Below are 72,089 nucleotides of genomic sequence, written 5' to 3'. Positions count from 1 at the left end.
TTAAGCAGTAATGGAAGAAAGGTGTGAAGATCTCAGGATAAAGTCAAGTCTTAGGTGGATTACCAGCAAATGCCTGTCTCCTGGCATGCTCTGGTGGGCTAGGATGAGGAACTGTATCAGAGCCCATTGCTAAGTTTCTTCAACTAAAGTAAGCAGAGCTTGGGGACAGATTTAAGAGTATCAAGGCCAAACCACCACACAACCATGGAATCAGGAAACACCCACAAGGTCAGTATTAGAAACGTGGACATCAGAATCCATAAAAAGCCACGAGAGTAATGAAGAATGAGATCAGGAATGGTGAAGACCCAAGTCAGGCTTCCTAGGAAGAAAAGGAAAAAGGTGGACAGTCACCAAGGATCTAGGTGCTTGTACAGATGCGAGAAGAGACACACAGAACTCCGGCAAGAGAGTCTCCTATGCCTTCAAAGGACCTGCTACACCTGTTCAAGTCTCTTACAGTTGATTCTTCCTCATGAATGTATCCCCAGGGGCCCCTCAATCTGCTTGTTTTCCCATACTTTCTGGATGAGAACGGATGTCTCTTAAATTTGCTTCTAGGCTACCCACCACCCCCATCTACATATAATAAAGTAATAACCCACAAATCAACAGGATGACCTTCTGTGAAGCTCCAGTTGACACAGCTATGCAGACAAAGAAGAGCCATCAGATGAGCCTGTGGCCTCATGAGATACACACTTGATAAGTTATCCCTAGGAAGGGCAAGAAAGAATATGGCACCAAGGCATTAAAAAGGACTTTAATTTTGTTTCATTTGGAGTTTGAAATGTTAATTAGAAGTTTTACATGTTGGAAATAAGTTGTTATATGATGTTCAGTGCTTTTCAATATTTTTTTAATGAATCAAAATAAAAAACAAAAAATTATGAGAGAGGAAGGGTGGATTGCAGGATAGACGGGGGAGGGGCAGGGCTGGAGGGGAAGGAGAGGAAAGGTGGAGATCGGATGGGAGTGAGAGGGAAAGAAGAAACAGTCCTGTGGAAAGGCTCTGTGAAGCTGAGTGAACAGAGGGGTCAGCTGACATTGAAGCCAAGCTGCACTGAGGTCCTTACAGATATCCAAACCAAAGGAAGAATGAAGACGTTTTAGAAGCCATGAACACACAGACATTCTTAGAATCCAAAGAAGGACCCAGAGAAGTCCTCTCAGAAACAGTATAACCTGAGGCTCCAAAGGAAAGAAGAGAATTATGGTCAACAGGTAAATTTCATCAATGTTCCAAGAATTTCAGGGACCTGGTAACAATATGAACCTCCCATCAAACGCTTTCAATTCATTTGTCAAGTCTAGCAAGGCAGTGTTTTTCTGGTTTAGAACAGAAGCTCAGGAGAAAACAGAATTCACTTTGCAGTTAAATTCTGAACCAATCTGTCAGGAAATGGACCTTTTCTATGATGGAGCCCCTGGACCACATTTACATTTCTGAAACAGAAATATGAGCAGTAAATATACCACCTGGGGACTGTCTACCTCCTATGCTAGAAGCACAGAAATCCATTCCCTCTTGTGCTAAGAAAAAAAACTGGACGGTTTTTTTCTCTCATAAGACTTGAAATATTCAAAACTAGCAGCTTATCAAATTTTCAGTGTTGGAGAGAAGAAAAAATTTCAAACATGTATTGATTGTTTCCTCTCATTAACTGAATCCTGGTAATGGCAGAGAATTCATAACTAACTGCCGGCCAAATACATCCTCTCATTAACTCCTGCCACTTAATTATGTCAATTGAAAGGTTCTAATTTTATTACGTCTTTTCAGATACTTAAATTCATTTATTGGGAAAGGAGGAATTTAGAAGGTTCAAGTCACATTTGGTTAAATTTCCTCAGAAGAAATCATCTTTTAGTACAAAAGGGATTGTCTGAGACAATCGACGGTAGATTCCTGCCCTGACTTTTTAAGGCTGTCAGAGAACAAAGCAGCCACCCTACACTGGGTCTGATTTCTATAAGCCACATTTGATAGGAAGAAAAAAGCTTAGCCTCCTCACTTGACAGTCACACTCTGGTTCGGGGAGAAGGTAAAATCCAACCACAGCATCTGGCTAGCAGAAAACTACCTCAATGTAAGAAAATGCATTTATGTATCCCTTCCTGGAACAGAAGGCGATTCAGAGTTGCAGAGGAAAAAAGTGGCACATTTCAAAGCCTTACCATAAAGGGATAAGGAAATATATACAAGATTAACAAAGAAATATCTGAACCTAGAGGTCATTCGAGACAAGAGTCCAGTGCATTTGCGGTTGTTTTCAGGCATCAGAAACGGTTTGTTTCTGGGACGGAGAAACACAAAATTGAACAAAATGAGCAAAACATTACTGGGAAGTGTTTGTATATGGGGACTAGTTTAAATGTAAACACCACTAAATCTATAATCAAGAATGAATTTTTGCCCCTTCTTCAAAAAAATAGAAAAATTCTTGACCATGAAAAACGGGACTCTCAGGAAAGCTACTTTAAAAGAGGAAAAAATCTCCCAAATAGTATCACTCTGGTCTCTTTACTGACCACCAATCCATTTAAATAGCCTCTTTTCCTAATTTTCCCAAAGTGGTATTTTCTCACAGCATGTGGGGATATATGACACTTCACGGAAGGCCTGGAATCATGGTAGGAATCATATCAGAGCCCCCAACATGCTCCAGTAATATAAAATACAATCACTTATTTTATGCTGCTCAAATTAAAAAAAAATTATATAAAACTATATGCAAATTCTGATTTTGTTAACATTAACCATGGTGGATGGGGTGGATGGGGAAGGGGGGACATGCAAAACTGCTTAACAGCAGTTATCTTAAGGTAATAAAATTATCACTCATTTTTTTTCCTTCCCCCAAATTATCTACATCTTCTCTGATGTAGTTGCCCTTCAACATGCAGAAGTAGACAGCCTTCTCCTCTGGCTCCCATACCTTTGGGGTTCCTTTCTATATTTATAAAAGAATGCCATCTCTGGCCCAACTCTCTGAAGTCTGTGTCTCTGCACTTTCCTATCTGCAAAAAACTGCCTTTCAGTTACTCATCCAAGATGACCTCCAACTCTTTGCTGCTCAATATTTTGCAAAAGTTCATTTGCAAATACATAGTATAAATGGAGAATTGCCTGAAGACTCTTTCTTTTCCTTTCTACAATTATACTGTGGCAAAATGCCAGCCATGAGGGATGTTCTATAAAGCAGTCCTATATAATTCAGTGGCAGTCACTGAGGGCATTTGAGGAAACTGATCACCAGAGCTCAAAATATCCTCTTTATTTGTACCTCTGAGAACACTTAATTCTGTTCTCAGTGCCAGGGATAATTGAGCTTCTAAGAAACTTTTTTAAAAAATCATGTAACCAAATTAGACTTTCCTCTTTGCTCTAGTTGCTGGGATGCCCAGAGCCAACTTTTCACCCCACAGGCACACATGTTCTACACTGAACTTTGCTTTCTTTCTCGTTGTCCTTAGTCCTCATTATATTTTATATTCTTACCTTTTTTAGTTATTTTTGGCTCTGCTGGGTCTTTGTTGCTGTGTGTGGGCTTTCTCTAGTTGCAGCAGCTGCAGGCTGTTCTTCGCGGCAGCGCGCAGGCTTCTCATCGTGGCGGCTTCGCTTGCTGCCGAGGACAGGCTCTAGGCACACAGGCTTCAGTACGCAGCTCAGGGGCTTAGTAGCTGCCGTGCATGGGCTCAGTTGCTCCGCTGCACGTGGGATCTTTCTCAGACCAAGGATCAAACCCACGTCTCCTCCATTGGCAGGTGGACTCTTAACCACTGGACCACCAGGGAAAACCTATTCTCATTTTTTAACTGTCTTAAAGTCTTTATGAAACAAGAGAGTTATAAGAAAAGGACTTGACTTAATGTTATAAAGAAAAATGAATTTGAAAAAGTGTCTGTGGCCTGATGGAAGCATACGATCAAAACTTCCTTTCACTCTTCAGTGAAGAAGACAGTCACAGCCTCTTCTTTGGCAAAACAACACTGATAAAGGAAAAGAACACTTCTCCAACCTTCAGTGTTTTCTCTAAGAATCCTGGGCTGTTTTCCATAAGAAAGCTGGATCTCTTTAAGAATTTCTGAGCTAGCAAAATGTTTTCATAAAATACATCCCAACAGTTTTTCTCAGTGATTTGTCCCAGGGAAATGTGTGTGCATGAGAGGACCTGGCTGTTTGTTTTGCATCAACACAAGCACACATTAATATTCACTTTGAAGGGAAACAGTATAGATAAGGAAGAATCCCGTGAATTTCTGTCCTAGGCCTTTTCCAAACAGAGTAGTAATTGGTTCTAACTCTGCTTAGCTAGGGACAAGTCAACATGAGATGGCAAACCTATAATTCCAAGGCAGCCACTGCATATACCTCCAACTGTACAAAGATTATTGTATGAATGATCATAATGTTCTGGGTAGTCCCTTGGGATTCAGCATGAAGCATTAAGCAGAAATTTCCTTATGTATTAAGGGTAAGAGGGAAGATGCTTGCTTTCATATTTCAAACATTCCATGCAATATGAACCAGAGTTGCCTTGCTTACCCCCTAAATTACTTCCAAGAAAGATTCCCATCACTTTTTCTATAGAAATGGAGCTCTACTTCATCCTGTTCTATGTAACCTCAGCTGTGATGAATGCTTTTCCACACAAAAATAAGTCCTCAAAGGATGACTGCATGACCATAAGCAGCAATACAGATTAATGGATGCTATGTGCCTGAAATCCTGCAAAGCTTTTTACTAGAAGATCTCATTACTCTTCACCACCAACCTTCAAGACAGGTCTATGCCCATTTTTATGCTGAGACTCAGGCTGCTAAGTACTTTGTCCAGGGTCACACAGTTACCAGATGACTGAAACAGGATTAAAACCCAGATCTAACTCCCGAGTTCAGGCCCTTAAACGTGAGTTGATTGGGACTCCAGTTGTCCAGAAGAGCAGAATGTCTGCATTCTCTTTCCAGTACCTGCCCACTCCAGTGGATCTAAGAACTTCCCAGGCGTTTCCTCATAAACAAGGGGTCTGTTCATCCTGCTTGCTCCTAGGTAACCCCTAGAACCAGAACTCCAGTGTCTCCTTTGACCCCAGAAGACCATAACAGCTTCCAACAGAAGATGATCGTTTTATAAAACAAAGGCTGGAAACCTGGTGCTATGGACTTCTTGTTTGCATCACCCCAAACTTCATACACTGACGCCCAGGAGGTAAGATCTTTGCAGATAATCAAGTTTAAATGAGGTCATGAGGGTGGAGCCGCCACGATGGCACTAGGGTCCTTGTAAGAAGAGAAAGAGAAGGACTTTCCTGGTGGTCCAGTAGTTAAGAACCCACCGGCAAGGGATGTGGGTTCAATCCCGGTAGGGGAGCTAAGATTCCACATGCCATGCAGCAACTCAGCCTGTGTGCACAACTGGAGAGCCTGTGTGCTGCAGCGAAGACTGACATGGCCCAACGAGTCCTCCCCCTGCCATGTGAGGACACAGAGAAGGTAAGCCAGGAAGAGAGGCACTAAATCAGCAGGCACCTTTATCTTGGCCTGCCCAGCTTCTAGGACTTTGAGAAACAAATTTCTGGTATTTAGGCCACCCAGTTTGGGGTACTTTGTTATGGCAGCTTAAGCTAATAGACCTGGGGTCCCATGAAGTTCAGTAAAGTCTTCCATTGGCTATCAATGCCTTCACTGGAAAGCCTGGTCACTTCCAACTGTCTCTAGAACAGTGAAGGTAAGCTTGACCTCTACCCTAGTGCTTCTCAATAAGAATGGCATGACCTCCAGAGGGTATCTTAAAATTAGAAGGGCACATTTTGGTTGTCACAATGACTGAAGTTATGTTACCAGCTTTTAGTGGGCAGGGCCAGGGCTTCTAGACATCCTGCAAAGCAGGTAATACCTCTTACTCATCAAGAACTATGACCTACATGACGCAAACACCCCAAAATACTCCACCAACCATAAAAGTTTTCTCCCTTGTTTATAATTATCGGAGCTTAGATTCTGTTTTATGTATAAGCACACAAGGTCTTGGCAAGGTTTTAACTTATACTGAAATCTCCAGGAATGCAGCTATCATGTCCAGTAAACAGAAAATTATTGGGTGTGTTTGGAACATCACCAGTTGTGCATCACTATTTCAGAAAATCATATCACTGAGAGCAAAGCCACTTGTAATATGGCAGTCTTTAACCCACTGTACCTGTACCAGTTGGTGTATATGGCCACTTTGCTCACAAAGATTCCACACATATAATATCTGACTTTGTATTGCATCTTCTGGTATAGTTTGGCCATACTGCTTTATTACAAATTGGTGTCCATTTTTTCTTTATATTATACTTAGGATATTATGATGATTATTTTTTGCAGATTATAAGTGTGTATATGCTGACTAAGGTCTGTCTAGTCAAGGCTATGGTATTTCCTGTGGTCATGTATGGATGTGAGAGTTGGACTGGGAAGAAAGCTGAGCACCAAAGAATTGATGCTTTTGAACTGTGGTGTTGGAGAAGACCTTCAGAGTCCCTTGGACTGCAAGGAGATCCAACCAGTCCATGCTGAAGGAGATCAGCCCTGGGATTTCTTTGGAAGGAATGATGCTAAAGCTGAAACTCCAGTACTTTGGCCACCTCATGCAAAGACATGACTCATTGGAAAGGACTCTGATGCTGGGAGGGATTAGGGGCAGGAGGAGAAGGGGATGACAGAGGATGAGAGGGCTGGATGGCATCATGGACTCGATGAACATGAGTCTGAGTGAACTCTGGGAGTTGGTGATGGACAGGGAGGCCTGGCGCGCTGCGATTCATGGGGTCTCAAAGAGTCGGACACGACTGAGTGACTGAACTGAACTGAACTGATGCTATCATCTATGACTTTCATTTCAAGATAGAGAAGGAATGTTTTAAGATATTTCTTATTAGAGAGGAAAACTGATAGCACTCAGTTTTAACGAACACTCCTCTTCCACCAAGCAGAGCAATGTGGACCTTCAGATAAAAAGGAGGGTTCCCTACTCAGAGTTATCTTGGCTAAGGGCTCCACATGCCAAATGTGACTTGGGCTCGCAACGGCCATCTTTCTAGATTCACCCAGCTGGGCCATTTGCTCCAGGCCAAACCCTTTGCTTTTGGAACAAGGCAACATCCAGCACCTTGGCTCACATCCAACACCTCTTTCTACCCTGAGTGCTTTTACAGAGGGCTTTTCATACTCCTATAGATTACTTAGCCCACCCTAAAGGTTTCCATAGCCTGAAATGACTAAGAAAGGGTTGAGATTTTGGTTCTTTCCTTCCCAGGAAAATCCCAAAAGTCCTTAGGCAAATTTATTAGTACTTCTCCCTTCCCCTCCTTCATAAGCACTTTGTGTTTTGAAGCCAGATGAAATGCTCTAAGAAATAGGGAGGGCAGGAACTGTCTCCTTCCCCCAGCTGAATAAGTTAGGCCCAGAAGGAGTTCAGGAGTTTATTCAAGGACACAGAGCTCCTGAGCAGCAGAGCCTAGAATCCAACTCCAGGTTTTGAATCCAAATGCCAGCACAGGTCGGATCACATCAAAGCGATGAAAATGGAAACAGTTACAAAGCTTCCCTGAATCAAACAAGCCCCAAGCCAAACAAAACATATTTTACAACAGGCTGTAAAATATATTCATTCTTTCTTAAACAAAGTAACCAGAGTCACTCCCTGCTCCCCATAAGCAAAGAGGTTCAGTTCAGTTCAGTCGCTCAATCGTGTCCGACTCTTTGCGACCCCATGAATCGCAGCACGCCAGGCCTCCCTGTCCATCATCAACTCCCGCAGTTCACTCAAACTCATGTCCATTGAGTCCGTGATGCCATCCAGCCATCTCATCCTCTGTCGTCCCCTTCTCCTCCTGCCCCTAATCCCTCCCAGCACCAGAGTTCTTTCCAATGAGTCAAGTCTTCGCATGAGGTGGCCAAAGTACTGGAGTTTCAGCTTCAGCATCATTCCTTCCAAAGAAATCCCAGGGCTGATCTCCTTCAGCATGGACTGGTTGGATCTCCTTGCAGTCCAAGGGACTCTCAAGAGTCTTCTCCAACACCACAGTTCAAAAGCATTAATTCTTTGGTGCTCAGCTTTCTTCCCAGTCCAACTCTCACATCCATACATGACCACTGGAAAAACTATAGCCTTGACTAGATGGACCTTTGCTGGCAAAGTAATGTCTCTGCTTTTCAACATGCTATCTAGGTTGGTCAGAACTTTTCTTCCAAGGAGTAAGTGTCTTTTAATTTCATGGCTGCAGTCACCATCTGCAGTGATTTTGGAGCCCAAAAAAATTAAGTCTGACACTGTTTCCATTCTTTCCCCATCTATTTCCCATGAAGTGATGGGACCGGATGCCATGATCTTCATTTTCTAAATTTTGAGCTTTGAGCCAACATTTTCCTCTCCACTTTCACTTTCATCAAGAGGCTTTTTAGTTCCTCTTCACTTTCTGCCATAGGGTGCTGTCATCTGCATATCTGAGGTTATTGATATTTCTCCCGGCAATCTTGACTCCAGCTTGTGCTTCTTCCAGAAACTCCCAGCGTTTCTCATGATGTACTCCACAAGGAAGTTAAATAAGCAGGGTGACAATATACAGCCTTGACGTACTCTTTTCCCTATTTGGAACCAGTCTGTTGTTCCATGTCCAGTTCTAACTGTTGCTTCCTAAACTTGCATATAGGTTTCCCAAGAGGCAGGTCAGGTGGTCTGGTATTCCCATCTCTCTCAGAATTTTCCACAGTTTATTGTGATCCACACAGTCAAAGGCTTTGACATAGTCAATAAAGCAGAAATAGATGTTTTTCTGGAACTCTCTTGCTTTTTCCATGATCCAGCAGATGTTGACAATTTGATCTCTGGTTTGTCTGCCTTTCCTTAAACCAGCTTGAACATCAGGAAGTTCACGGTTCACGTATTGCTGAAGCCTGGCTTGGAGAATTTTGAGCATTGCTTTACTAGCGTGTGAGATGAGTGCAATTGTGTGGTAGTTTGAGTATTCTTTGGCATTGCCTTTCTTTGGGATTGGAATGAAAATGGACCTTTTCCAGTCCTGTGGCCACTGCTGAGTTTTCCAAATTTGTTGGCATATTGAGTGCAGCACTTTCACAGCATCATCTTTCAGGATTTGAAATAGCTTAACTGGAATTCCATCACTTCCACTAGCTTTGTTCATAGTGATGCTTTCTAAGGCCCACTTGACTTCACATTCCAGGATGTCTGGCTCTAGGTGAGTGATCACACCATCGTGATTATCTGGGTTGTGAAGACCTTTTTTGTACAGTTCTGTGTATTCTTGCCACCTCTTCTTAATATCGTCTGCTTTTGTTAGGTCCATACCATTTCTGTCCTTTATCGAGCCCATCTTTGCATGAAATGTTCCCTTGGTATCTCTAATTTCCTCGAAGAGATCTCTAGTCTTTCCCATTCTGTTGTTTTCCTCTATTTCTTTGCATTGATCACTGAAGAAGGCTTTCTTATCTCTTCTTGCTATTCTTTGTAACTCTGCATTCAGATGCTTATATCTTTCCTTTTCTCCTTTACTTTTTACTTCTCTTCTTTTCACAGCTATTTATAAGGCCTCCTCAGACAGCCATTTTGCTTTAGTACTTTCAGTTTGGACAGTATCACCAATAGTGGCCAGAAATCCTTCTAACACATACACATACACACACACGCGAACGTACAGACTCCCACTTGTTACTGACTCAGCTACTTATTAATGGAACATACCCAAGCAATTTAGAATTTTATGGAGGGGCTGCAGGGTCCATATTGGAATTATCGAACATCCAGCATTCCTGAACTCAAAGGTCCTGCAGAGCCTGGGAAAGAGCAAGAATTTTTGAGAATGCCACTTTTGTGTGTGTGTTCCTCATTACAGCAGGACAGGAAGGTCTCTTCCTGCTCTGAAATTCCACGTCACTTTGACACAGGCTATTCTTCGTTCCCTTCCTGAACATGGGCACCTCAGTATCTCTCTTTGCTGGGCACCCCTGAACTCCATGAGAACATGCAAGATGCTGGTGGAACAGCCCCCTCAACTCACTTCTTGGAACTAATGGAGACCTGTGAGCAGCAAGCAGTTCTGTGAGTGAGGAGGGCTATGGGCTCCTGGGACCCAGAAACCAGTGTTTGCTACCCACAACAGGAGCACCTCCAGGCTGCATGCATGGGAGGGCTGTGGACCCCTAGAACCCACCCATCAGGGTTCATCCCTTAAGAATGGCAATTGTTCTGCATAATTTCTATCAATGAACAAGTACCACAGATCACTTTCAGTGGTTAAATTACACACAGTGGAACCCCACTGTTAACTTCTTTCCACGAAGCAACTTTAGCACAAGATAAGTGTTTGTGTCCAGTCCCAGACTTTACATTGCCAAGTTATACAAGGATTCTGGTACAAAGCTTCACATCTATGAGAGGTCCATGCTTCACAGGACAGAACTTATTGAAGGCTTCAAGCTTTTGGCATCTCAGTTCTAATTCCAGTAGGAATTTCAGTAGGTTACAGAGGGTATAGTCAGTACAGGCTGGGGACAGATCATTCTCATGTGTGTATGCATAGAAGCCTGCCAGTGTGGGCTCCATGGCTAGGATCCCAAACATTACAGGAATGTCAACACGGTTGAACAGACTAGACAGAACCTTAGAAGGTTAAAATCACTGCAGAAGGGAAAAATTATACAGCAAATAAAGAGTAATGTTTTGTGATCCTCAACCTTATTGAATATGACAACATGCATATAAAGGCTAATATTTCATAGACTCTGTCTCCCATGACACTAGCAACCAAAGACAAAAATAAGCCCTGAGAAAATGCGTGACCATAGCAGGGGCTTCCGGGGAAGAGGGGGTGATGATCTCACAGGGACAGGTAGGGGAAGAAGCCCAAGTGTGCCTTCTAAGGAGGTTAGCCTTTGCAAGGAAAGATACCAGAAGTTTCTCAACAAGAGTAATGTGTACAACAGAGAAAGCTGAGAAGGTGGAATTTGGCAGTCCACCTACGTGTGATCCTTGAACATACTGGTAGGAAATGCACAAATCTACTTACATAGAGGTTTTTTCAATAAATACATTGGAAAAAATTTTGGACACTTGTGACAACTTGAAAAACATGCAGGCAAACTGCAAAGCCTAGATATACAAAAAATTAAGAAAAATGTAGGTCGTGAACGCATGACACATATGTAGATACTGGTCTATAGTATAAACATATGTAGATACTAGTCTATAGTATACTAGCATAAAAGTGGGTGATAGTTAATAGAAAATCAATCATGTGTTAGTTTCCTTACTGTTATAACTTTGCTTTCAAAGAATTTCATTACCATACGCTATGCCCCTCTCTCTAGTAACTGGAGAAACTGCATATCAGCCTATCATCACAGGTAAGTGTTGTTTTTAAATGTAACAATGTTTCTAATACAATACAATATCCAGTATGAATATGGCTAATACTGTATGCCATAAAGGTTTTATAACGATTCATTCACTAGTGTATACACTGGGCTACTGTGAAGCAATTGTATTGATTATACTAGGCTACCACAGAGCAATCATACTGCCGTATCTTCATTATCAATGCATGAATTATTACACTTATAAATACATATATATTTCTTTGTATATTATCTTCTTACTTTTGATGCTAGTGTTAGTAATACATATAACATCTACAACGTTTCCGATCATATGAAAGGTGTTTCCCTGATAGCTCAGTTGGTAAAGAATCCGCCTGCAATGTAGGAGACCCCGGTTCGATTCCTGGGTCAGGAAGATCCATTGAAGAAGGGACAGGCTACCCACTTCAGTATTCTTGGGCTTCCCTTGTGGCTCAACTGGTAAAGAATTTGCCTGTGATGCAGGAGACCTGGGTTCAATCCCTGGGTTGGGAAGATCCTGTGAAGAAGGGAAAGGTTACCTTTCAGTATTCTGGCCTGGAGAATTCCATGGACTCTACAGTCCATGGGGTCATGATAGTGTTAATAATATGTATAACATCTACAGTGTTTCCTATCATATAAGACAGTATTGACATAGGTTATTAACAGACCATTCATCTTATAAATAGACAATGTAAATATACAGTATGGATAAAAACACTATAGTACTGTAAATGTATTTTCTCTTCCTTATAGTTTTCTTAATAACATTTTCTTTTTCCTGATTTACTTTATTTTGTGAATAAGTATATAATACATTTAACATGCAAAGTATGTGTTACTTGACTATTTAAGTTATCGGTAAGTCTTCTGGTCAACAGCAGGCTATTAGTAGCCAAGTGTTCATGGAATCAAAAGTTATATGCAGATTTTTGACTGCACAGGGTTGGAGCATTGCCACCCTGAACCCCTGAGTTGTTCAAGGGTCAACTGTATAAATAAATGCCACAAACCTTCACAGTCTCTTATTCAGTCCAATTCAATCAATCAGACACTTCCACTATACCTCCAGGAAGTTGTTTTCTTTTTGTTTTTTTTTTTTTTAATTAACAAGGAGGTATTTGGAAAGAAAAACACAGCCCACCAAAAATCTTGGTAACCACACAAAAAGGCACAGAGTTTGCTGCTGTGATTGTAAACCTAAGTACACTGCCATGTCTGGATATAGGACAGGTATTTATAGAATGATTTAAATGGCCAGCACCTTTTCCTTCCAGAGATATTTCAGTGATTAAGAAAATAAAGATTCTAATGTAATAGCTACTTTATCTTACAAGGTATCACAACTGTCACTGGAAAAAGACAAACTGAAGCCAATTCATATCAGAGTCAAAGGAAATGGGAAGAGAATTTGACCTACTGATAAACAGTTCCTGTTTTCACCTTCAGTTTCTAAATAAACCTTGCTGCAACATTTCTAGTAATTCTTCCACTGAATCTTCCCCTGAAGTGGACCTTGATTTAAGGAAATATTAGATCTACAAGGCACCTTTCCATTCCTCTTTCTATCCTGTGAATTTTCTGCCGTAGGCAGGACCTCCCAAGTTTCTTAAGAGAGCCAGGCAGAAGGCAGGGCAGGGATTGAGAAGTGGAATGAAGAAAACAAAAATAAGTAAATTTATTGGATGTGATTAAATTTCCCTCGTAAAGACAAAAAGAAAAATAGTAACAACTGTGTTTGTTTTTTTCCTTCAAGTTAATGGAATTTCTAATGACCACCTTTTGCTATAGATCCTAATCAGAACAACAGAGGGAGGTATGTTTCCATTTCTCTCTTCAAGGAATCTCTAAGACTCCAGGTTTTGCTGAGGTGAGACAATTTGGTGTTGCCATGATAACACAAATTCTTCTTGGTGTCTCTTGCTTTGTTCTATCATTTTACTTTTGCCTTGCTCCCCCAAAATGGATGGAAGCCAGATTTAAGCACGGCCACTTGGGAAAAGCCCCAGCAAGATGGTAGGTGCTGGAGCAGCAGCTGCACAGTGCTGGAGCGACTGGGAGGAGATACCCCACATCCAAGGGCAAAGGAGAAGCCACAGCTTCTCCTGGGGTAGGATAGTAGGAGGGGTGAAATTGCGATTAGAATCAAACCCCGTACGTGCCAAAGATGCTCAGAGGGCTGAGACAAACTTTCTGTGCACCAGGACCCAGGGACCCCACAAAGACTGAGATAGAACTGTGTTTGAGTGTCTCCTGGGGAGGTACAGGTCAGCAGTGGACTGCCCTGGGGGCAGGGGCTCGGGGTGCAGCAGACCTGGTGTGGCATAAGCCCTCTTGGAGGAGGTCGCCATTGACCCCACCACAGAGCCCCCAGAACTTACACAGGACTGGGGAAACAGACTTTGGAGGGCACAAACAGAACCTTGTGTGCACCAGGACCCAGGAGAAAGGAGCAGTGACCCCACAAGAGACTGACCCAGACTTGCCCATGAGTGTCCAGGAGTCTCTGACAAAGGCGTGGGTCAGTGGTGGCCTGCTGTAGGGTTAGGGGCACGGAGTGAGGCAGTCCCTGCATGGGACATTTTGAAGGAGGTCGCCATTATTTTCATCACCTCCACCATAGTTTCAGTTCAGTCAGTCACTTCAGTTGCTCAGTCATGTCCGATTCTTTGTGACCCCATGAATTGCAGCACGCCAGGCCTCCCTGTCCATCACCAACTCCCAGAGTTCACTCAGACTCACGTCCATCGAGTCACTGATGCGATCCAGCCATCTCATCCTCTGTCGTTCCCTTCTCCTCCTGCCCCCAATCCCTCCCAGCATCAGGGTCTTTTCCAATGAGTCAACTCTTCACATGAGGTGGCCAAAGTACTGGAGTTTCAGCTTTAGCATCACTCCTTCCAAAGGACACCCAGGACTGATCTCCTTTAGAATGGACTGGTTGGATCTCCTTGCAATCCAAGGGACTCTCAAGAGTCTTCTCCAAAACCACAGTTCAAAAGCATCAATTCTTCAGTACTCAGCTTTCTTCCCAGTCCAACTCTCACATCCATACATGACTACTGGAAAACCACCATAGTTTGGCCCCAGGTAAATAACAGGGAGGGAGCACAGCCCACCCTTCGACAGAAAATTGGACTAAAGATTTATTGAGTATGGCTCTGCCCATCAGACCAAGACCCAGTTTCCCCCAAGTCACTCTCTCCCATCAGGAAGCTTCCATAAGCCTCTTATCCTTCTCCAACAGAGGGCAGACAGACTGAAAACCACAATCACAGAAAACTAACCTATTTGATCACATGGACCACAGCCTTATCTAACTCAGTGACACTAAGAGCCATGCCATGTAGGGCCACCCAAGACAGACGGATCGTGGTGGAGAGTTCTGACAAAACGTGGTCCACTGGAGACGGGAATGGCAAATCCACTTCAGCATTCTTGCCTAGAGAACCCCATAAACAGCATAAAAAGGCAAAAAGATAGGACACTGAAAGGTGAACTCCCCAGGTCTGTGAAGTGAAGTCGCTCAGTCATGTCCAACTCTTTGCAACCCCATAGACTGTAGCCTGTCAGGCTCCTCCATCCATGGGATTTTCCAGGCAAGAGTGCTGGAGTGGAATGCCATTTCCTTCTCCAGGGGATCTTCCCGACCTAGGAATTAAACCCGGGTCTCCCACATTGCAGGCAGACGCTTTACCATCTGAGCCACCAGGGAAGCCCAGGTCTGTAGGTGCCCAGTATGCTTCTGGAAATCAGTGAAGAAATAACTCCAGAAAGAATGAAGAGAAAGAGCCAAGGCAAAAACAACACCCAATTGTGGATGTGACTAGTAATGGAAGTAAAGTCCAATGCTGTAAAGAGCAATATTGCATAGGAACCTAGAATGTTAGGTCCACAAATCAAGGAAAATTTAAGGTAGTCAAACAGGAGATGGCAAGAGTAAACATTGACATTTTATGAATCAGCGAACTAAGATGGACTGGAATGGGTGAATTTAACTCAGATGACCATTATATCTATCACTGTGGGCAAGAATCCTTTAGAAGAAACGGAGTAGCCATCATAGTCAACAAAACAGTCCAAAATGCAGTACTTGGATGCAATTTTAAAAACGACAGAATGATCTCTGTTCATTTCCAAGGCAAACCATTCAATATTACAGGAATACAAGTCTATGCCCTGACCAGTAATGCTGAAGAAGCTGAAGTTGAATGATTCTATGAAGACCTACAAGATCTTCTAGAAGTAACACCCAAAAAAGATGTACTTTTCATTATAGGGGACTGGAATGTAAAAATACCTGGAGTAACAGCCAAATTTGGCCTTGGAGTACAGAATGAAGCAGGGCAAAGACTAATAGAGTTTTGCCAAGAGAACACACTGGTCATAGCAAACACCCTCTTCCAACAACACAAGAGAACACTCTACACTTGGACATCACCAGATGGTGATGTCCGAAATCAGATTGATTATATTCTTTGCAGCCAAAGATGGAGAAGCTCTATAGAATCAGCAAAAACAAGATTGGGAGCTGACTGTGGCTCAGATCATGAATTCCTTATTGCCAAATTCAGACTTAAATTGAAGAAAGGAGGGAAAACCATTAGATCATTCAAGTATGACCTAAATCAAATCCCTTAAAATTATACAGTGGAATTGACAAATAGATTCAAGGGATTAGATCTCACAGAGTGCCTGAAGAACTATGGATGGAGGTTCATGACATTGTACAGGGGAGCAGAGATCAAGACCATCCCCAAGAAAAAGAAATGCAGAAAGGCAAAATGGTTGTCTGAGGAAGACTTACAATAGCTGTGAAAAGAAGAGAAGCTAAAGGCAAAGGAGGAAAGAAAAGATATACCCTTTTGAATGCAGAGTTCCAAAGACTAGCAAGGAGAAATAAGAAAGCCTTCCTCAGTGATCAGTGCAAAGAAATAGAGGAAAACAACAGAATGGGAAAGACTAGAGATCTCTTCAAGAAAATTAGAGATACCAAGGGAACAGTTCATGCAAAGATGGGCTCAATAAAGGACAGAAATGGTGTGGACCTAACAGAAGCAGAAGATGTTAAGAAGAGGTGGCAAGAATACACAGAAGAACGGTACAAAAAAGATCTTTATGACCCAGATAATCACGATGGTGTAATCACTCACCTAGAGCCAAACATCCGGGAATGTGAAGTCAAGTGGGCCTTAGGAAGCATCACTATGAACAGAGCTAGTGGAGGTGATAGAATTCCAGTTGAGCTATTTCAAATCCTGAAAGATGATGCTGTGAAAGTGCTGCACTCAACATGCCAGCAAATTTGGAATACTCAGCAGTGGCCGCAGGACTGGAAAAGGTCCATTTTCATTCCAATCTCAAAGAAAGGCAATGCCAAAGAATGCTCAAACTACCGCACAATTGCACTCACCTCACAAGCTAGTAAAGTAATGCTCAAAATTCTTCAAGTCAGGCTTCAGCAATACGTGAATCGTGAACCTCCAGATGTTCAAGCTGGATTTAGAAAAGGCAAAGGAACCAGAGATCAAATTGCCAACATCCACTGGATCATGGAAAAAGCAAGAGAGTTCCAGAAAAACATCTACTTCTTGTCTATTGACTATGCCAAAGCCTTTACGTGGATCACATCAAACTGTGGAAAATTCTTCAAGAGATGAGAATACCAGACCACTTGACCTGCCTCTTAAGAAATCTGTATGTATTTCAGGGAGCAACAGTTGGAACTGGACATGGAACAACAGATTGGTTCCAAATAGGAAAAGGAGTATGTCAAGGCTGTATATTGTCACCCTGCTTATTTAATTTATATGCAGAGTACATCATGAGAAATGCTGGGCTGGAGGAAGCACAAGCTGGAATCAAGATTGCTGGGAAAAATATCAATAACCTCAGATATGCAGATGACACCACCTTTATGGCAGAAAGCAAAGAAAAAGTAAAGGGCCTCTTGATGTGAAAGAGGAGAGTGAAAAAGTTGGCTTAAAATTCAGCATTTAGAAAACTAAGATCATGGCATCTGGTCCCAACACTTCATGGCAAATAGATGGGGAAACAATGGAAACAGTGGCAGACTTTATTTTTTGGGGCTCCAAAATCATTGCAGATGGTGACTGCAGCCATGAAATTAAAAGACGCTTGCTCCTTGGAAGAAAAGTTATGACCAACCTAGACAGCATATTGGAGAAAGCAATGGTACCTTGCCTGGAAAATCCCATGGACAGAAGAGTCTGGTAGGCTGCAGTCCATGGGGTCGCTAAGAGCTGGACATGACTGAGTGACTTCACTTTCACTTTTCACTTTCATGCATTGGAGAAGGAAATGGCAACCCACTCCAGTATTCTTGCCTGGAGAATCCCAGGGATGGGGGAGCCTGGTGTGCTGCCATCTATGGGGTCACATAGAGCCAGACACGACTGAAGCGAAGCAGAAACATTACTTTGCCAAAAAAGGTTCATCTAGTCAAGGCTATGGTTTTTCCAGTGGTCATGTATGGATGTGAGAGTTGGACTATAAAGAAAGCTGAGCACCAAAGAATTGATGCTTTTGAACTGTGGTGTTGGGAAAGACTCTTGATAGTCCCTTGGACTGTGAGGAAATCCAACCAGTCCATCCCAAAGGAGATCAGTCCTGAATATTCATTGGAAGGACTGACGCTGAAGGTGAAACTCCAATACTTTGGTCACCTGATGCGAAGAGCTGACTCATTGGAAAAGACCCTGATGCTGGGAAAGATTGAAGGTGGGAGGAGAAGGGGACAACAGAGGATGAGATGGTTGGATGGCATCACTGACTCAATAGACATGAGTTTGAGTAAACTCCGGGGGTTGGTGATGGACAGGGAGGCCTGGCGTGCTCCAGTCCATGGGGTTGCAAAGAGTCAGACACAACTGAGCAACTGTACTGACTGACTTGCAGAAAAAGAATAAGAAACAGGAAAAGCTTACAGTGTGCCTTCTTAAAGCATGAGACACAGAGCTCACCAAGGGACCACAAGGTAGACTTCAACTGGCCATGTTTCGTATTAATACCAATATTTCTGTGTGAGATTTAGAACTCAACCAGGCTGGGACACTTGCTTAGGCTGAGTCAGGATGCTGAGCTCTGCTTGAGCTCCTTCCAAACTGATGAAGAGAGATTATTCTCCTGCAAGTCTTCCAGTCTCCTCCCAGGGAGAAAGGATGTTGTATTTGTCGAGCACTTTGAACCTTCTCAGGAGAAAGACAGTGCACAATTTCAAGACACTCTTCTCACGCTGTGTAAGACAAGACCATCATTATTTGTTATTGTCTCATGTTCAGAAAACTGTTCCACTAGCCAGGCAAGTCCTATGGAATCACTATAAAAAGAAGAGATCTTCCGGGAGTTCGCGATTTTCTATGGAGTGTTTTGCATAGTCCTTATGCTCAGTCAGCCTGCCCTTTCTCCCCTCATCTCTTTGTTCTTTGTGGGAGTCTCTGACTAACAAAATAGGGGAGTGAAGGAAACTCAAGACAGAAACCTCAACAATGACTCATCGACCTTTCCATCACTTATTCGCAGAAGAGATACCTTTCTGGACTTCACTGAAAGAACCTGATTAAAACACCTGTTCCCACATTTCAATTTCATTTCACAAACATGGCAACTGTTTACACTGTAATTTTTGTTTAGTATTTACATCAGGAAAGGAATAAGTTTCGATTGCAAAGAAGGATATGGGTGACATCGGGATGTTATGGTTAAGAAGGTGAAAGGCAAGGACTTCCCTGGAGGTCCAGCAGTTGACCCAGTGCTTCTCCTGCAGGGCGCATGGGTTTGACCCCTGGTCAGGGAGCCAAGATCCCACATGCTACCTGGGTAGCCAAAAAGCAGAAGGAAAAAAATGAGGAAAGGGAAGTATGAGAGTCACAGAGTTCTTAGCCAGGTCTCATTTCCCAAGCTCCCTCATCCAGTGCTGGTATCCTCCCCAACTTCATCTCCAGCAGACCGCTGATGTGTGCTTCCAAGCGGCCTTCCGTTTTCTTCTTCCCAAAACAAATCCCAGGAACAAGGTCTGATTTGGGTCATTAACCAACACTCGTCCTTCAGTTTGGATCAGGAACCATGAACCTTTCTTCAACTCTAGAAGGAAACCTCTCCCAAAGGGTAAAGATTTTCTGTTTCCCTCACAAGTAAGAACTGTCCATCCAGTAAAACAATCAGCCCCCAGAAAATGATTATGGTAAACATACTCCCTGAGAGAATTCCATTTCTCTTGGGGTGGGGGAAATAGTGCTTAAGTTCTCAAAACGGAATTCCAGTTTCTACCAAAGCTTGTGTGTGTTCCCACCATGGTTTAGCAAAACAACCACAACCCTCACATTTCATCCTATGAGATGGTCAGTTGAAATCACTGTAGCTTAATGTTCAAAAAGATATCTCCTCTGCCACATAACTTATTCAAAGGCTCCTTTAAGATTTCAGTGGAAGACCCAGCTCTTGCTTAAAGTGCCTGCCCAATTACAATGGATTCCCCTTAACTCTTTGATCTGTCTATTCATTTATTCCAGACTTCTGACTCTAGGAATCATTAAGTGGTCTTTCCTCTCTTAGATGGCAAACTCTGCCGTGCCTCATAATTGAGTGGGCACTCGATAAATGAATGCTATAGTGCTCAGAGGAATAATACACTTCCTATTGGCAGCAAACCCAAGAGAAACTTCCTTAGAAGAAAGGACTGTCAATTACCACTTAACAAGCCTGAATTTTGGCTCCTGTAGAAAAGGCAAACAACACAATAGCAACTCACTCCCCAGCGGCAGCCACATCACTACCTGGTTGCTGCCCTCCAGTCACCTGGCATGCAAACTGGGCTCCAGAAGGTGCTCGGCAAGTCCTTGTTGGGAGGCTGATGCGTAAAGGCACGAGGCTGGAGATAATCCATAATCCGTCACTGACAGGGAGAGGCCAGCTGGGGTCCTAGCAGTCTGGCTGCACAGTGCTTCTGACCTCCCATGGTCCTTGGCTGTCTTACAGCGGACAAATCTGGCTGAACGTGGGAGGCCAGGCCAGGGGCAGCACACACAGCATGAGGACAGGGAGGCTGTTCTGGAACGCTGGCAGGGGATTTGCTTGTGTTTCCTCTGCAGCAGCCACCAGGACATCCCTGTCTCCCTCGCGGTGCATTCCACTCAAATTTCCCCACCCAGCTTTCCCTCTGTCTCCCATGGGCAGGACACCAAGTGAGTTATAATTAGAATGCAAATCACTTGGGAAGCTTTAAAAATGCTCATGCCTAGGTCCTGTTTCCAGACACTGTTGTTGAACTGATCTCAAGTAGGACTCCAGGGTTGATATTCTTGAAAGTTCTTCAGGGGATTTTTAGTGTGCAGACAGGGTCCAGAACCACTGCTGTCCAATGTCCCAGTCCTGGGCCTCCACCCTTAATCCCTTTGCCTCTCTTTCACACAGGAGCTACTGATAACAACAGCAATAAATGTTATTACTATTAACAATGGTGGCTAATAATTCCTGAGCATTTATTATATGCCAGGCACATTTCTGTTTTACTTGTATGAGTGCACTGAATTGTTATGAGTGTACTTGTTATCCCCATTTTTCAGGTGAAGAAAACTGGGGCACAGAGAAAGGTTAAATGACTTACCCAAAATTTCACAGCTAATAAGTGCCTGAGCCAGGATTTGAACCCAGGAAGACTGGCTCCAGCATCTTCTCTCATGACTGTTAACCTACACTGGCTCCCTGCACACATTCAATGCACAAAGGCTTACAGGGACCACATAGGGTGATCTCTAGATACTATACAGACATGGTCACCTTCTCAAATAATCATATTTCTGAAGACAAATATCTGATCCAATCATTTCTTAATCCAAAGCCCTGAATGGTTTGGGTTAGTATCCCTAACTGCTTATGGGATACAAATTCAAATGATACACAAATACCTTCCTCAACTGTACCTGGCTACCCCTCTGGTATCTACTCCCACCTTAAGCCACCTCATCCTTCAAGAATCCAGAATTACTTGTACCTCCTCCAAACCACCACAGAACCCTAAAAGTGGGCTTGAAAACCAAGGATTCCCTCCATACTCCAGATGCAGCTGTCAGCATTCAAACTACTCACAAACATCTTTCTAAAACGATTTAGAGACACTGGGACTAAACCTTCTCAAAGAGCCAGGTTGCATACCCATTTAGAAACTCAGTCCTTCAAGAAATGCAAGCAGCAATATAATACAAATTTAAACTATGCACATAGCCAAGTAAAAAACATTAGATATATCAACTATCCACTTGCACAAAACCCCTAAAAGTTTGAAAATGGAATTAATCATGGTGAAACGGTACATACTTTACAACTCACTGACTGATTAGTTGTAACTTGCAGGTTAAAATTCTTATGTTCTAATAAGCATCTCTACTTAACTAGCACAGTAGGGACCACATAGCCCCTGTTTTCCAAAACACTCCAACTGTAAGAGTGTTAAACTACAACCATACATTCTAAAACCTCTTATAAATCACACTGATGACAAATGAAAACAATCAAATCTGGGACAAAGATCACAGGAATTAATTATCACCGAAGAAATGGTCAAGTATATCATTCCTGAAATGAAAACACAAGCAAAATAAAAACTTTTCAAAGTGCACCTCAATTCAGTTCAGTTCAGTTGCTCAGTCATGTCCAACTCTTTGCGACCCCATGAATCGCAGCATGCCAGGCCTCCCTGTCCATCACCAACTCCCAGAGTCCACCCAAACCCATGTCCATTGAGTCGGTGATGCCATCCAACCATCTTACCCTCTCTCATCCCCTTCTCCTCCTGCCCTCAATCTTTCCCAGCATCAGAGTCTTTTCAAATGAGTCAGCTCTTCACATCAGGTGGCCAAAATATTGGAGCTTCAGCTTCAACATCAGTCCTTCCAATGAATACCCAGGACCAGTCTCCTTTAGGATGGACTAACTGGATCTCCTTGCAGTCCAAGGGACTCTCAAGAGTCTTCTCCAACACCACAGTTCAAAAGCATCGATTCTTTGATGCTCAGCTTTCTTTATAGTCCAACTCTCACATCCATACATGACCACTGGAAAAACCATAGCCTTGACTAGATGGACCTTTGTTGACAAAGTAATATCTCTGCTTCTTAATATGCTGTCTAGGTTGGTCATAACTTTCCTATAAGGAGTAAGCTATGAGTTCACAATGCTGCCAGAATATGGATGGCCTGAACTGATCTATCTCAATTTGAATGCACTCTACTGTTGTTTTTTTCCTAGGTCTGTAAATCTACACAGTGCCCTCTGATACTGCATTCACTGTTGTTATCAACTGGACAAAACCCAGTTTTGTTTTTGTTGTTCAAAGAGAGAACATCTTTTTTGTGAGTCATCCGAGTTCCAAATAATGTTCCCCAGCCCTGTTTGAGGCAAAAAATAATCTCATACATTTCAGAATCACCAGACTGTACCTAAGTCTAGCCCAGGATGTCTCAACTGTGGCACCATTGACATTTTGGACCAGATAATTCTTTGTTGTGAGGGCTGTGCTGTGCACTGTAGGGTGAGCAGCAGCAGCCCTGGGTTCAGCCCCATAAACCACTACAGCAGTACCTCTCCTTGAGGCAGAACAACTTAAAAATGTTCACTGGGGGCAAAACTGTTCTCAAGTGAGAACCACTGGCCCATGATCATACCCAACCCATTTTGGAGTTTCTCTCAAACCATAACTGTTTTTACCACATTTGGCCACATTTTTACTTTCTAAAATTCTTCAAAAACTATCCGCAAAAGTCTTTGACTTTGGAATGTTAAGAAAAAAATTGTTCTTATGAGATTGTAACCCTCAATAAAGATTCATTTGTAATTAACTGACATCGAGTGCTTTATTTCAGGCTGAGGTGGGGTGGGAGGTGACTGGGTCAGGATGTCCAAGAGAGCAGTTGTTTAAGATTAGTCCTTAATGACACCTGCATTCCTCTCCCAAAACCCATCAAGAGAGGTGAACATGTTATTTCCACTGGAAATATGTCTGCAGGCATAGTTTTGCCCAGTATGTACATCATATGCACGCTACTTCCTTCAAGAGGGCACCTCTATCAACTAGTTACTTGTTAACAACACAAAACTCAATCCAAACTGGCTTAGGCAACAAAGGGAATTTATAGGCTAAGGTAAGTGAAAGCCCTACAGAATGAAAGCTTTCAAGAGAATCACACCTGGGCTCCAGCTCCAGCTTGGGTGCTGTTCCCCTGATGCTCTCAGCTTCCTCTTCTCCATGAGTCAGTTGTTCTTCAAACTGGCTTCTTCACAGTGGCACAATGGCTACAGAAGTTCTGGTTTAATGTCCATTGCTTATAAGAGAGTGCCTTTCGATAGAGGAAACATGCCTTAACATACACCTCACCGTACCTGAACAAAGACAATACATAACAAACCTACAGCTAACATCATAGTCAATGGTGTTGAAAGCATTTCCTCTAAGATCAGGAACAAGACAAGGATGCCCACTCTTGCCACTTTTATTCAACATAGTTTTGGAAGCCCTAGCCTCAGCAATCAGAGAAGAAAAAAATATAAAAGTTATCCAAATTGGAAAAGAAGTGAAACTGTCACTGTGTGCAGATGACATGATACTATATATTGCTGCTGCTGTTGTTGTTTAGTTGCCAAATCATGACCAACTTTTGGCAATGTCATGGACTGAGCATGCCAGGCCTCCCTGGCCTTCGCTGTCTCCCAGAGTAGCTCAAATTCATGTCCACTGAGTCAGTGACGCCATCTAACTATCTCATCATCTACTGCCCTCTTCTCCTTTTGCCTTCAGTCTTTCACAGCCTCAAGGTCTTTTCCAATGAGTCAGCTGTTTGCATCATATGGCCAAAGTATTGGAGCTTCAGCTTTAGCATCAATCCTTCCAAAGAGTACTCAGGGTTAATTTCCTTTAGGATTGACTGGTTTGATCTCCTTGCAGTCCAAGGGACTCTCAAACATCTTCTTCAGCACCACAAGTTTAAAGCATCAATTCTTTGGCACTCAGCCTTCTTTATGGTCCAACTCTCACATCAAAATCTTAAAGATGCTTCTAGAAACCTACTGAAGCTCATCAATGAATTTGGTAAAGCTGCAGAATACAAAATTAATACACAGAACTCTGTCGCATTTCTATACACTAAAAATTAGGTATCAGAAAGAAAAATTAAGGAAAAACCCCATTTACTGTTGCATCAAAAAGAGTAAAATGTCTAGGAATAAACCTACCTAAGGAAGCAAAAGATCAGTACTCTGAAAACAAAAAGATAGTTATGAAAGAAATCGAAGATGACACAAACAAATGGAAAGATATACCGTGTTCTTAACTGAAAGAGTCAATACTGTCAAAATGACTGTACTACCCAAGGCAATCTACAGATTAAATGCAACCCCTATCAAGTTACCAATGGCATTTTTGCAGATCTAGAACAACAACAACAACAAAATCTTAAAATTTGTATGAAAAACACAAAAGAGCCCAAATATCCAAAGCCGTCTTAAGAAAGAAAAATGGAGGTGGAAGAATCAGGTTCACTGACTTCAGACTATGCTACAAAGTTACAGTTATCAAAACAGTAATGTACTGATACAAAAACAGAAATATAGATCAATGGAATAGGATAGAAAGCCCAGAAATAAACCCACACACCTATGGTCAATTTATCTACAACAATGAGGCAAAACTATACAACAATGGAGAAAAGACAGTCTCTTCAATAAATGGTGCTGGAAAAACTAGAGAGCTACATGTAAAAAAATGAGATTAAAAATTCTTTAACACCATACACAATAATAAACTCAAAATGGGTTAAAGACATTAATGTTAGATCGAATACTATAAAACTCTTAGAGAAAACATAGGCAGGACACTCTGACATAAATCATAGCAATATTTTTTGAGCCATTTCTAGAGTAATGGAAATAGAAACAAAAATAAACCAGTGGGACTTAATTACACACAAAAGCTTTGGTACAGCAAAGGAAACCATAAAAAAAAAAAAATGAAAAGACAACCTACAGAATGGGAGAAAATATTTGCAAAGATGCAATCAACAAGGGATTAGTACCCTAAATTTATGAACAGTTCATGTGGCTGTGTCAAAAAAAAAAATACCCCAATCAAAAAATGGGCACAAGGCCTACAAACACATTTCTCCAAAGAAGACATATAGGTGGCCAAGAGGCACATGAAAAGACTCCCAATATCACTAATTATCAGACAAGTGCAAATCAAAACTACAATGAGATATCTCTGCACACCAGTCAGAATGACCATCATCAAAAACTCTACATACAGTAAGTGCTGGAGAGTGTGTGGAGAAAAGGGAACCATCCTATACTGTTGGTGGGAATGTAAATTGGTACACCCAATATGGAACAGTATAGAGGATCCTTAAAACACTAAAAATAGAGCTACCATGAGAAGGAAATGGTAACCCACTCATTTATCCTTGCCTGGAGAATCCCAGGGACAGAGGAGCCTGGTGGGCTGCCGTCTATGAGGTCGCACAGAGTTGGACACGACTGAAGCGACTTAGCAGCAGGAGAGCTACTGTATGACCCAGCAATCCTACTTCCTGGGCATATATCTGAGAAAGATTACATGCACCCTAGTGTTCATTACAGCAGTATTTACAATAGCTGAGACATGGAAGCAACTTAAATGTGCATCAACAAATAAATGGATGAAGAAAACATGGAACATGTATAACCAATGGAATATTACCCAGCCATTAAAAATGAAATACTTCCATTTGCAGCAACAGGGACAGACCTAGAGATTATCGTACTAAGTGAAGTAAGTAGACAGAAAAAGATAAATATCGCATGATATCCCTTACACAAAGAATCTTTAAAAAATGATACAAATGAACTTATTTATAAGACAGAAACAGACTCACAGACTTAGAGAATGAACTTGTGGTTACTAGAGGGAAGGGTGAGGGGGATGGATAGATTGGGAGTTTAGGATTGACATGTACACATTGCTATATTTAGAATAGATAACCAACAAGAACCTACTGCACAGCACAAGGAACTCTGCTTAATATTCTGTAATAACCTAAATGGGAAAAGAATTTGAAAGAGAATAGATACATGTACATGAATAACTGAATCACTTTGCTATATACCTGAAACTAACACAACATTGTTAATAAACTATGTTGTAATAAAGATAAAAGTTAAAAATAACAGAAATAACAATATTGGGGAAAGGTTGAAGAAAATAAGTTGGTAAAAAGGAAAAAAAAAAAAAAAGAGTGCCTCTCTAATTAAGCAAAAATCCTGAGCTTCATTATAACTGGATTGCCTGGAGTAATGTACTTAGGGCTGAAGCATCCAATCAGAGTGGCCAGAAGGCTAGAGGATGACTCCCTGAGGCCCTTGAATGGATAACAGTAGCTGAAGAGGGCTGAGAAGGCAATGGCAACCCACTCCAGTACTCCTGCCTGGAAAATCCCATGGACGGAGGAGCCTGGAAGGCTGCAGTCCATGGGGTCACTGAGGGTCGGACCCAGCTGAGCGACTTCACTTTCACTTTTCACTTTCATGCATTAGAGAAGGAAATGGCAACTCTGGTGTCCTGGCCTGGAGAATCCCAGGGACGGGGGAGCCTGGTGGGCTGCCATCTATGGGGTTGCACAGAGTTGGACACAACTGAAGTGACTTAGCAGCAGCTGAAGAGGGCAGTTATGCTGATGGACTTAGAGTGAGATGGTTCTGACCAGTGACATAGTACTAGGGGACTTGTTAGAAAGGCTAATGCTCTGGCTCTACCCTAGACAGGCTGAATCACAAATTCTGGGATGGAGCCTAGCAATTCATGTGTTAACCAGTCCTCCGGGTGACTCTCATGAAAGCTAAAATTTATAAGCCACGGGTTTAAAACCAGCAGATCCTACCTGGAAGCCTAAAGAGGGATGAGCCTCATTTAATTCACTGGCCTCCACACAATTAGAAAATGGTGAGGAGGAGGTCTGCAAAGTTACCATCAGAATACTTTAGAAGGAGAATGCTCCACAAGGGACAGTTCATTTCACTTCTTACTTCCTACGGTGAGGCTATGAAGTAGAAAACACAGTAATCAGGGCTTCAGTCTAGCAAGAGGGCTTGAAGATGACTCCTGTATTTATTAGTTTCCAGCGTTTGAAGTAAAAGAAAAACCCAACACTAACCTTCCCCTTGCCTGTGGGCCCTAACTCACCCTCCATGGGAAGATTGGTCAAATCTATACATACAGGTGTGAGAGGTAAAACTGCTTGGCAGTTAAGACTTGCATTGAAGAAGACACTCTCTAGGAAGGTTTCTTAATCATTGCGGATCCTGAGTTGCCTGGAGCAAGGTTACACATACAGCTTCTTGGGCTCCACACTGGATCTATGGAGTCAGGGTCTCTGAGAGAGGGGCCTAAGAATCTACACATTTAACACACATTGCCAGGGATTCTTATGGATTGATCACGGCTGGAAAATACTGTTCTAAAAGCTACATTCAGAGAACTGGGGGCGGGGGGGGGTGGGAATCGCATGAAAGAATTATGCAAGTATTTCTGACTGCAAGTAATAGCTTCTTCTTTCTCAGTGTCTTCCCTTACTACCAGGGCCTCTAACTGTTCTTCCTCTAGCCTTATTCTACACTGTTTCCCAAAGGAGTCACTCAACAGACCACTTCACACCAGAGTGAACTTTCTAAAGCACAATGAATGCCCAAAATCTCATCACAGTCTATCACGGTAGTGGTTTCCCTCCAGGGAGAAGGCTTATGAGATGGGGACATGCCTGGATAGAGGTCTGTTACTGTCAATATTCTATTTCTTGGAGGCAGTACTGGGCTCATGAATACTGGTCCTTGGTTTTGCAAAAGTAAAATCAACAAGTAAAAAGAGGCATAACTGAACCAATTATAATAATGTCAATATAATCCTGTGACCTGAGGATATAACTAAAAATGTTCTTAAAAGAAAAGAAATAGACATGTTAACAGTATCTCTGGATACTGAAAGTATATTTTAAAAGCAGTTTTTCTCTGCATTTTATAATTGCTCCACAGTAAATTGTATAACTTAAAGAATTTTTTTTTTTAATGGGGAAAAAAAAAATCCATCGCAAGTCTTCACCATGGCCTACAGGGTCAAGTCAAAAATATTGGCATAAAAGGGGTTGGGCAGGGCATAAATAAATCAGGAGTGTGGAATGAATAGCTATGCACTGCTATATAAAAAAAACAGATGTGCAAGGACCTACAATACAGCACAGAGAACTATATTTAATTAATCTTATAACAACTTATAATGGCAAAGAACCTGAAGAAGAATATCCATGTATTCTCATGTATAACTGAATCACTTTGCTGTACACCTAAAACTAAAGCAGCGTTATAAATCATCTATGTGTGTATGCTCAGTCACTCAGTTACGTCCAACTCTTTGTGACCCCATGGACTGTAGCCTACCACACTCCTCTGTCCATAGGATTTACTAGGCAAGAATACTGGATTCGGCTGCCATTTCCTTCTCCAAAATCAACTACACTTTAACTGAAAGAAAAAAAAAAGATTGTGGGGGAACTACCCTCGTGGTCCAGTGGTTAAGACTCTGTGCTCCCAATGTAGGGATCAGGGTTCAATCCCTGGTCAGGGAACTAGATCCTACATGCCACATACTAAAGATTCCACACACCACAACTAAGACCCAGTACAGCCCAAATACATTTTTAATAATAAAAAGATACTTTTAATGAAAAAAAAAAAGTGTTGGCATTACATACACATTTTCATAATCCGGTCCCTGCCTTTCTTCCTTAGCCTTACTTGCCTCTGTTAGCCGACTGGAACCCCAGCATGGAACTATTCAGAAGCCCCTGAATTTCCTTCAGCACTCATGTTCTTTGCCTTTGTTCCCTCCATGCACCAGGGTCTTCCTTTACCCAGAGTATCACTCAAGCTAACAAGAGGTCATGCTGAGGTAAGAAAAGCTCACTAAATAAAGACAACAAAGGTTTACTTCTCACTCAGTGTCAGGAGGTAGCCAGTTTTTTCTCAAAAGACTCAGATGGTAAATATTTTAACACTTTGTGAGCAACATGCAATCTCTGTTGCACTTTCTTCTACATTTTTTATAACTTTTTTAAAATATAAAAACCATTCTTATTCAAAGGTCATCCAAAAACAGGTCCCTGGCCATTTACTGACCTCTACTCTATATGACCATGGCAGAGACAAGCAGACAGCAGAGAACTCGTCATTCTAGTCATTCAGAGACCAGGCTCACGGGGCAGCCACTTCTTGAGCACTTCTGGTCTCATGCAAGTCCCATCAAATGCTCCAGGCCAGAAGTGGCGCCTTAAAACTTCTGCTCACAAATAACTGGCCAAAATTGGTCTTTCAGCCCCACCTAACTCTATGGGAGCCAGAAAGTGCAATCCTATCATGTGACCAGCAGTAAAGAGAACTGGAATTGTTTGGTAAAAATATGATTTCAGCTCAGAGACAAGTGTTCTGGAAAGCCTTTTCTGATTCCCTTCTATGCCAGTCATATTAGCTACTCTTTCCTTTTAACCTTACAACACCTTGAAGCCTAAGCATGTGCTATGCATAGGGTATTACAATCATGGCAGTTTGCCTCCCCACCATATCCTGAGCTTTACCCAAGAAGCATCTCTGCATACCCACTGCCTAGCATAGTACCTGCTACCCAGGGATGCTCAGTGTGTGTTGCTTCAACATTTGTTGCTTCAACAAATGAATGAAGGTGGTGGATTGCGGGAATGGGGTTGCCTGAGCATTTGCCTCTAGGCTCTGAATCCAGCAGCATCCACCTCCCTGAGCCTATCTAGCTCAACTCTACCTGTCTCCACTCATGATAAATTCATCGGTTACTTTCTATGTTCATCAAATTCACTCTTCCTTACCACCTATCCTTCCAGTAATCAGCACTTTGCAGAGAGCTGGCCCTTGAGGCCACAGAGCACTCTGACTTTATGTGAGCTGGTTTTGTGTTCTGTTTGTAGGTCAGAAGGCAGGCACAGAGAGGTACTGAGATTTGCTCAAGTGACACAGCCAGTGAAAGTTATGCTTCCTTTGGATTCAACAAGAGAGCTGCAGGATTGCACATAGAGCTGCAGCTAAGTTCACCAACAGTTTGTTTATATCCTTTGGAGATATAGAAAGTATAATGTGTTTGTCAAAGGTAAATCTTATTATACCATAAAAGTGTTCATCTTATAGTATATATATTTAGCTCTGAGTATTAATAAAATATTAAGAGCTGCATAACAATGTTAACGTTGTACCTTTTCTTATTTCTTCCATGCATCCCCTCTCCCACCTTTTCTCTCCTGTCAGTGACATAGCTCACTATCACATGTTCTTTCAGAACCCTGAGATCATTGAAATTGCCACACGCCTCTTTTTCCATCATCCCTTAATGCCTTGCATGCATCTTTACTACTAATGGCATAAAGCAGAGTTCAGCTCAATTTCACAGGCGACACAAGTGTGGCTGCTGCAGTTTGTATCAAATGTATAACCAAGGGTGAGCAAAGTAGAGTTCAAAATGAACTGTGTAAGTCTCTTCCAATACATAGAGTTAAACCCCTTCATGTTGACCAGTCACAATCTGGGTATCCTCTAGTCCCAGCAAAGTGTACTCTGACCTGGAATTTTCCTCTGCATCTCCAGGATGCAGTATGTTTCTAATAAACATCCCATCTAATGTTAACCTTGATAAATGCCCTGGAGCACCAAGACAAGAGGATTGCAGCTAGGCAGGACCCCTCTACTTCTCATATCATCAATAGAATAGTCAGAGCTGGTCCTATTGAAATGGGCAGAGTTTGAGTCACTGGAGATCAAAACTTTTAATAACATATATAAACTCAAGGCTTTCCTGGTGGTCCAGAGGTAAAGAATCCACCTGCCAATGCAGAAGACACCAGTTGAATCCCTGGTCTGGGAAGATTCCACATGGTCGGGGCAGGGCGGGGTGGGGGACAACTAAACTGGTGTGCCCACAACTACTGACGCCTGTGTGCCCCAGAGTCCGTGCTCCACAACAGAAGGCAGCGCAATGAGAAGCATATGACCACAACTAGAGAAAAAACCACTGTGCAGCAAAGAAGACCCAGCACAGCCCAAAATAAATTTGAATATATATATATGTATGTATACATGTACACACATACACACACATATATATATATGTATACATACCCTTTATTTAAGAAGGTGAAATAGCTCCGTGTGTCCTCCCGGTCTGGTTAGATAGGGACAAGCAGGGGAAATTGAGTAAGAAAACCAAAGTACACAAAAAAAACCCAGTACTGCCAGACACAAAACAGGATTCAATCCTTTACAGAAGTCTTGCCTTTGCTTCCTTTTCTCTTTCCGTAAGCCTTGTAATTGAATGTTGCAAACTATATCAAGAAGAATAAACCTACGGGTTTCCCCTCCCCCAAACAAGAAAAGGTTAAGCGTTTAATTACAGGCCCTCCAACTATCATTTGTGCAATTAGCAATTAACTAGAATCGCTGATGGGAGAATGGAGAGCTGTACTAGCGTGCAGCTCTCCTCCTCATCCCAGGCTGGGTTATTTTAGTCCCACTCTATTACAGAGGACAAACCACAACCACAAGCACTCTCCTTACACACACGCTCCCACTTAAAGACACATTGAATTTTTTTTCCAAGCAAAAATGGCATCTCAGCGTTCAACTGAGACAAGCAGCCCCAACCCCACATCAGAGTACCCCAAACGTTTAGATCCACTCCTCTTCATCACTCTGAAATGGAGAGGAGACCCAAGGAAGAAGCTACCTACCAGCCTCCTAGTACCAGCCTCTCTTTGGGGAACAGGAGAGGGTGGTATAGAGAGATGCGTGTTGCCCCTGGAAGCTGCAAGTCCCCCTCCCCGGGCTGTAAGCCCCGTTAGTGAGAAGGCGGTGGCAACAGCCTCAGTAGTTGCATCAGTGCTAACTGCTGCTGCTGCATTTACTGTTGGCGGCTGCCGGGAAGGTACAGTAACGACTGTAGGGAGCGCACAGCTGCGGCGGCAGGTTCCCTGGATCAGGAAATTAGGGCAGGCACCGGGGATTGGAGGCGAGGGCGGTGCGCGAGCCAACCAGCGGCCGCCCCGGGCCCCCGTGAGCTCCCGGCGGACGCGCGGAGCAGCCAGGCCCCGGGAGCAGTCCGGGTGGCAGCGGCGGCCACGGCCACGGCCGCTTACGCTCACACCCGCACGCAAACTCACACACACCCCCGGCGCAGGCACCTGCCGGCCGGGAGCTTATGAGAGAAGCGCGTCGAGGGGGAGGAGGGCTGAAGCCGCCGCGCCCGCCACCGCCCCCCCACCGCCCCGCTGACCACTCCCCCTCCTGCCCCCTCCTCGCTCCTCACCCCGCGCTCCAGCCGCCGCCAGTGTGGGTTCTCCGCGACCCGCTCCGTTCTCTTCTGTCTTCTCGGCTCTCGGCTCCCCACCCCCTCTCCCTTTCTCCCCTCCTCTTCCCTCGGCTCTTCTGCAGCGCCTGCATTATTTTCTGCCCGCGGGCTCGGCTCGCACTGCCGCTGCAGCCCGGGGAGGTGGGTAGGCGAGTGGGTTAGCTGGTGAGGGGGGGCGGAGATCGTGCAAGTTGTAGAGGAGGGGGTGCCTTCTTCTTCCCTGCTCCCTTTCCCCCCCTTTCGAACTCCTTCCCCTCCTCCCCCTTCCCCTCCTCCCTCCCCGCCCCCACCTCCTTCCTCCTTTCCGAAGGGCTGGTAACTTGTTGTGCGGAGCGAGCGGCGGCGGCGGCACCATCCAGGCGGGCACCATGGGCACGTCCGCGCGCTGGGCGCTCTGGCTGCTGCTCGCGCTGTGCTGGGCGCCCCGAGAGAGCGGCGCCACCGGAGCCGGTGAGTGAGGACGCGCCCCTCAGCGGGCTGCCGGGACCCAGCCGGGGCGCCAGGGGGCCCCAAGGCGCGGGTCTCCTTTTGCCCACCTCCCCCCACCCCCTCCTAGGAGGCGCCTCTCCGCTCTTGTCGCCTCTCTCTCTCTCCCTCCCCACCCTGGTGGCGCCTCTGAGCTGTCAGCACCGCGGTTCTTTGGTGCCGGGCTGGTCGGGGTTGGGGGTGGACAGTGGGGTTTGGGGTGTCCTAACGCCTTTCCCAAACTAGTCTTCATTCCCTTCTGCTCCTTCTGCTCAAGCCTCTGCTCTGTCTCGTTTTTCACTCTGCTGGGCCGGGGATGGGTGATGTGGGCTTCTAAGCCATTGAACAATGGTTGTATCTCCTCTGCCAGGCGGAGTGTTAGGAAGGAGGCAGAGGGCCGGGTGGGCCGAGACGTGCGCTGCAGCCCGGGGCACGCTCCTCAGACTTCCAGGGAGGTTGGGAGTGGGCGGCGGATGAGGGAGGGCGCCTCTGGGGATGCCGGGCGCCGGGTGCCGACCCGCGCTGGAGTCCCCAGAGGCGGTGAGGGGGCGTACGTTCGGTGGGCTGCGGCCGAGAGTCTCCGGCGAGCGGCGAGAAGTGCACAGCTTGCGCACCCGGACTGCGACTCCCCGGGCACCGGGCCGCCGCTGGAGTGAGGGTTAGAGGACGAGTGAGGTTTGAAATAGGACTCCCCTCTAGATGTTTCTCCCCTCTTCCCCTTTCCACTCTTTGGGCGATCGTAAACCTCTCGGTCTCCAGGAGAGCTGAACGGGGGAGGGGAGGGGAGTGGAACGGAGACTTAATCAGGTTAGTTTGCTGAGCCTCGTTCCCGGTGAGATTTCCTCGAGAGGAATCCAGTCCTAATCTGGCGACTGTAATTAGTCCTCATTCTAAACAATAGATCAGAGGGAGTAGCGCGGGAGCTGGGAGAGCTGGTGTACTACTGTGGTTTGCAGGGGGTGGGGGTACTGCTGTCGGGTCCCCAGGGTCTACCTCACTGGGCCTGGAGCCCTGTCTTCAACCATGATCCCACTTGGGGCCGCGCAACTTTCCCAGGCAGGCGTCAGCAAGCCCTTCTGAGAGGATTCGGTGAAAATCCTCGCGGGTCCCTGAAGCTATCTCGACCTGACACCAAGGGTCTGGCTCGCCAGCTCTGGGGAGTTGGGATGGAAAACGGCCCGCGCCTTAAGTACCCACTCCAGAGTCCCTAGCTCCTGTCGCCCGGTGGCTTGGGAGGCCTGCCAGCCTGCAGTCACGAGTCTCCTAAAGTGAGAGAGAACTTTAAAGTGTGTGGTCAAGCAGCCCCTCAAGCAGTGCTTGGAGCGGGGGTTGGAGGAGGCGGGGAGGCTGAGTCTCCAAATGCCCCCCTGCCCTTAGGTTCTGACTGTCCCGAGCGTGAGAAGCTGGGACGGGCTTTTCTGCACTCTGCGATTGGCTGGCAGCCCGATCACGTTTAGATTGGTCACGTGACTCCACGAACTGGTGATTTAGCAGCTTGAGAAATGTTATCTTTAAGGGAACGTGAAAAATGGACAGGCTTCAATGGACTGCCCTCTCAAACTCTTTCCCTTGCCTGGACTCCTTGAAAAAGGCGTGTGTGTAGTGAAGATGGCCTCTGATGTGTAACCAGACGGAGCTTGGAAAAGCCCTGCTTATGAAAGTTTTCAGACTCTAACATTAATCATTAATGGATGAGCAATACTAACTTAAACGATTTCTCAGAGTAGTGCCGTGACTTGCATTACACCTTTCATATCGTTTCAAAAGATTAAGATACACCAGAATCTACTGATGGTGCTCCGGGAAGGTGGGAGAGATGATTCATTTTTGCTGTATGTTCTGTTCATATTCTTTTAAGATATAATAACTTTTCATTGGAGTTTAACTTTATCTTAAAGAATGCTAGGAATTCACCTAAATTGTCAAAGTAAGTTAGTTGAAGCCATATGTTCACCTTGTATCAGGTAGGTGAGTGTCCCTTTTGCTCCCCTAGGTCACATGTGAAATACGCGACAAGCCATGAACAGTGGAGAATAGAAGCCCATGCAAAACTTAAATTCTTCAAAGGAAAGGAGACACATCTTTTGTGAACTGGAGGAAATTTAGGGTTGACTGAGGTAGATATTGACCTGAACTAACCCAGATTGGCTCCTGTCTGAAGTTCAAAGCCCCAAGGCGTGTGGGCTGACTTTTTGACCCTGGTCTTATACAGTCTGCCCCAAACATACTCATGATGCTGGTTTAAAATACTCTAGGACAGAGGAGGTGTGCTCAAAGACTTTGGCAAAAAAACTTAAGTTAGGCTAAACCACCAACCAACCTTGGGAGCTGTAGGACATTTTTCTCCAGCTTAGATAATCAAGATTAGGGTCTAGAGTACCATATATTCATTAAGGCCAGAGCCTAGGAGAACCAAGGTTTTGTGAGAGCTATTCAGATATGGCTAGCTACCAACAAAAGAGTAGACAGAACTTCTGTTGTGGGGAGTGGGTTGGTGAAATTGGTAGTGCCTGAAGGGATAGAACAGAGGGCTGGGGAAAAATAAAGCTGACTTACCCAGATAGCACCAAGAGAAGATGTGACAATGATGACCACAGTCCCCAGCTAGATTAGGGTAAGCATGTGAGCAGGGACTCTGGAGGAGTGTCACCAGTCAAGCTTTCCTTGGCAGTGACAGCCACCAGCGGTCTGGAGCAGCACTGTCCCCCAGATCGTCCCACTGCCCACTTCACGTGACATCTAGCTATGTACCTGCCTACCTGCCCTGAGTCATTCTGATTCTTTGCTCAAACTGTTTGAGTCGCTAGGTTCCTAAAGCGTGTATATAAAAGGCCAAGTTCAGAACAGCTGCCAAATATCAGGACATCAGTATAACCATACTGCATATTTTAATTATAGCCACCTACATGCTCAAAAGAAGTGCTTCTGCCTTTTGAAAAATCAGATAACCATAAACTCCATTTCACTTGAGTAATTTTGTTACAACTCTACAAGAGGTGAAAAATAGTCACAATCCCCTTCTGTTCCAGGAGGAGTGTCAAACTGATCAAGAGCAAGAACTCTTAGAGCAGAACACAGCCATAAGATTAAGGGAACACATAGCCCTCCAGCTGTATAGCTTCAGGTTTTGATCTTGACACCAGAAGACGTGGAGCACAGCCTAGAAATAATGGAGATCATTTTCTAGTGTTTACAGAATGTGAATAAAGTCGTCCCTCTCAGTAGAGGGAATAATGATCAAATTTAGGCAGTCACCTGTACAATTTCAAGTCATAATTAAATTTACTTTGGATACTGACCTTTCTTTGGAAAACCACCTTCACATACTAGTCTGTGCAAATTAAATCCCTTAAAGGACTATGAGAAGGACCATAAGCTTATGATCAAACTTCCTGCCTTAGAAACATTTCTCAGCACAGGCTAATACAGCTGCTGTCCAGGTGGTTAGACTCTGTATTGCTTAGTTTGTTCCTGTCTGTGCTTAGGTCACAGCACAGAGACTGCTTTCATGACAAAGAGTCCAAGAATATGTTGGGCAGAGGTGATGGATGAGATGTACCTGATGAGCAGAAGTAAGTGGTCCAGGGTAGTTGTGTGGCCCATCTAAAGAGTTGTCTGGCTAGGAAATCTGGAAATTGATAGCTCTTCATAAGACTTAAAGGCAGAGAACCCCTGGAGAAGGAAACTGCAACCCACTCCCGTATTCTTATCTGGGAAATCCCATGGACAGAAGAGCCTGGCAGGCTACAGTCCATGGGGTTGCAAAGAGTCAGACATAACTTAGTCACTAAACAAACAACAAAAGGCAGAGAATGACTTAGTTCTGGGAAAATCTGGCTTTATAACTGAAAATTATCTCAGTTTCACTCTGTGCATTATTTCAGTCTAAACTGGTGTCTCTTTGCTAAGTTCTTCTGTTGGTTTGCAAAAGAAATTCTAAACATCATTAATACCACTTAATGATGGTATTGAGCCCCTGGTGGTTCAGACAGTAAAGAGTCTGCCTATAGTGCAGGAGACCTGGGTTCGATCCCTGTGTCGGGAAGATCCTCTGGAGAAGGAAATGGCAACCCACTTCAGTATTCTTGCCAAGAGAATCCCATTGACATGGGGTTGTAAAGAGTTGGACACGACCAGTGACTTCACTTTCACTGATGGTATTAGATGCCATTAGACACATTATGATGCTTAGATAGACTAGATGCACTGCAGGGACTAAATGAAATGGCAGGTGATACCATAAAGTTAGCACACTTTCCTCTTCATGTGAAGTTTCCTGAAAACGTTTGGGCCTGTTGGCTATTTGTGGACGCTAAATTAATAAGAGAATGCCTGCTGGATGCTGTGAGAGTAAATACAGAGATGTGGCTAGACATGGCTTACTCTTTGCTTAGAGCCTTTGCCCACTTTGTACTTTAAAAATGCTACATGGGTAGGTAAAGCAGGGAAAGGGTATTCATGGCCCTGTATTTAAAGAGATAACTTTGGGGACAGAACTGTAAGACAGGACCACTGGCTAGAGTTGTTGACCTTGCCACCCTACCCTGGGTCATCTGAGTTGGCGTTACTACCTGGTTGCCTTTATATATTTTGATGTGGTGACTGTGGTAGGGAGTGGGGTGGGGTATCTGGTGGGGCCTGCAATTTGCCAAGCAAGGGAGATGATAAAAACCTTGGTGATAGACATTTGGAAATTAAATACTTCATGTTATAATTCTTCCCCCAAATACCATGAGTAAATAAGATTTGTTTTATAGACCACCTCTCATCTTTAGTTTTCTTAAGACACCTTCCCTAAGTCTGAGTTATTAACTGATCTGTAGATTCACTAAGTAGGGGGTAGATTGATGCCAGCCTTCTTTGTCCAGTTGCTCAAAACCATATGCCCTCCATTTACTGAGTGCCCACCATATGCCATATAGCCCCAGACATAGGGGACACAATGACCAGGGAGCTGGGCTCCTCTTTCATTAGTCTAGCGGGGAAGTCAAACCAGGAAATCCGTGATCCAAAGACAGCCTGGATAGAAGCTCTGGATGGGAGCAAGCAGACCCAGTGGTTAAGACTTAATCATAAAAGAGGCAGGTAACAGCTGAGAATTGCTGGAGGTCCCACACGGCACGTGGGCCACAGCTTATGAAGTTTCTCAGAAACTACCAAAAACTTAGACTCTCATTCCATCCCTGCCGATGATTCTACAAAGGTGATAGGGCTCCAATGACAATGTATGCCTGCCAGCATTACCAAAGAATGCTAAAATCTGTCAGAGATAAAAGTCCCTGAAACTTCTAACAGGGTGCCGCTGCTAACTTTCCCTGCACGCTGTGTTGGAACCTCTCTGCTCACGTGGAAATGAGGCTGGTGTACCTACCCTGACACATTCATTCTGCTGACGTTGCATGATAAAGGATCATGAAGATGAGGTGAAAGTATTCTTGTAGGCATAGGGAACTGTGGCCTTTGAAACCTAAGAGTCTTTCAGAGTATTCTAGCTAGTAAAACAACTGCTCACACTTGGTTTCAAGCTCAGAAAACCTGGAAAGAATGATGTGGGGGTGGGGGGAGAAGTCTGTAGACCAGTTTCATTAGCGAACTAATAAATCAGCAGATGTGTCAGAGAATACCCACTAGTGCCTAAAGAATCTTTCGATGTCAGGCACCAGGTCCCAAGAGAGAAAGACACCTTGCAGGCCCTGCCTTGAGGGATCTCCATCCATAGAGATGGAAACAGGTAGGTGAGTACATCCCAGTATGTGAGAGCTATGTGACAGGCACAGGAGATGATGAGAAAGCCTCCAAACCACCCCCAAGTTGGTCAAGAAAGGACTTGAAGATATCGTTCAAGGATGACATTTGGGCGGGGTGGTAAGCAAGACGGAAAAGCTGGGGGATATGGATAGGGAACCAGACTCAATCGTAGAGCTGTGGAGAAGCCTACCAGTGATCCCATCCCTGGCATTCCAGGCCTTCCTCAGCTGCCTGATTCACCATTTTGATGTGAAGAAAGAGCGTGGCAGCCTGGAGGTAGAGGAACAGGAGATCAATTTAGATTAGGTGAGAGCTTGGACACACCCAGGGCTTGATGGCAAAATACCAGGGGAGAAGGATCTAGGCTCGTTATTGAACTACTGATTTAGAGTAAGCAGTGGGTCAATCAAAGGTGAGGCACAGGAGGAGGGGAAGACTGATTTTTAGAAGAACCTCTTCACTGCACATGCCTTCATGGTATCGAGGTAGATTTTATCTAATAGCATAAAGGCTTTACGCCAGGGATGTCATCATAATATCTGCTGTTAGACTGACTGCTGTCACCTATGTCCACCGAGTGATGTGCGTAAGGGCTTATGGGGCAGGTACTGTAGAGAGCAACACTGAGAATGAAGTGGTCAAAGTAGTCACTGGTTTGTCGGCAGTATCTTAGCCTCCTGACCTTCCCACGGTGGTTTCAAAGTGTGGTCAGGAATCAGCAGCGTCGACATCCTCTGGGAACTCAACAGAAATGCAAACTCAGGCCCCACACTAGACCTCCTAAACCAGAATCTCTGGTGTGGGGGCACATGGTGTTTTAACAAGTATTTTGCAGTCTAGTCAAGGTTATGGTTTTTCCTGTGGTCATGTATGGATGTGAGAGTTGGACTGTGAAGGCTGAGCACCGAAGAATTGATGCTTTTGAACTGTGGTGTTGGAGAAGACTCTTGAGAGTCCCTTGGACTGCAAGGAGATCCAACCAGTCCATTCGGAAGGAGATCAACCCTGGGATTTCTTTGGAGGGAATAATGCTGAAGCTGAAACTCCAGTACTTTGGCCACCTCATGCAAAGAGTTGACTCATTGGAAAAGACTCTGATGCTGGGAGGGATTATGGGCAGGAGGAGAAGGGGACAACAGAAGATGAGATGGCTGGATGGCATCACCGACTCAATGGACATGAGTTTGGGTGAACTCCAGGAGCTGGTAATGGACAGGGAGGCCTGGCGTGCTGCGATTCATGGGGTCGCAAAGAGTCGGACACGACTGAGCGACTGAACTGAACTTGCGGGCTTCTGATACCAACCTGACCTTGAGAAACACTGACTTTTCCCACCCACAAAATGAATAACTTCCCAAATGTATCAGGAGGGCCTTTGCTCACTCTAGACCAGAAATCCAAGCACTGTGGTTCTCTAGGAAAAGACCTGCAGGAGATACTGAGGCACCTTTTTTTAAAAAATCAAAATAGGGATAGGGAAGGAAGTGAGGGCTCTGTCTCAACTATAAGGCTGTGTTAGGATAGGGTCAGCCTGACAAGTGATACTACCTCATTCTGGATTAATTTAAACTGACACTACTACCCAGATCACAAGTCAGCAGAATATTCTGGAAGGAAGTGGTCCCGGTCAGGTGCGCTCTTTGGTATGCATGCTCAGTCACATGGTGTCTGGAGCCAGACTACCCAGGTTCAAATTCTAGTTCTGCCCAAGGTGATCTTGGCAAGTGCTGTCCTTCCCTTTTCCAAACAGCTTCCCTGATGTGTAAAAGGGGAATGGTAGTTTTGACAGTGTAGTATTGGAGAGCTAAATCAACTGAAAGAGTGAGGTCTTAGAGTAGTGTTTGGCTAACAGTAAAAAAAAAGAAAAAAGAAAAATTAAGTTTTTTATCCATGATTCTCAAGATCATCTCAGTCCACTGTAAATAGGGAAACTGACAATTGAACTGTAGGACTGAGTGAATCAGAAGGATTAACCTAATTATTTCACAGTGTTTAGTTGACCCCTCCTGATTCTCAGAGACTGACTTAAAGGCCAGAACACAGCTCAGACCCTCTTTCCCATTTCCTCTTACTAACCCTCTTCCCTTGGAGGAAAACTTCTGTGCTGACTTGGAAAGCAGCTTGTCCTAAAATGAGTTTTAGCCTAAGAATAGAAAGATTGGCGTTCAAGTGGCAAGCAGTAGAAGTGAGCTCAACTAAAAATAAATGCCCTTGGCGGCCCCAGAAGTGCCAAAACAAATGGACTGAAGAAATCCCAGGAGATGATAATACCCGTGTGCTCAGCAACAGGAGGCCTGTGAGAGATGGGAACATGTGGCCTTGCTAGTTCTAGCAGTGCGGCAGCCATAGCCCCTCTGTACAGAGTGAAGTTCATGTCTGAGCTTGACACAGGAACATCTCTCTGTTGTGGGCGTTTCTTTTGGACCGCTCCTGCAAAGGTGCCACTCGGAGCCCTACAGAAAACTCTGGCCCATTTGGAAGGCTTGGCATTTACTGTAAGATCTATACAGTTTTTTTTCCCCAAAGCTTACGTACTGTTCTTCCATATTAACCCTTACAGGGACAATTAGACAACAACAGCAGGCTGCCTGTTAAATACATGAAAACCCCTGAGTTTCTTGGAGCCAGTGAAATGCCAGCATATCTGGGTAACAACATTACCTATTTAGGTAATAAGCAAGGCTTCCATTTGTCGAGTCTGGTATCAATTGTGTGACAATAAGCAAGGAATCTTCAGTGTTTCTGGGCATTCAGTCATTACAAATGTAAACAGCCATGTGGAGGACTAGGTCCAAGTGACTTCCAACCCCCTGGCCCAGAGGCAGGGGTATTCATCCGAAGTATTAGAGCTGAAAGGAGACCCAGATCTAGTCCGACTGTTTGATCTCTTAAAGCTGTAGGACCCTTTCCAAATTCTTACACAAAATTTCAATGTTGAAAAGAAATACTGGTTGAAACAGAGACAGAACACCCAGGTTCCCTGCTGTCGTAGCCTTTCCCCTCACTTCAACCACCTCAGTGCTGCAGAAGCATTCCTGTGAACCCCATGACTTTGAGGAACCCACTAAAAATCCCATTTACTCTGACTTTTCACCTTTCTGAGCCAATAGACCCTGAAATAGAGAATGCCTAGCGCTTGTACTTATAACTTATTTTTTTGAGGCATCATTGGAGGACCTTGGGTGTCAACGATTTCGAGCTCACCCTGTTCCCTTTATGAAAGTATAATACTGAACTGGAGACTTAACTGTCATGGCTGGAAATAGACTACAAGGCCACAATCCTGTAATCCCCCAAAGCTTTGCAAACCAAAAGCTTCTTAACTCATTTGGTGCTTCCTGGAGCTCTGCACGGCAGCATTCCTAGGTGGGCACCACAGGTGTAAAGGGAGGATCTTCTTGAAACTTGGACAGAAAACTCACTGCGCTGCAACCAGGTGGCTGAGCTGTCCCCCAACACTGCCCCATCCCTGCACAACACAGGGAATTAAACAGAACTAGGAAGCCCTGGTGGAGAAAGCAATGACACCCCACTCCAGTACTCGTGCCTGGAAAATCCCATGGACGGAGGAGCCTGGTGGGCTGCAGTCCATGGGGTCACTAAAGTGTCAGACAGGACTGAGAGACTTCACTTTCACTTTTCACTTTCATGCATTGGAGAAGGAAACGGCAACCCATTCCAGTATTCTTGCCCGGAGAATCCCAGGGACAGGTGAGCCTGGCAGGAGGCTGTCTATGGGGTTGCACAGAGTTGGACACGGCTGAAGCGACTTAGCAGCAGCAGCAGCCAACGGGGAGCCCTGTGGCTCAAACAGTAAAGAATCTGCCTACAATGCAGGATACCTGGGTTCGATCTCTGGATTGGGAAGATCTCCTGGGGAAGGAAATGGCAACCCACTCCAGGATTCTCGCCTGGAAAATCCCATGGACAGAGGAGCCTGGCAGGCCACAGTCCATGGGGTCACGAAGCGTTGGACACTGAGCAACTAACACACACACCGGGAACCCTGTCTGCCCAGGAGCAATCTCCCAAAACAAAGTGCTTAGGAAATAAGAAACTGAGGCATGGCCATGGAGCTTAGCATCTTTCTTCTCCTCTCTTTAAAGAAAGGACCCTTTATAAAGTCAGCTAGCTTTACCCAGCCCCACCTCAACCCTGCTCCTCTTTTAAACAAGCAGGCATGGCTGATTAGTAGCATACTCCACTCCAACCCATTATTTACCATTCTTGATGGAGAGCCGTGTGTGCTATGGTAAAACATAGCTTTATGACTGACCTTTGGGCAGAAGCTTGGGTGAAGGGGAAACATCTGAGATTTGAAAAAAAGGTAGAAATTAAACTTCTGTTTTGTCTAAAGATATTGGAATAAACACTAAGAAAATGCCTGCGTCTGTCCTAAGTCCACTCAGCAGCCACTCTTGAGGCAGCATTGCTGGGGTTCTAGCCCCGTATTTGTTACTGTTGATGACTTGTATGTAACAGTTACATTCAGAGAGCCTCCTTAAGGTGAGAGTGGACTAAACAGCAGCCTTAGACTATTGTGTGCCCGTCTTTAATCTCAGAGCAGCTTGAGTGTCTATAAAATCTGTAGCTTCAAGACTCATTTTTAAAGAGATCTGCCAGGTACCTAACCCCGAAGTGGGAAACTATTATCTGTTGTCTACTTTAAAGCCCTGTCCAAGTCAGATTATATACTTATCTTTTCCATGTTTTTTGCATCTCATTTTGACCAAACAGCTTTTGGTAACGAAAACCTTTTGAAAAGGTATTCTAAGTGCAACCTGACTTTTCTGTCATATATGTATATTTCTGTTCTCTGACTATAAATTGTTCTTTTTTTTTTTTTAACTTTTCAAATAAAGTACTCAAAGTAGATTCTCACCACTCCCACAGCCTTCAGAGGTAGTACGGATAAAGTACTATAGCCAGTGGGCCCTGGTTCAGATACCCCCCAGCATTTGGCTTCAGTCCCTGGTCGGGGAACATCCAAATGAATAAATAATAAAAAATGGTTAAGATTGTAAATTTTAAAAAACCCAAAAAACTGGGGCTGGGCAGAATTCCCTGGTGGTGCAATGGTTAGGACTTAGTGCTTTTACTGTTAGGGTCTGGATTCAGTCCTTGGTCAGGAAATTAAGATCTTGCAAGCCATGTGGTGGGGCCAAAAAATTAAAATGTTTTAAAAAGTGAAAAATGAAATATAGGTAGGAAGTGCTATTGAGTCACACCCCTTTGAATCTGGGTCCTAGCTTAACTAGACTCATGAGGGCAGAATGATACATATAATATAGTTTTGAAACGAGCACATTCAGTACCTAAGTAATCACACACCCATATAGTAAACTAGGACCAACTTTTAATCTTCCTGGGAACTAGCCACAAAGCCTAGAATGCTCCCAGACAGTAGGGAGTAGCTGATAGTAGGGAGGCCAACTAGAGCATTGTGTACATAACACAAGAGTCCCAGTCTGTGCTTGTCACTATAGCATCTGTTCTCATTCCTGCATGCCACAGCTGCAGATGCTGGAAGGTGCAGGAAGGCTCAAGGCTTTCTGCTTGGAAGGCCTCCCTAAGGATTCTACATGAACTGTATGCCTCCATTGGCTGGTTTTCTCGAATAGTTGCAGTATATCAGCATTTAGCACCTAGATCTTTGCCTTTTGTCTCAAGGAAATTACATCCTCCAGGAGGACAAACCTGCTAATGATAGGAAACACCTGAATGTTAGCTGCCCCACGCCTGGCAAAAAACTAAGTGCCCTACTTCCAAGTGTTCATTCTTGCCATTATACGAATTATATTCGTCCACTGAGCACAGGAAAACAGGCTAAGAGAAACAATACAGGTGTGTGGCTTCACCCTGTTTTGCTGTTCTCGCATCACTAAGTTAAAAATGATTTCCCTTTATTTAGGTGTGCAGAAAAGGGAACCCTCCTACACTGTTGGTGGGAATGTAAGTTGGTACAGCCACTATGGAAAACAGTATGGAGGTGCCTTAAAAAACGAAAAATAGAACTACCATATGATCCTGCAATCCCACTCCTGGGCATATATATGGAAAAAGTCATAATTCAAAAAACTACAGGCATCCCTGTGTTCATTGCAGTGCTGTTTACAATAGCCAAGACATGGAAGCAATCTAAATGTCCATGGACAGAGGAATGGATAAAGACGATGTGATATGTGTATATTTGATTAGCCAAAAAGTTCATTTTAAAAACCCAAATGAACTTTTTGGCCAACCCAATACAGTAAAATATTACTCAGCTATTAAAAAGAAATAATGCCATTTGCAGCAACACAGATAGAACTTAAGATTATCATACTAAGTGAAGTCAGTCAGACAAAACACATATCATATGATATCACTTATATGTGGAATCTAAAAAGCGGATACAAATGAACTTGTCTACAGAATTGACTCACAGACTTTAAAAACAAACTTATGGTTACCACAGGGGAAATGGGGGAGGGGTAAATTAGGAATATGGGATTAATATGTATACACTGCTATATATAAAGGAGATAATCAACATGGACCTAATGTATAGCCTAGGGAACTCTACTCAATATTCTGTAATAACCTATGTGGGAAAAGAATCTGAAGAAGAATGGATATATGTATAACTGAATCACTTTGCTGTATACCTGAAACTAACACATTTAAATCAACTCTCATATAAAAATTAGATTTAAAAAAATTATCTCCCTTCACCTCTTAACTATATCTTCTTCATGCTTTTTATCTTGGAGTCATTTTGTAAACATATCTTTTTCCAATTAGACTCAAATTCTAAGACAAGGAGCCATGTATTAACCTCACCTCTATCCTTGCCACCTCTTCTAAATCTCCTTTACTTTGCTCATAATAGAAACATCATTGATGAGTAACAATATAGAATGTGGGCAAGAAATGCCATTAAAGGATTAGGATTTGGCTGCATGATTATAGTGACACAAAATGACTTAAACAATTGAGAGAAATGAGTCCACAGGTGAACCCCTGCCCCACCACCCGCAGTTTGTAGGCAATCTATGTTCCTTATGTCACTATTCCAGCCTCCGTGCCTAGTTTTCAGGAACCAGAAAGGAACACAATTGAGGAAACTGGATCCCCTGTCCCTTTGAGGATATTTCCCAGAAATTGTATATACCATTTCTGCTTACATCCATCAGCCAGAACATCCGATGGCTATGCCTCCTGCAAGAGAGACTGGGAGATCTAGTTTCATGTAGATAGTGTGTGCTCAGCTAAGAACTCATTACTGTCAGCCACTGCCCCAAGGCCCATGCAGCTCCAGCCCTACAGTGTTACAGCCTGAGGCTGCACCTGTCACTCTGAGAGGACACCTATCCGTGAGTTTCAGGTAACTAGCATCTCTAACTTACCATCCAGGTGTCCCAGCTTAGCTAAGTGTTCCCTCCTGCTTTTAGGAAGAAAAGCCAAATGTGAAGCCTCCCAGTTCCAGTGCACAAATGGCCGATGTATCACCCTGCTGTGGAAATGCGATGGGGATGAAGACTGCACGGATGGCAGTGACGAGAAGAACTGTGGTAAGTAAAGAGTTGCACAGTCTCACCTGTCTCCTCACTAGGACTTGGGCATTTTACTGAAAAAGGACGACATTATCTTCGCTTCTACAGATGTGTTAAGATTCTGAATCCACTCCTGAGAACTGCTTTGAACCAGAGTCCAAAGATTCTATACTTTCTGGTCTAGGAGGAATACAACCGAGTGTGTGAGGTTATTGACCTGAGTATGGAATCGTGAAGATAAAGTGGAGTTCCTATCAAATGAAAGGACCTGGTTGATCTTAGATCAGGCAAACTTTTGCTGTAGGAAGTTAGGGAAAGGGAGGGGAGGACCAGGAATAGAGACAGAAGACTGCTTAGAAAAGACTTTTTTAAAATTCTCAAATGGTTTTGACCCCCAAAAAGCAAGCCATGGACAGTAAGAAATCCCTTGCAGCTTCAGAGATTAATTAATTCCTGTCATATTTAGTCAACTTCATCTAGCATATTTAGTTGCTAAGTGTAGTCAACTAGCCTATTTAGTCAACTTCAATTTGGATGCTACAAGCCATGTTCTATGAGTCCCAGTAACTCATAAGTCAGCCCAGATCAAAGATCAAATAAGGATTCTTTTACAATTCCTTTTCTCCAGAGATGCTAATTTTAAAGCACTAGACAGGATGGGAGACATTCTCTTCCCCCAAGAAAACAGGGATATACCATTATACTGATCGATCAGCATTTATTAAAAGATTATTGTGAGAAATGACTGCTTTTGCAATTGGTGTGACCTCTCATTAAGCCAGGACAGCTGTGAACTACATGCCATGATGGCATTTAGGGACCTTGGATACAAGGTGAAGTTTGCTTTATGATCCCTTTGTTCCATGTCATTACATTCCTGAAGCAAGGTTGTTCATGAATGTCGGTGATAACGTTGTCTTTTACCTTTTAAAAGGTGTTACATAAAGATATCTGCTATACAAATGAAAAATATGGAAGAAAAATAGAAGCTAAGTGTAGTTCTCATCAACTGCTATCTTGTTAGGCCCTTGCCTACTTCTTCATGCATCATTACTAAAATTCTGTAGTATAAACATCCTGGCAGGCTGTCCTGTGCTTGAGCTCTCAGAGCAGTATCTTGGATGCCTGCATGCCAATATGTAAATTAGTAGCTCATTTGGAAGCAGAGTAAGTCCATTCTGCAATCTCAGGCAAGAAGCTTATCTCCAGTCTCAGGACCAAGAATAGTTCTATGTGACATGTTTACATCTTTGCATTCCAACGCTAAGATCTTAATCTACTCTACAAGATATTCAGCTCCATGCTCTTTCTGTGTTACCTGGATAATACAACTCTTTCACTAGTTTTCTCACTAAAGGACCTCACTCTTGTCAACCGTGCTCTTGCTGTAAGTAGTAATTCTTCTTCTATGCTAAACTATGTATTTGGCAAAACCCTTTTGTGTTCTTAGAGAGTAATTATTATCTCCATGTTTGGAAGTTCTGAAGTCTTACTTTACCATCTGACTACCTCAGTAGAAACTAACCTGAGTCATTGTAGGGGTCATCACTGGCTTTTCCTAAAATAGTCTCCACATCAATCAGTTCTAGCTACATCACAGAAGACTTGGAAGAGATAAGGAGGTAGGTGTACATACAATCTAGATCACACAAAATGGGAGAAAGGAAATATATACTTGGCCATAATTTGTCTCTGCCTTCCAGGTATGAGAGTAGAGAAGGAAAGTGGGAGCTTTGCTCAGGAAGCTGTGAGTGCTTATTTGGAGATGTTCTGCCATGAAAGGCTACACAATTACTTAACACTTCTAAAGCTGCTTCCTATTTTTCCTGTCCAACCTCTTGATGTTGGACTTGGTTACAACTTCAGCAGGGCTTTTTCTTTCAAGCATGTCAACTAGCATATTTAGTCAACTCAACTTGGATTCTACAAGCCTTGTTCTATGAGTCCCAGTAACTCATTCTTCTACAGGTGTTAGGCTGAACTGATAGATCAGTAACTCAGATACCCTCAGTATGGAACTAGTAGTTCTGTCCCCCCATGACACATCTAAATTTCTATCCATCTCTCAAGGCCCAGTTCAAATAGCCCATCTTTACCCTCCCAGTCTGTGTTCAGAATGGAGAGAGAGAAACCCTAGCAACCTACTGACCCTATTTGTCTTTTGTTCATTTTGTAATACAACCAATCTTTTCTATCCCTGTAACATCTTATACTTTGTAAATTCATGAAGTCTCTTTATAACCATTCCCTACTCTCTCTTTCACAACTTCTGAAGAGTATCACAGGGTGAATTACAATAACCGAGACCCTCTGGCATCTTTCTACGGGCTCAGGAGAAGATGTGCCTTGGATATCACTTAAACCATAAACACTGGGGTTTGAGCATTTCAGTGATTTTAGAAGCAGGTGTAAATCTGAAAAGTAATATGGCCTCTCTTGTTCCCTTGGCTACACAATTTTAGGATATAAATAATCCTTTTCAGATCATCATAATTGATCATCCCATCTTGAGTTCTAGAAGTTGACTATAATCCTGTCTCTCCACTAACAATGCTCATTGCTCAGTTGTGTCCAACTTTGCCACCCTGTGGACTGTAGCCTGCCAAGCTCCTCTGTGTGTGGAATTTTCCAGGCAAGAATACTGAAGTGAGTTGCCATTGGCTTCTCCAGGGGATCTTCCTGACCCAGGGATTAAACCTGCATTTCCTCTGTCTCCTGAATTGGCAGGCGGATTCTTTACCACTGCACCACCTAGGAAGTCACCCCATTAACAATATCTGAGGCCAACCCAGAGCAGCCCTCTGGTTTCATGCACTCTGAATTGAGAGTTGTACCTGGCTTAAACCCCTGACTTGAAGTGGCCTCTTTCATATTTTCAATAAATTGTTGACTTTTAGCTGATTTTCCATTCAGAATATTTGTTAAAGAATGACTTAAACTGGAAATTCAAGTAGAAAGTATAGGCACAGGGGCAAAGAAGAATATAACCCAAGAAGGATGCCCTTGGAATGCCCTATGTGGTTCCTTGTCAAGACTCATCTTACTCCCTGGGTAGGGAGTTCCTCATGGGTAGGATGACCAAGCTGCCTACACAGCTTTGCTTAGCACAGTCTTGGAATGACGTTTATCTTCCTGGTAAAAATAAGAGTACCCTCTTTCTACTGAGACTGTGTCAATTTGGACAAATTACATAGGCACCCTAATTAAGGAGAAAAGTCTGCCATAGTAAGAATTAGTAGCAGAACTGATACCTTGTCTCAGGCTGTTTAACTCTAGTCGTCAGTTATGAGGACTGGCAGCTTCCATAGTAAGTTCAGTGACTTTTAGCTGGTTGATGTGAGCCCACCCTTCGGTTGCTAAATACAACTTCTCTTACACTCAGATTTGAGCTTCCAATATTTCTTATCTTATCCAATAAGAAATATTGGTTCCTCTGCCCCAATACATCTGTAGGGGTGATGGTATTCGGTACTGGAGCTTGGCCTTCTGTCTCTATGCTAAACCCATGTGTTGTTACAAGGTGCCCCTAAAACATTTAAACTGTGAGCCAGTCGTAAGATGAAATGTTTGACTGTTAAACCTATGAAGCACTTAAATGACTTGGAAGAAATGCCTGAAAAGAATGAACTTATTACTCAATCTCAACGTTATAAAATGGGAAAGAAGTTCATTGGAAGGGATCCCTTAACTTCAGTGTCCTCCAAGGCTCTCAAATGATCACCTTCCTCCTCTAGGGGAAAGGGAGGGAAAAAAAGATTTTTCTAAGGTCCTGCTGGATATTGGCAGTTGACTGCTAATTGACTTAGCTTTATTTTTAGAATAAAGCATCTCAAATGCAGTTGTACCCCTAATGGGAATGTAGGGTTCTTGGGTGAGTGACTTCAACTTTAACTCTGCAAATCCACTTCTGTAGTGAAGAAGACATGCGCTGAGTCTGACTTTGTATGCAACAATGGCCAGTGTGTTCCTAATCGATGGCAGTGTGACGGGGATCCTGACTGTGAAGATGGTTCTGATGAAAGCCCAGAACAGTGCCGTGAGTGTGACTCGCTTTGGACTTGAACTTTCCCAAGCTGTTCCATGTCTCATAGCTCTAAGTATTGTATACTCTAAAACTTGCTTAGTTTTCATTGCCCTTCTTTAAAGTTAGGCCAGTTGACTCCAAGGTCAGTCAGATCATTATCAGTCAATCTTGAATAATATTAAAGAATGTTCTCCCTAATCTTAACAAGACTGACATTCTCTTGGGTAGCTTCACTATTGAACATTTAAGACTGAAGCCAGAAGATTTAAGAACTCCTTGACTAGGTGCATAGATTTCAAATATTCAATGATAATGACACTGAGCAGATGGTACTCTGGTCCTGGAAGCTAAGTCAAGATGTGAGGGTCCCCTGTGCACCAGGTATAAGCTTTTATATACAGAGTTTCTCATATTATGAGAAAAAAATCTACTGCTAAAGGGGTAAGGTGACTACAAACAGGGTGATAAGAGTGATTTTAAGAAACATGTAACCTAAAGTTATTTAAGTAGGGAGCTTACAGCTTGTTCTTATATAAGAGAAACTTCATAGGTATGCAAATACACATGTGTCCTTAGGCTTGACATTCAGGAGAAAGTCTATGACATCACAGAGGAAGATGATGGGGGATAGATAAATTAGAATCATTTGCATATCCTGGTGAAGAAAGTTCTCATGTTCCTTCTAAGGCAGTAGAGGCCTGCTAAAGCACTGAAAGTGGAAGTCTAATATGAACAAAGTTTAGTTCTGGAATATAAGATTACAAAGGAAAATTAAGCAAAAAGGAAGAGACATGTGTTAATTGCAGTTCTCCAGGCAAGAAGTAAGGTGAATAATAAGAGCACTGGCCAAAGGAGGTCAGTTAGCATAGGTGAAGAGGGGTTCCACAAAGATCCAGCTCCAAGTTCTAGTGGGGGACAACCCTGTAAAGTCAACAATTAGAGGGTGCCCCTACTTCACAAGATGATAATCTGAAGGAGGCCTGTGAACAAGACTTCATAGGTATTAGACCATCTGGCTTTTAATGAAGTTGGCATTCGTTGCCAATATCTGGGTGTGTCACTTGATACCCAGCAAATACATAATAGTCACAGAGCAGGCCAGCCAAGGAACCCAACCATGTCAAACAAAACAAACGCCAGGAGTGCACACGCCACAGAACCTTGACAGTGTAACACACTCAAGGCTCTCGGGTGGACTGCCAGGTAGTCTAGGCTGGCCTGGCTCCCCAGCCATGGAGGCCAAGGAAGATCTGCCCACGCTCCAGCTAGTCAGTCGAATTTCAGCTGTGTGCCTGGCCACTGAGTCACAGATGTCACCACTTCCAGGCAGCACAGGAGCAGCAGCTTTGTGCTGATGAGTTTGGAGGCTCTTTTGAGACTGTATGTCATCAACAGATATGAGAACATGCCGCATAAATGAAATCAGCTGTGGCGCCCGCTCCACTCAGTGTATCCCAGTGTCCTGGCGGTGTGATGGTGAAAATGATTGTGACAGTGGAGAAGATGAAGAAAACTGTGGTAAGAAGATCAGTGTTGAGTGGCTTAACCCAAAGACCCTCTTGCTCCAAGAAGGGTGGGCGTGAAGGTGCAGTTGACTTGACTTGCTTTCTAGTGACTTCACTACCTGCTCAACTCTTTGTCTTTCCTAACTGCCCTCAAACTCAGAGAAGTGTGCATGGTAATTGACCATTGCTTGCTTGGCTGGTTCTTCTAGGCAAATAGAAATAAGAAGGTAAGTCCTCCAAGGCACTTCCATGTTGAGATGGCTCAGTGAAGCAGCAGTTGTGTGAACTCTTGTCTCGGTTAGGACAGCAGCTCATGGGCCTTCCTCACTTCGGCTCCATCAAACGAGGAGACTAAAGCCAGCAAACACATCCCCAGGTCCAAACTGGATCTGCCTAGTGGCATAAATTACTTGAGTCTCACACAAGCATTCCTCAGCCCCCAAACTAGATTCTCTTTTAACCTTTCCAAAAGCTAAACTAAAACAGAAGGACAAATTAATGTCTTGCTGGTGATACCCAGAGAAATTTCTAACCAACCAGCGGTACCTTTGTCTCCTATCACAGTTCCTACCTGTAAAGACTAACTCTGTTTCCTAGCCTTTCATGTTTCTGCTCTTGGAAAACATGTAATAAAATTCTCCATGCTAAAGGCTAGGCCCTGGAAAAGTCTTTAGGCTGAACAGACATTGTGTTGAATGTTCTTTCAAGCGTCTACCTTTTTATAGGGCCTTTAAAACCACAGCTGTTGAGCCTGACATGCATAGGCCTCCTGATGCAGTAAGTGTACAATGAGTTGAGGGCACTTGTGGTTGAAACACCGGTCTTGTGTGTAGAAGTCACATCCCAAGGTCATTACCATTGCACCTAGTCCAATGAGTTTTGGCACTGAATCCTAGAACTGAGCTTTATGTACTGGTGAGCCATGGAGCTGCCAAGTGTTTCCCTCTTCAATCTAGACTTTGCTTCCCAAGAGAGTCGTGGTCTCCACCCCAATTACCACCAAATTTTGACCTTTATTAATTTGGCAGGAATCTGAATCAAAGTACGAACTGACTGGCTTATCATTATCTAGCACACTTGGCTGCTAGATTTCAGTTCTAGCCCCAAAAGTGACTTTCTAAAACTTTTCAAGACCTGTTACTCCTGATCCTGATTGGAAGGACCAAAAGAGAAGGAACCGTGTATGGTGGCATAATACACGGAGGCTTCTTTTTGGTGATGGTGTCACGATGCTTATTAGGAGTGAATGTTTGCTCATGTACCTGATGCCTGATCATCTCAGCTCAGGATGTAGCCTGGCCTGATGAGCAGTGTAACCATTTAAAGAGAACTCATATCCACCTTTCCCAATGAGGTATCTTGTAACAGTTTAAGTTATTAATTGCTGTCACTTTAAGATGCTTCTCATCCCAAATGAATTTCTAGTCTTCGTCTATTTTCTCATTCCTTCCATTTCTGTTCCTCTTCAAATGTCCTTGCCTGTTTTACATGTTAAGGCTGTTTCCCAGTGTTCTGGGAAATATTGATATAATCCAACTTTCACTGTTAAATTAGGTGAAAAAGCTGGGGTTCATGATCCATGACCTGCATGTTAGATTTGGGGATGAGAGGCTTGAAAGGACAAGTCCTGATGAGTCTTCAGTGGGACATCTTCTCTCTCAATAGGCAACATAACGTGTAGCTCTGATGAGTTCACCTGCTCCAGTGGCCGCTGCATCTCCAGGAATTTCATGTGCAATGGCCAGGATGACTGCAGTGATGGCAGCGACGAGCTGGACTGCGCCCCACCAACCTGCGGGCCCCACGAGTTCCAGTGCAGCACCTCCTCCTGCATCCCCATCAGCTGGGTGTGCGACGACGACGCAGACTGCTCGGACCAGTCGGATGAGTCCCTGGAGCAGTGCGGCCGCCAGCCAGTGATCCACACCAGGTGCCCGGCCAGCGAGATCCAGTGTGGCTCTGGCGAGTGCATCCACAAGAAGTGGCGATGCGACGGGGATCCCGACTGCAAGGACGGCAGCGATGAGGTCAACTGTCGTAAGTCACTTTCCTGTCCGTGAGGCATGCTCAGCTCTCACCCGGGTATCCACCAGGGACACTTCGGCTGACTTCACCCCATCCCATTCTCTCCCCCTGTAGCTTCCCGAACCTGCCGACCTGACCAGTTTGAGTGTGAAGATGGCAGCTGCATCCACGGCAGCAGGCAGTGTAACGGCATCCGAGACTGCGTGGACGGTTCTGATGAAGTCAACTGCAAGAACGGTAGGTGTCCCCTGGTTGTGGGTTGTTAGTGCAATGATTGCTCTGATCAGACCCACTGATGGAATCTCTCTTCCGTGTCTCGGTTTGTAGTTAATCAGTGCTTGGGTCCCGGGAAATTCAAGTGCAGAAGTGGGGAATGCATTGATATCAGTAAAGTGTGCAACCAGAAGCAGGACTGCAGGGACTGGAGTGACGAGCCCCTGAAGGAATGCCGTAAGTGAAGGGGTTGCGTGAGGACAGAGTTGGACAGGTTAAGTAGACCCAGCAGAGCTAATGCGGTTTGGAGCCTGCCTAATGCCTGGGTAGACTACTTTAATGAATTAGGTTCAGTGGCTGGGCTTAAAAGTGAAATGTTATGACTTAAAAGTACTGACAAAGTAGTTCATAGTTTCACCCCCTTAATGATAACCAATCAGCCATAGAGAACCTTGACTAAATACTGCTTAACCAACTGTTAACTTGCCAAGAGATTGGGTTTACTATTCCCCCAGTACAGGCTGAGATGTATATCTGCAAGACACAATATTAGATCTTGAAAAATCATGGGTTTGACTAGACTATCTAGACCAGTTATCAGGAATAGCCTGGATTTTAAATGTTAATAGATCAAATATCAATTTGAGTATTGAGTAACTCTACTACCTTTTTCTTTCAGATGTAAATGAGTGCTTGGTTAATAATGGCGGATGCTCCCATATCTGCAAAGACCTAGTTATAGGCTATGAATGTGACTGTGCAGCTGGGTTTGAACTCATAGATAGGAAAACCTGTGGAGGTGAGTTGAAAAACAGAGCCTGAGAACAGGGGGTGATGGGAAAGGTCAGAAGATCTCTGTAGGTCATCTAGGAATAGCAAGACTAATTCTAATTTCCCTCCTAGATATTGATGAATGCCAAAATCCGGGAATCTGCAGTCAAATTTGTATCAACTTAAAAGGCGGTTACAAGTGTGAATGTAGTCGTGGCTATCAAATGGATCTTGCCACGGGCGTGTGCAAGGCAGTAGGTAAATGGACTTAGACTGGTGTTGCTCTGGTACCTTTATGAGCAAGTGCTCAGCCAGTGACTACAACAGCCAAATGAAATATGAAAATAAAATAGTACTTGAGAGCAATGCTAGTAAATTCACAGTGCAATTGCATATGTTAGATAGCAAACCATTGGCCCAGATGCCTGCCTTGGTCAATTCCTTTCGCATATGTATCATGAATACCTGCTTATTCTCTGCTTCCAAAACTTGAGTGCAATTCAAATAAGTAACTTATTCATCAGCTGCCCTGTTTTGTTGAATGCTGTGACCCAAGGACGGTCTTCTTAAACAGTAGGAAGTGCTCGCAGGCCCAGGGGCATGGACTTTGGCAAGAGTACTCCTGAAGTGTTCAACAGTGCCCTCACTTTTTAAGTGCTCCTCTATTGGGAGGAAGTAACTTGGAAGGACTTTGTCTTCTTTCAGCAAAACTAAATTAACCTGACTCCTGTCTTGCAGGCAAAGAGCCGAGTCTGATCTTCACCAATAGACGAGACATCAGGAAGATTGGCTTGGAGAGGAAAGAATATATCCAACTAGTTGAACAGCTGCGAAACACTGTGGCTCTCGATGCTGACATCGCTGCTCAGAAACTATTCTGGGCTGATCTAAGCCAAAAGGCCATCTTCAGGTAACTTACAGTTCCATTCTTGGTGTCTTGGTCTAAGTCATTGTCACTGGCCTTTTGAAGGTTTGGAGGAATTTCCCTCATCTCTAGTTCCAGTCTAACATTGAATGTCAGGAATGTTAGATCTAAGGGGCTTCCCAGGTGGCGCTAGTGGTAAAGAACCCACCTGCCAATGCAGGAGACTTGAGATGCGAGTTCAGTTCCTAAGTTGGGAAGATCCCCTGGAGAAGGGCATGGCACCCACTCCAGTATTCTTGCCTGGAGAATCCCATGGACAGAGGGACCTGGCAGGCTACAGTCCATAGTATCACAAAGAGTCAGATACGACTGGAGCAGCTTAGCACACATACACATTAAATCTAAACACTGATTCTTTAATTATTAAATTACTATCAGTTCCTCATTTGAAACTAACAATCACCTGCAAAATAAAAGATGGCTACAATTATAAGATTATAACAAGTAACATCTTAATTTCTCTGATGTTCTCCCTTTTTTTTTTTCCAGTTGAGTTAGTTCATAGTTGCTACAACTAGAATGGCAGTGGTAGCTTTTTCTTATTAGGAACTGTAGAAACTCAGATGATAGTTACTGAAGCAGATAGCTTCACTTAAGAGTATGGTGTTCTTGCAAGTAGAATGCAGACCAACAACAAGATCACCTACAGTGTTAGTAATTTGGAATCGGTAAGCAGCATGGTTACATAATTTGAGTGTTGAACTATGGGGTTACTAGAGATCATTCTGAACAAAGTAGTTGACCATTTTGTGAGCAGAAAGTCCATTCTCCAGGCTCCGATGGTGTCAAACTCTTAAATTTCTTGTGACCTATTCTGTTTCAGTGCCTCAATTGATGACAAAGTTGGTAGACATGTTAAAATGATCGACAATGTCTATAATCCTGCAGCCATTGCTGTTGATTGGGTGTACAAGACCATCTACTGGACTGACGCGGCTTCTAAGACTATTTCAGTAGCTACCCTAGACGGAACCAAGAGGAAGTTCCTGTTTAACTCTGACTTGCGAGAGCCTGCCTCCATAGCTGTGGACCCGTTGTCTGGGTTTGTATTCTGTGTTTTTCATCACATAGACTTTCAGATGCTATCTGTGTAGGTCAGGAGCTTTCCTTGTGCCTAAAATAGTACTGAAATCCCAGGATTTAACAGCTCCCTACAACAAAGAATTATCTAGTACAAGATGTCAGTGGTGCCATAGTTGAGCAAGCTGGGAGTGAACTCATCTATATGACAGGTCCTCCCTGAGCAGATGACTGCTAGTTCACATGAATGAAACAACAATTCTGATTTGAGATACATCAAAAGCTGTATTTAACCCTTATGCCCACCCAGCTTCTGTGCATGTTTTACACTGAAGTATAAAGAAAGTAATGGCAACCCACTCCAGTATTCTTGCCTGGAAATATGGATATATATATATATATATATATATATATATATGGAGATATATATATACACACACACACATATATACACACATTCTTTTTCATATTCTTTTCCCTTATGGTTTATCACAAGATATTAAATATAGTTCCCTGTGCTATACAGTGGGACCTTGTTGTTTATCCATTCTATATGTAATAGTTTGTATCTGCTAATCCCAAACTCCCAGTCCACCCCTCCCCTCTCCCCCACATCCCTCTTGGCAGCCATAGTCAGTCTGTGAGTCTGTTTCTGCTTCACAGATAGGCTCATTTCTAAATGCAAGTGATTTAATTTTTGTCTGAACACTTTTATCAGGTTAGCTCTGAATGATCCAACCTAAGTAGTCACATGAGTTGTGAGGATTTTGGTAACCACGTTATCTCTAGGCTTTCATCTAAGTGTGCAAGTTGTCTGAAAGCCCAATGAAAATAAACCTCTCTAGAAACATTTCACTGAGGACTTCCTCCAAATTGCCCCTAAATAATATAGGAAAGCAGCTATTAGCAATTTGACTAAGGCTGTAGTAATCACAGTTGACTCCCATGAAGCCTCCCGAGAACACAGCCCAGCCCTGAGTGTCTGTAAAACTTGCCAGATACTCCTCTTTTACTCTCTTGAAAGCATTGGCCTTTCATAAAGGAAATATATAACCTGTGACTTTGGGCTGAAGTTTAATGTCAGAGTTACATAGTTTAATGTCAGAGTTACATAGTTTAACATAGTTAATAATGAGCTTGTTGATCCAGAGTGTTAACTTTTGTTTACCCAGAACATAACGTTGACCCTTAAGTGGTACAATTTATACTCTAGAGTTTCCCGTTTACTCTTTGAACATGTATATCTCAAGCTGCAACTTTATTCCTTCCAAACCACTGAAGCTGATTTCTAATTTAATTCTTCCCAGTTTTGTTTACTGGTCAGACTGGGGTGAACCAGCTAAAATTGAAAAAGCAGGAATGAATGGGTTTGACAGACGGGCTCTGGTGACAGCGGACATCCAGTGGCCTAACGGAATTACACTTGGTATGTGCTTTCTTCCTTCCTCAACCACGGTTCAACTGTCTGCAGAGTGTTACTAATCTCTATAGCAAACGCTGGACTATAGCAGACAACTCTAAGGTTCCTTCTTAAGCAGGGATTTGTGATGAGAAGAACCAAACAGTGCAAGTGGAATGGTGGACTTAGCAAATCACTTGCTCCATAATTACTAGCTTTTCTACCCATCTGGGGCTAATCTGTGACATGAATTAGGTGAACTCTCATCATAAACACTCCTGACCTAGGTGCCTTGCATTTCCTGAATTTCAGGGTACTTCTGACTCCTTAAGGGGAGAACAACAAAATGCTGGCCTCTTTTAATTCTTCTATGATGTCACTAATACTTGAGTCAGTTACTTTGACAATCTCAGGTACCCCTTGAGTCCCCCCAGCTGTATGTGGGTGCAGATTCTGCATGCTGCTTCATAAGATTTGGGGAACCCTGTTAAGAACCCCAGCTAGGGGAGGAACAGTGAAAGCAGAGTGCTGGATTCCTTCGATATTTTAAATGGAAGCAGACCAGTTCTGACTTCTGACCATTCTTTTCCTACCAGACCTTATAAAGGGCCGCCTCTATTGGCTGGATTCCAAATTGCACATGTTATCCAGTGTGGACTTGAACGGCCAAGATCGCAGGATAGTCCTAAAGTCTCTGGAATTCCTAGCTCATCCCCTGGCACTCACAATATTTGAGGTAAGATGTGTGTCTCACATTTAAGCATATACCTCTGAGTTACTGTAGCAGCTTGGAGAGAAAGAATAGGGGAAGGAGGGAAGGATGGAGGGGCATGACTTGAGAAACCTAAACCTAAACCTGGGCCATCACCCAAAACCTGGGCCAGTGGACATACTGATCCCTCATAGCATTTTAAGAACCTGAACTTGCTTCTCTTAGAGTTTTACATCTGACGTCCCAACCCAGCCTTAAATAAATTTGATCCATTAAATTGGCAGTAAATAATAATGACCTTAGAGACTGACTCATGTTGATCCTACATGTACATACTAATTTGGGGGTTCTGTTTTAGGATCGTGTCTACTGGATAGATGGGGAAAATGAAGCAGTCTATGGTGCCAATAAATTCACTGGCTTGGAGCTGGCCACTCTAGTTAACAACCTTAATGATGCCCAGGACATCATTGTCTATCACGAACTTGTACAACCATCAGGTATCGTGGGGAAGCAGAGCCCCTCTGGCTACTTTCAGGGCAGCAGCCTGACACAGAGCCCTCTGGGTATCAGCAGCTCCCTAGTAACTCAACTTGCTCCGCCATGGAAATTTCCCCCCACTGCACCCTCCCTCCAACCCTTCAGACCTGGTGCTCAGTATAGTCTAACTTACAGGTCAAAGAGCTTCAGAACTTCAGCTTTTAGCTTCCCTCCCAACTGTCAGCCTCCTGACTTTTATATCAATCCCTTCCATCCCCCCTTGGCATTCATTCCTTCTTGCTACAACTATTGCACTAAGTAGCTTTTATGTCATCACCTTTCCCTCTCTCTCCACCATGACACCTCTTGTATGGAACTGTATAGATGCTCAAACACATCTGGGCATGTGGTCTCCTGCTCAGAATACATGACTGGTTCTAGCTAAATGAAACCTCTAGGCCTCCCCGTAGCTGGGTTCCTCCCATTCTGTGGGAGTGAGACAAAGCCAGAAGAGCATGCTTCTCTCCTTCCTCTGAGCCTTGGCTGCAAGCTTTGGACCGATAGTGAAGCTAGGTCTGCTCACTCACCTCTTTTGCCACCTCCTCCCTCCATGCATCTATGTACAGCATAACTCTTTTCCTACTTCCAAGAAGTTTTCTGGCTCTGTGTGTCCTTAGAGCATGCTGCCTGTACTCCTACTATTTATCCTTCATGAGTATTGGCTTAACTTTAGGGGTTGACAGAGCAATCCTTAAAGACAAGGGCTCATGTCTTCAGCATCTAGAACCAAGCTTTATGTGTAGCAGGCACTGGAAGACCCATTTTGAAAAGACTTTTCTTTCTGAATAGGTAAAAACTGGTGTGAAGAAGATGTGGAGAATGGAGGATGTGAATACCTCTGCCTGCCAGCCCCACAGATTAATGACCACTCTCCAAAATACACCTGTTCCTGTCCCAATGGATACAATCTAGAGGAGAATGGCCAAGAGTGCCAAAGTAAGGCTTTCTTCCTTTTCAACCATAAGCAGGACCTACAACAGGCAATAGGATAAAACACTAGCTATGAAAACTAGCCTGGATTTTAAGAATTCTGTTTTAACTCACTCTTGGAATAAATTAGAGAACGTATCTGCTACCAACTCTACCAAGAGTTTGCATCATTCCTTGAGGACTGACTTCTAACTCACATAAGAAGAGTTTATAGGTGACTGTTCACTCCAGCACTCTTGCCTGGAAAGTCCCATGGACAGAGGAGCCTGATAGGCTACAGTCCATGGGGCTACAAAGAGTCGGACATGACTGAGCGACGTGACTTCACATACCCATTTGTACCAATTAGTCCCATAACAGCACTGACCCAGCCAACTTGCAGATTCTTAAAGTCTTAACATTGTCCTCCAGAGAAAGGGTCTGAAATGAGGCTTAAAGAATGCCAGGGTTCCAAGAAAACTTCTGGCCCCAGTGGGTGACATTATCTTAAACGCATACTTAAATGAAGCTTGCATCTTGGTCTCCTGTCCTTAGCTTTTGACTAACTGGCAAATTAAAACTTACATGTTGTGAATTAGGATCTCGTAATGTGAGGTTTTCATTAGCATGATACTGAGTCCCTGCAGGGACAAGCTCAGTTTACTGAGAAAGCAATTACAAAACAATTTGATAGTGAAACTAGTATGCCTGGTAATATGGTTTTGAGAGCATTTCTTGCAACTTCCAGGAACCTGGGACTTTGCCTAGAGAGGTCATTAAGTGTGGCTGTATATCTTTTCAAATTGTCAAATTCCCAGTGCTTACAGTTCTGCCCAAAGACATGTGTATCTGTGGTTTTGCTGAGGTTTCCCTTAGTTTTGACACATCCACCATGCAACTCGGTTCAGCAGTGGTTTGTCAGTTTCCCAATGTTAAAATAACCTACCACATGGCTTGTCTGGACTAAAGAGCTAGCCACTCTGGAACCTTGGCATTAACCAGGTTCTTGGTTTTATAATTCAGGTGCTGCAACTACTGTGAATTACAATGAGACAAAAGATACCAACACAGCAGAAATTTCTCCAACTAGTGGACTAATTCCTGGAGGTATTGGGTTCAGTACTGCAAACGGTTAATCTCAACTAACAGCCACACTCATTGTACCTGTCCCTTATATCATTAATGCAGCCTTTAACTCCTTGTTCTGCCCCTAATTGGTAACCTGTATTTAAACTCCAAAGGCTTAGAACCTGCAGCTCTTAGCCTGACCTGACTTAGTAAGACATCTGTGAGGGAGCTGTTCATGAAATGGCTATCATAACATGAGACTCTCAAATACTTCTAGACCAGTTGTTCTTGGTATACAATTGGAGTAGATACTGAGCAGCAGTGGTGGATGCAAGAGGGCATGAGGCTCTCTACCAGGTGGGTGAATTTCTAAGTCTGAATTCAGATCCTCCTAAACGGATTCCCTTTATTCCCCTGTAGGGATCAATTTGACCACAGCAGTATCGGAGGTCAATGTTCCCCCTAAAGGGACTTCTGCTGCCTGGGCCATCCTTCCCCTCTGTAAGTACATTCCCCACACATCTGGATCCAAGGAACTTCATAGATACTGGATGGCTGTTTCTAGTCCATCTAGAGAGGCCCTTCCTGTAGCTCCTTGTACTGTCACAGCACTCCGGACACTGAATCACCCTTGCCCCCTCCCCAAGCTGGCATGCTCATTTAAGAGTCCATAACCTTCTGTACAGTGGTGTCCTTAGCACGGCAACTGGCAGGCATGAATGTTCAGTTGTTATGTACAAGGTGCTCACTGCTTTCTACTTCAGAGTTGTTTGTCTGGCTTTATCCCCTTTCATAATAAGTCCCTTCTAGTGAAGAGCACTTTTCTCTTCCCCTTCGAAATATGTATAATGCTTCATGCAGAGGAGATACATGAGTTCTTAAATGATTTGTTGAGGAGTTATAGAAGCTACATTAAAAATAGTTAAGCCTTTCCAAGCCCAGTGAGAAGAACCTCTAACACTATTCTAGGGCATGTGAAGTGTGAGGCACTATGCTACAGTGGTCTCTTTATCCTAAATTATGGGATTCCAAGCTTAGCTAACTCATCAGGAGGACCATCTGAAGAACTCTCCAGAAGCTTCTGAAATTTGAACTCGATCAGCCTGGGGAGGAGCCAAGGACTCCACAACTGCCCAGACAGAGGTGTCTAGCTATGCATCAGAGGCTATAGAACAATACAGCCTCTGGTCTGATCTTGTTTTAAGCTCCTACCCCATTTATATTCTAATTTCTAGTCATCCCAGCTTCCTAAAACATGAAGAGTTTATTAGTTAACACTCATGGATTCTTTAGCATCCTCCTTTTCTGTATGTTCTGAGACGAGACCTTGGTTAGTCACCTTCTAACTTTTTTTCAGTGCTCTTAGCAATGGCAGCAGTAGGTGGCTACTTGATGTGGCGGAATTGGCAACATAAGAACATGAAAAGCATGAACTTTGACAATCCTGTGTACTTGAAGACCACTGAAGAGGACCTATCAATAGACATTGGTAGACACAGTGCTTCTGTTGGACACACGTACCCAGCAGTAAGTCAGCTCTGTGTCTTTATGTACATGACTTGCAGTCAGACGTTTTAGAAAGGAGGCCACAACACAAGCTGTGGTTGCCTGGGCTGGAAAGAGCCATTAGAACCATGGAGTCACCAAATACTGGGTTGGTCAAAAAGTTTGTTTGGGTTTTTCATAAGCTAATTATCAAAAAGCCCAAACAAACCTTTTGGTCAAGCTGGTACTTCATCTACTCCCTGAAGATTAGACAGTCTAGCCTGTTAGAATTTAAGTCAGTTGACAACTGTCTACCCTGAATAGAATGACAAGTCAACTTAAGGACATCATTGTACAATATAAGATATTTTGGGTTACGGAAGCTACATGTAAATATTAGCATGAACCAAAGATCTCCTTTTTGAACTTAAAGCAGGTGCCTATAGGGTGGATGACTTAAAGTCAGTGTATTGAGCAAGGTTCATGTAGCCAAGATGGCCAAATGCTTGAAAATCACCTATCCCACTTCATAGAGCTATCCTTCCTTTCAACACTGGAGTCAGTCACTTGATCTTCAATTGAAACCAACATGGATTGTTTAGCCTTCACTTTTGGAACAGTCTGAACAAAACAAGTGCAGAGCTGTGGTGAAGCAAGAGTGGTGGTCAGTTCATGCCACATGTGTGTCTTTTCACATTTTTATCCATAATCTAAGCTCATTCAGGAGAATAGGCAGAATCAGTCACACTATTTTCTCTCTCTACCCAGAAAATATAGTTGAATTCAAGTTAAAATGCATTAGTGATGTAACTCAGTACAGTTTGGGGTCTGGCTTCCCTTCTGGGCACCTTTGGTCTCTGAATGAACAACTCAAAAACAAGGTTTGCTTTAGAAAATGAAGTTGCTACCAACAAAGGAATCACCAAACTCACGCCATGCTTTTTCTGTTCCACAGATATCAGTTGTAAGCACAGACGATGATCTAGCCTGACTTCTGAGACAAGTCACGACCTTTGAGGTCTGAACCAGTGAAGCCCCCCACTTTGGAATGGTAACCAAGCCAGCAGCTGAAGCCTCTTTCTTCCTCCCATCTGGAAGAACATCAAGATATCTTTGCGTGGATCAAGCTTGTATACTTAATCATTTTTATATTACTTTTGTAAATATTCCCATCCACATTCTCCTTCAGTTTTGGATGTGGTTACCAAAAGTATCTGTAACCCTTGAATCTCTAGACAGTATTGCCACCTCTGGCCAAATATGCACTTTCCCTCGAAAGCCATATTCCAGCAACGAAACTTGTGCTATAGTGTATACCACCTGTACATACATTGTATAGGCCATCTGTAAATATCCCAGAGAACAATCACTATTCTTAAGCACTTTGAAAATATTTCTATGTAAATTATTGTAAACTTTTTCAATGGTTGGGACAATGGCAATAGGATAAAACGGGTTACTAAGGTGAAATTGCCAAAAAAAAAAAATTTGTAAACTAATTTTGTACGTATGAATGAAATCTTTGACCTCAATGGAGGTTTGCAAAGACTAAGTGTTCAAACTACTGTACATTTTTTTTCCAAGTGCTAAAAAAAATTAAACCAAGCAGCTTAACCATGGTTTGTGCCTATTCATCTAGGATGAACTTCTGTAAACAGCCTGAGTAGTATCAGGTGTTCTAACTAAATATATGAGCTCTAGATCTTGATGTTGTATAATGAAGCCTATAATATGGCTTGTTTCCCTTACAATTAAGTACTAAAAGAATGAGGTACCACTTAATACTTGCCTCCCCAAATATTTCTTGTTTGGTAAAAGAAGCTAGTTTAGCCGGTTCCCAGAACCCTTTGAGGAAATTTCCTACTCCAATTAGTTTCCTGATTCAGTAACATATGCTAAAGATTTCTGTCAATCCTTTCTGTACTTGTCTCAGATTTCTGTGTCCTAAAATTGTGTATCATTCAAGGAAAAGTGCCTTCCACTGCATGGGTAAGAACTTTCTTCTTTTACACATCTACACCATCGACCCTGAAGACAGCTAGGGAGGTAACAGTCAGTGCTATTCTTGAACAGTCTAAAGCAGTGGTTCTCAGTGGGGTTAAGGTCGGCATCTACATCATCTGGGAACTTGTTAAGCACGCACATTCTTAGGCCCTACTCTGGACCTGCTCAATCAAAAGCTCTGAGAGCAAGGTCCAGGAATGTGTGTTTTCAGAAGCCCTTCAGGTGATTCTGATGTAAACTAATATTTGAAAACCACTATTTTAAAGTGACTTCATGGAGAATCTATAAGGTGATCTAATCTGTCAGGCTTGCTGGCATAGAATGAATTCCTTCTATGGACAATTTTCAAAACATTTAATATGAAGAGTAGAAAAGGACACTGGTAGAAGAAAAAGTAGCTGACAACTTGTGTAAGATTTCCATCAGATGGGCCATTTCTTTCTCTTAAACCTCAGGAAGCCAGCAAGCAAGGGAAGAAACAAAGCTTTAACCCTGGGAAGATACTCCAAGCCCAAAGCAAGGTGACGGTCCACTGCAGAAGGAGCTGCAATCTTTGCAGATTGATCAGTGCAGTAGCCAAAGGAGAAGAGAAGATATTTTTGAAGAGCTAAATGGATCAGTGGATGAGTCAGAGTCCACTTGCATATGGAATGTAAATAAGACAGTTGTGCTTTGGCTTGTGGCTTAGGTGAAGAGATCAATAATCCTAGATGAGAAGGTGCTTCTGTCATCTTGTTTAATAGATACCCTCTTGTGATTCCAGTCAAATGGATGAGAGTGAATTCTGGTGTGGACCTTTTTTGTGGGGGTGTGGAGGTCAAGCACACAGGAAAAGGATGAAGTTGTGAAGGTAGGCATCTCTGCCTGCCACCTGTTGCTTCATCTGCAAATAGTCATTACACTAAACAGGATGTGGCCTGCTCCTGTGAGGTGTCTGGAGGGTCTGTTCTATGAGTAGGTGAGCATTCATCCTATATAAACTCTAAAGGCCATTTGGTTGACTGGGACTTTGACCTTCTTCTTGTATAAAACCCACTGATAGGTTTATTCATTTAGAGCAAAACAGAATTCTTTCCTTGGAAGCTTAAAGACACCAGTGTTTCCCATTATAAGGTTTTTACAATATTAGTCCACTATAAAGCCCAAAGCCATAGATTTTAAGAATAAACCCAAGCAGATCCTCCATCATCTCCTGGATTCCAGTCCCTGGTAGGACTTCCAGGTTTTAGGTCCCAATTTCCAACCTTCAAAGAGTCTATAGCATCTCATTCTTTCACCTTGCTCTCTACAGAAGTAACCAAGGACAGAAACTCTACCTTAAGAGGTGCATACTCACTTGAAGAAATGTGGTAACTAGATATTTATATGGAAATTAGAACAGTTACATGGCTAATCAATTCAGCATGAAGTAATAGTTCATGGGAGACTAGAGCCTTGTGCATCGGGAGCCACACAAGAACTTTAAGACTCCAGTGTAAAACCTATTGGCATAAGTTTGCTATGTCTCTAGAGTTTAATATGGGAAATGAGAATTAATTAAGAGGTAAAGTATGAAGCTTAGCAGACACTAAAGAAGGATGTTTGAAGTTAAATGAGCCTGTCATGCAAGTCACAGAAAGGAAGCCCTCTAGAGACTTTACCAGCTGCTACAAAGACTGATGATAAACAGATCTGTGGCCTCTGGTAAAGAAATTCAGTCAAAGTTTTGAGTCCAAATTTTTAAATGGCCTTTGCAAGCTATCTGTTTGGTAAGAAATATTCCTAGTTGTTCAGTCAGCTCTTAAAACATTCTTACAGCTATTTTAAAGCCTCGGTATCATTACCAAGCCTCTGGTGTTCTATTCTTGATGAACACAAGGCAAAAAACTGGAGACTTCAACTCTGACACTTGCTTCTGTTCCTTATATCTTTGGAAATCCGATAACCCTTCTCAAAAAATGAGAAGACAGGCTTTAAATAGCAAAAATATAGGGCACTGGAAGAACTGCCTCTTCAGTTAACACTTAGAAACAGAAGACCTAAATTGAAGACTACCTTTTAACTATCCTCACGCCCAAGCAGAAGATCTTGATGGGGGTATGCGCCTGTGTCATGCAGTCTAACTGGAGTAATTTCCTAGAATTCTCACCTTGGGAAGCAGTTTATTATTGTGAATCCAATAGAAGTTGGAATTCTTGCTTTTAATGGTGGGGAAGCTCTTAAAACACATCTACACTTTGGCAGTAACAACTTACATCCAAGAATGAGGACTACAACCTGTTGGTCTTTATCACTCATTTGGGTTCCTCAGCTTAAATGGACCTAAATTGTGGAAGTTCTGGAAAACATAAAAGATGATCTTCACAACAACCTGAATAGGTAAGTATTATCTCCAATTTGTAGATATGAAAACTGAGGTGGCAAATAATGGGTGATTCCAAACCTTGTGTGCTTACTGGCACTCCTCTCAGACAAAGGCAGTGCTGTGTAAAGGTTAAGTTGAACGTCACATTGTGTGTTTGCTGAGTTTCCTTTACTAATGACCTTGGATGCTTCTGCATTTTCTCAGACACCCATAGTAACTGGCTTCCAATATGGCACCATGAGGAGGGTATAACACTAGCAACTCCATGTCAGGTTGGCACAGAATAAATGTTTGTTCAGTGCCAGGCCTACAAGATGCTAAAAGTTCCAGAATTATTTTCCTTGGCAATGGGAAGTAGAGTAGATCACTGGATTACAAGGTGAAAGATAAAGAGTCCCCAAAGGAATTTATAAACATGCAACATCATTCCTGTGTATGAAGACATTGGGGAAAACAAACTATTACACAACATATCTTAAATATTAAGGTTCTCATAAGGACATACCCGCCCAAGAAGACAGAAAGAACTGTGACTTGAGTCCATGGGTTGATGATGCAATACCTAACCCTGGGTCTTAGGTATTCTGGAATCTACCCATGAGACCTGGGCATTGCTCACATTTCACACATGCACAGAGGGGAAAGAACTCTTGGAATGAAATGACTGGCTTTGACAAAACTCTTGTTTTTTAAAATGTCACTTGATACCAAAATATGACTTAAGAGTATGTAAGGCCTCAGAAGTCCAGAGCGTACAACCAGTTATCATGCTCAGGATCTAGAGGCACATGTTGGAACACATCCCATCCTGCTGACCTGTAGATAAATATTTCTTTTATTAATAAACTGTACATGTAACTTAAATAAAGTTTATTTTTGAGAGAATTGTTGTGTCATTGTTTTTTAGTCACTAAGTCATATCCAACTCTTTGGGAAACTCTGGAGTATAGCCCACCAGGCTCCTCTGTCCATGAGATTTCTCAGGCTGAAATACTGGGTTGGGTTGTTATTTCCTTCTCCAAGGGATCATCCTGGATCAGGGATGGAGCCCACATCTCCTGCATTGGCAGGTGGATTCTTTCCCACTGAGCCTCAAGGGAAGCCCAAATTGTTAATAGCCTTTCCTTTTTCTAAAGAACTTTTCCAAAAGTTTTTACCCAAATCTTTCTCCTTTCCTCAACTGAAGATGGCTCAGTTACTGCTTTCTGGGAAACAGATCTGGATACATCAAGTTGAAAGAATAAGAGACGCCCCATTTCTGCCATTTTTAGAGGTCAATTTAGTGTCTCACCACAGGCAGCCAATATTTCACCCTCTCAAACCTTGCCTCTCCACCTCTCATGAGAGAAATGAAAATCAAAGCCACTATTACCAAGGAATGTTGGGCCAGAGCTTCATCCCTGAGGATGACAGAGAACAGGCCCTGAAGGGAGGAAGCCCCAGGGTGACAGGACAAGGCAGGCCTTGACAAGCAAGAAAAATCATTTTGATACTTTCTGCTCATCAGCTCTTAAGAAGTCTGTATTGAAACTCATTTATGATAAGGCTAAATTTTTGTGAGCCTTAGAGATAAATAATCCATCTGAAACTTTCCAAGCAATGGCTCCTAAATGTTTGGGTGCTAAACCTTGAATCTGGGATGGGGAATAGTGAGAAGAAAATAAGGAAACTGAGGGGAAGAGAAACTGTTTAAAAAAAAAAAAAAGTCTCTAAAGGACTTCCCTGGTGCAGGCAATGCAATGCGGGGGGGGGGGGGGGGGGGTGATCTCTGGTTAGGGAACTAAGATCCCACATGCTGTAAGTGCAGTGAAGTTGTGCAGTCATGTCAAACTCTTTGTGATCCCATGGACTGTAGACTACCAGGCTTCTCCGTCCATGGAATTTTCCAGGCAAGAGTACTGAAGTGGGTTGCCATTTCCTTCTCCAGGGTATTTTCCCGACCCATGGATTGAACTCAGGTCTCCTACATTGCAGGGAGACGCTTTACCCTCTGAGCCACCAGGCAAGCCCCACATGCTGTGCAGCACAGCCAAAAAAAAAAAAAAAATTTTTTTTTAAAGCTCAACAGAGAGTCCTTAATGAACTTAAGATTCACTTAATGAATGAAGTGTTGAGTGAATACCAGCTTTGCAGTGAGAGAAATGTAAATTTGGGTGTTTCCTACTCTACTAGACTAGCTACAGTCATAGGTAAGCTGCTTACCACCCAAACTTTTGTTCTTCTCTTAAAATCCTAACCTCTACTTGCATAGAGTCTTCCTAAGGCAAAAATGCAACATTTATAAAATGCTGTACTCAAATAACAGCTGCTATTTCCTTTCCAGTGCCAAAAAATTGTAATTTATTTCTCCAAAAACTATCATAATTCATTTTTTTAAGTAAAGTTAAAATTCTTCACTTGTGTCTGTTTGGAGATCTGATTTTGGTCTGCGCTCATACTAATCCTATATGCAAGTATTCCCTCTGAGGTCTCCCCTTGAAATTCTAGCCTTTGGAAATCTTTTTCATTCCAGGAAATCAAGATTAATGGTGCTGTACCTATGAGCTCTGCAGAAACCCTCATATGTGTGACCTTCTGCTGATTAAAGAGCCAGAATGACTAATTCAAGTTCACTGGTTATACACAGAAGTCTGTTTAACCAGTGGGGGAAGAAGATATTAAACTTTGCACCTCTCCAGAAGGTGAGATTAGCTTGATCTTTGGATTTATCATGCTAAGCTAATGTGATGGGCCAGTAATCTGAGAAATGTGGAAGAACACTAAATTGCAGGTTTGAATATTTAATTAATGCTCTAGGCTCTTATTTAGAGGAATTTCTTGCCTCCTGGTTGATTGAGGGCAGAGTATGGTTTAAACCCATTGTCATTTATGTTTTCTTAAATTCACCCATTTACAAGTGAAAGTTAGGCTGAGAATAATTCTTTAAAACTAAAAGCAAATTTGCCTTTTTACCTGATCCCAAACAATGAGTACTGTGATTTCCCAAAAAAGGGCTTATAAATGCTGGAGGATGATTTTAGATAATTAGATAAGAACAGACATTCCTTCACTGGCTTCAGGGGACCTAAAGGACAGTTTCAGAAAGGTTCTAGAACTTTATAATTGGCATATCCTAAATTGATCATGAGAGATTGCAGCCACAAAATTGAAAGACACTTGATCCTTGGAAGAAAAGCTATGACATCCAGACGCCTTCACAGCTGAATTCTACCAAAAATTTCGAGAAGAGCTAACATCTATCCTACTCAAACTCTTCCAGAAAATTGCAGAGGAAGGTAAACTTCCAAACTCATTCTATGAGGCCACCATCACCCTAATACCAAAACCTGACAAAGATGCCACAAAAAAAGAAAACTACAGGCCAATATCACTGATGAACATAGATGCAAAAATCCTCAACAAAATTCTAGCAATCAGAATCCAACAACACATTAAAAAGATCATACACCATGACCAAGTGGGCTTTATCCCAGGGATGCAAGGATTCTTCAGTATCCGCAAATCAATGTAATTCACCACATTAACAAATTGAAAAATAAAAACCATATGATTATCTCAATAGATGCAGAGAAGGCCTTTGACAAAATTCAACATCCATTTATGAGAAAAACTCTCCAGAAAGCAGGAATAGAAGGAACATACCTCAACATAATAAAAGCTATATATGACAAACCCACAGCAAACATTATCCTCAATGGTGAAAAATTGAAAGCATTTCCCCTAAAGTCAGGAACAAGACAAGGGTGCCCACTTTCACCGCTACTATTCAACATAGTTCTGGAAATTTTGGCCACAGCAATCAGAGCAGAAAAAGAAATAAAAGGAATCCAAATTGGAAAAGAAGAAGTAAAACTCTCACTGTTTGCAGATGACATGATCCTCTACATGGAAAACCCTAAAGTCTCCACCAGAAAATTACTAGAGCTCATCAATGAATATAGTAAAGTTGCAGGATATAAAATCAACACGCAGAAATCCCTTGTATTCCTATACACTAATAATGAGAAAATAGAAAAAGAAATTAAGGAAACAATTCCATTCACCATTGCAACGAAAAGAATACTTAGGAATGTATCTACCTAAAGAAACTAAAGACCTATATATAGAAAACTATAAAACACTGATGAAAGAAATCAAAGAGGACACTAATAGATGGAGAAATATACCATGTTCATGGATCAGAAGAATCAATATAGTGAAAATAAGTATACTACCCAAAGCAATCTACAGATTCAATGCAATCCCTATCAAGCTACCAGTGGTATTTTTCACAGAACTAGAACAAATAATTTCAAGATTTGTATGGAAATACAAAAAAACTCAAATAGCCAAAGCAATCTTGAGAAAGAAGAATGGAACTGGAGAAATCAACTTGCCTGACTTCAGGCTCTACTACAAAGCCACAGTCATCTAGACAGTATGGTACTGGCACAAAGACAGAAATATAGATCAATGGAACAAAATAGAAAGCCCAGAGATAAATCCACACACCTATGGACACCTTATGTTTGACAAAGGAGGCAAGACTATACAGTGGAGTAAA

The 72,089-nt window shown here is 43.1% G+C and overlaps 1 protein-coding gene across 2 annotated transcripts; it reads left to right on the top strand.

Annotated features, from left to right (window-relative positions):
- On the top strand, positions 33,103-68,406 carry VLDLR (very low density lipoprotein receptor). 2 transcript variants are annotated; one of them, XM_018052030.1, is made up of 19 exons: positions 33,198-33,304; positions 46,501-46,620; positions 50,516-50,638; positions 52,022-52,144; positions 53,797-54,168; positions 54,271-54,393; positions 54,484-54,606; positions 55,049-55,168; positions 55,273-55,398; positions 55,879-56,050; positions 56,889-57,107; positions 58,393-58,511; positions 59,081-59,220; positions 59,555-59,696; positions 60,526-60,672; positions 61,669-61,752; positions 62,134-62,214; positions 63,071-63,240; positions 64,154-68,406. In XM_018052030.1, the coding sequence occupies exons 1-19, from the start codon at positions 33,223-33,225 to the stop codon at positions 64,187-64,189; spliced, it is 2,622 nt and encodes an 873-aa protein (XP_017907519.1). In that variant the 5' UTR covers positions 33,198-33,222; the 3' UTR covers positions 64,190-68,406. The 2 variants fall into 2 exon arrangements, with proteins under 2 accessions (XP_017907522.1, XP_017907519.1); XM_018052033.1 differs by lacking the exon at positions 61,669-61,752 and having other exon boundaries at positions 33,103-33,304.

This window comes from Capra hircus, chromosome 8 (assembly GCF_001704415.2).
Source record: "Capra hircus breed San Clemente chromosome 8, ASM170441v1, whole genome shotgun sequence".
NCBI lineage: Eukaryota > Metazoa > Chordata > Mammalia > Artiodactyla > Bovidae > Capra > Capra hircus.
This window is presented reverse-complemented; position numbering and strand designations above follow the sequence as displayed.

Excerpts from the sequence above, each read along its gene's own strand:
- VLDLR (XM_018052030.1), top strand. The coding sequence starts at position 33,223 with ATGGGCACGTCCGCGCGCTGGGCGCTCTGGCTGCTGCTCGCGCTGTGC. Across the intron at positions 57,108-58,392 it reads GCTGTGGACCCGTTGTCTGG|TTTTGTTTACTGGTCAGACT; the intron begins GTTTGTATTCTG and ends AATTCTTCCCAG. Across the intron at positions 60,673-61,668 it reads GAATGGCCAAGAGTGCCAAA|GTGCTGCAACTACTGTGAAT; the intron begins GTAAGGCTTTCT and ends TTTATAATTCAG.